Here is a 60,948-nt window from a genome sequence, read left to right as displayed (position 1 = left end):
TTTGGCATGTGCACTGCATATATATGATCTGACATGAGCTGCTGCAGCTGACAACCACGAACAGCAAGAAGAAGCAAGCAAGCAACCCTTTCCTTCCGTCCTCTATATCACAAGCTTCTTGTTGGGCTGGTGGTGGCATCGCATCGCACAGGAGAGGAAGGAAGGAAGAAGGCGACCTCCCTTCTTGGTATCGTAGCTGTAAGTGCGTTTGTTCTTGGTTCCCCTTGTTCAATTTCTCACCTGCTCTGCTCTGCTCCCTTGCTTTCGATGATGGTTGGAAGGTGGTTTCTTCTCTTGAGAGAGAGAGAGAGAGAGAGAGAGATCCCTTGCTTTGCTTGTACGGATGCATGGATGGATCCTTCCTCCTCGCTCAACATTGCCTGCCTACCTGCTGTTTTTTACCTATTCCTTCTCCTATCTAATCTAATCCAATCCAATCCAATCTATATTACGTACTATATTGGTTGCAGCACCTACCTGCACCTTCTACCAACATTGTCTTACCACTGCCACTGCAGCTGCCATTGCCAGCCTAGTACGTACTAGTAATCTTAACTCATCACAACCACCACCCTGCAGTCTTCTTCTTAATCATTATTATTATTCTGGTGAGTGAGTGAATTAGCACTGCCACTGCAGCTGCCATTGCCAGCCTATATATTAGTGCTAGTAATCACACCTCATCACAACCACCACCCTGACAGCTAATTACACTCTTGTCAGGCTTGTTGATTTTATCCACATCGGCCAACACTAAAAATCATAACCACCACTATACACCTCTGTCTTTCATCTCTTGCTTCCTTGCAAACTTCTAACATGTATTATGCTCTTCTTTCAGTTGCATTCAGGCAAATTAACTCTTTGTTGAACCTTGTATTTATTTGTGTCTCTCCTTTTTTCCTTCTTCATCTACATGATTAACAGCAACTAGTCGAAAAGTTACCTCTTGCCTGCTCTTTAATTTCCTGTATGCAAACTGCTCATGTGTTATGTATTTATGTTAATTTCCTATATGCAAACTGCTATCCACTATATGACAAGCCCCCCTGTGGCCACCAACCACCTTCAGCCATCAACAGCAGACCCCTCACCGCCTCGACTATAAATTGTATCGACATCGATCTCAATCCATTCACAGCACAAAACACACAGTCACAATGGCCACCACTAGCAAGCAGGCTCTAGCTCTCGCTTCTCTCTTGATCCTTCTCACGGGCACCCACATCATTGTTGCCGCAAGAGCCCCGGTCGCTGTAACCGGCATTGGTGCTGGAGGAGGTGGCTACGGTGGTGGTGGAGGTAGAGGAGAAGGTGGTGGAAGCGTCGGCTACAGTTATGGCTACGGTTCACACTATGGAGGCCGTTATGGCTATGGCGGAGGCATTGGTGGTGGTGGCAGTTGGGGAGGTAGCGGCGACATGGGCTCAGGATACGGCTCAGGTTACGACAGTAGTTATGGCTCCGGTTACAATTCTGGTGGTCAAGGTGGTGGGGGAGATAGTGGAGGAGGTGGCGGCGGTGGATCCGACTATGGCAATGGCGGTGGATATGGGTCTAGGTATGGAGAAGGCCACGGGTCAGGCGGTGGCATGAACGGTGGCAGTGAAGCAGGCGGCGGTAGAGGGGGAGGTGGTCGTGGCATGAACGGTGGCGATGGAGGAGGCGGCCGTAGAGGGGGAGGTAGTGGTGGCATGAATGATGGCGATGGAGGAGGCGGCAGTAGAGGGGGAGGTAGTGGTGGCATGAACGATGGCGATGGAGGAGGTGGCGGTAGAGGGGGAGGTGGTGGTGGCATGAACGGTGGCGATGGAGGAGGCGGCAGTAGAGGGGGAGGTGGTGGTGGCATGAATGATGACGATGGAGGAGGCGGTGGTAGAGGGGGAGGTGATGGTGGCATGAACGGTGGCGATGGAGGAGGCGGCGGTAGAGGGGGAGGTGGTGGTGGCATGAACGGTGGCGATGGAGGGGATGGCGGTAGAGGGGGAGGCGGCGGTGGATGGGGAGGTGGTGGTGGAGGAGGAGGCGGTGGAGGGGGAGGTGGTGGTGGCGTGAACGGTGGTGGTGGAGGAGGCGGCGGTGGAGGGGGAGGTGGTGGTGGTATGAACGGCGGCGGTGGAGGCGGCAGTGGTGGTTTTGGGCATGGAAGTGGCAAAGGCTATGGCTATGGCAATGGGAGTGGCTGTGGTGACGAGCATGGCCAATGAGCATCACCTATAGCAATTTTTACCATTGTTTATTAACATAAATTAAGCTGGTAATAGAGCGTTGCGTAGATCAGCCATCCTGATATGCATATTAATGATTGTTTCCACGGTACTGTATTCATAAGACAGAATAAACCTTATTTAGTTTGAACTGTGACTTCTATTTATTTATTTTCTACCATGCTACTGCCACTACGTACACCAAAGAGCCTTTCCGCATACAAGATGCATGCAAGATGACGAGCATACCATCATGTGTAAGTAGGTTACACGCCATCTCCAATCCTCATCCAATTTCACCCATTTTGCTTCAAAAAGGTTGAAATTCACTTTGCTCTTCCATTCACAAAAATGTATCTACCATCGCAGGCAGCTGAAATCCTCTAATCTCTGCATCAAAAATTTGCTTTTGATGTCCAAGCGATGATACTTTCCTGTGATCAATTTTACAAACATGCAGCAAAGAAACTGAATCATCGATGAACAAAGATTTCAAAAGCATGTGTGCAGTGCCTTTCTGAAGCAAATAAACATTTCATCATTGTTGGAGAAAGAGGCAACAAATAAAAAATTACAGAATACTATAAATCTTTATGCAAAAGAAGGAAATAAACATGGTAGGGTAAAGAGAGGTAGCCACATATCATACTATACATTACGGGCTAACCATAATAATGAGAAATAGGTTAGAAAATCCCACAAAAATCAGAACACGAATTGAGAAGAAAACCTTGAGACCAAACTGAATCTCATATGTGCACGTAGCTTGCTGACGTGGTGCTCTATAAAAACGTTGCTAGCTGACATGAATTAAGAAAAACAACTTTGATACCAAACTGTGTGAGCTATCTCAAAATAGAAATAAAATCATCGGCAGCGGACGTACACTGGCTGGCTAGGCTGGCTCTGCTCATGCTCTTGGCCGGCAGCAAACGCATGTAGATATAGATATCGCAGGGACTTGGTCTTTCCGATAAGTGGAAAACGACTCCGACTTCACCACGAAGGACCAACCAAGAGCCGTCACCGCGGTCGATGCACGAGATCTCCGTCGACCTATGTCAAACAACCGGCCAGCCGCGTCGAGGACTACGTAGGCAGCTCTGGCTCCAGCCTCCCCTGGTCGCAAGCTGTAAGTGTCCATGTCTTCCTCTTGTGAAAGGTGGTGTAACCATGAGATAAAGGTTTGTTTTTAAGACCTAAAGAATAAAACTATGTAATAGTATTTGCTAACAACATAGAGATGTACATTTGTGATATGTGAGCTAGGTAGCATGCAGGAAAGGAAGGAAATTTAAAGGATCAATGGAAAGAGTGATAGGCGTGCATTTGTGATTTGTGGTACTTTAGCTAGTGCAGCATGCATTTTAGCTTTAGCCTTTCTTCTTCTTCTTTTTTCCTTCTCTTCTCCATCCATGCATGATGTATCTTTCGGCCGAGCGCCTGAAAGAGATAAACCTCTATCGATAGATCCTTGTATATGTTACCTATAGCCTTGTTCGTAATTAAGAAGAAGAGGGTTCACAAAAGCCAAATAAGCCAGATTACATATATGCGGTATGAATGTTTATCAAATCACTCATCGCCACAACAATGCCACTAACATTTCCTATACACACAAACGACTTATTAACTATACTACAAATAGCCATAGAGACCACCCACGTGATGACTGGTCTCATACAGTGTACCATCCTTGGGGTGCTTCACTTCTTCAAGACAGGCATAGCAATGCTGAGGGTCGACGGGAATTTCATTGCCATAATATACACCTGCACTCTCGATGCCTCTAACCCCACCTGTATATAGATAAAACCAACACTAATTAGTACTCAAACCACGACACTTATTTTGGAAGGGACGGCTCGGTTGGATATAGTACATAAAAAAATGGAAAAGACATATATATATAAACTCGGTCTGGAACTAACCAACTCTTTCGCTTCCTTGCAGAGAAACTATGCATGTAGGTATATACACATCAGAATCAGAATCGTAGTATAGCTCCGCGAACAAGAACTCTTCCTCTGAGTTCTCCAAGTTGCTTTTTGCCGTGAAGTTTACATGACCATAAAAGCCTCTTGCGGAAAAGATTGCGGCGCTGGTGATGGCTTGGACGAGCTCATACTTGGCCTAGCGTATTTTATTTTCAGGTTAAAAACGTACAAAAAAGGGAATTAAATAAACAGGCAGGGAAAATGTGTTTTTGTGGTGTAAAAAAAATGCATACCTGGTTCTGGTCTTGGCTGTTGTAGTGGTCGAGCGCGGCGGTTATGAACTCATTTGTCTGGCGCTCGAGGTCCGCCGCGGTGAAAGCGCAGTCGTCGGAGTAGCTGGGACTTTGATCTAGGTAGTCGTCGGGGCGTTCGGGGGTCTTGAAACCGTCGCCATCGGGAGTCATGCTGCTCGCAAACCTAGGTAAATTATATTATGGGTTAATTAAAATGATTAATTAATGCAGTCGAGTCGATGGAAAAGATTGCACCAGGTATTTACTCGATCATGCTCGCGGTATTGGGATCTGGATCCAGGTATTCGGAGAGGTGGTGGGTGTTGAGGAGGTTGTAGCCATCGATGGCGTCGGCAGGAAGATGATCCGCTGTGGCTGTGCTCCCAAACCTAGGTTAATAGTAGTATATATAATTGGGCCATTAATAAAGAGAATGCGTTAAGGAACTTACTGATCTGGAGAGGATGGAGGAGGCCATTAAGGAACTTACTCTGGATAGCACTCATACGACGGCGAGGTAGGAAGACGAGGACCGTTGACGTTTTGGGGTTCCGGAGGATGAGGAGGTGTCCTCTTGTACAGCACACCGCCGGCAGCCATGGATGTCGATCTGCTATCAAGGTCAATCAATTCAAAAGGGAATCCAACCAAGGGCCCTAATCTAATCCAACCAAGGGCAAAAATTGTTTACATTTAGAATGTCAAAAATATATCATCAGATTCATCATAAGATGTAGTTTCATATTTTATATATTTCGTATTTTAGATAGTAATAGTTTTTTTTATAAACTTGGTCAAAGCTTGTGAAGTTTGACTTAAGAAAAAAAACTATACTACGTTACGGAACCAGTAGGGGAGGGGGGTTAATTATATTACCACCTCGTCCCCCACCCCTAGAAAGACTAACCTCGTTGCCATTTTGCTTAAAAAAAAGTACATATACGACTTTCTCTTTCAGAATAACTTTTTCTTTTGCGAAAAATTCTTTCAAAGTAACTATACGACTGGATTTTCATATGTTCAAACGGTGTGGACGTAATAGTCTACTTTTTTGTCAAAAAGCACTAAAATCTTACATATCATTCACCGTGATATACACACATGTGTGATGTCCGTAATACTTCTCTCATATGTAGTACTCCCTTCGTCCCAAAATTCTTGTCTTAAATTTGTCTAGATACTGATACATTCCTATATAGACAAATCTAAGATAAGAATTTTGGGATGGAGGGAATAGTATATAAGTACAGTGTCGTAGTTAGGGCATCCCTAACCCCAAAACCCTACATGGACAGCCTCATTTGTCTGTGCCGCGACATGTATGCCGGGAGCGGCGCTCGGCATCATTCGCCAAGCTACATGAGTTGCCGTCACACAGCCTCACCGCTCCGGATCTCATCATCGCTTCGGCGATTTGTGATGCCGGCTAGCCCGTCATGGAGGTGGGGCACCATGGATGGGATGCGGCAGCCGTCGTCGGTGTGGCTGCTACACCGAGATCCAACGCCATGCTGCCTGCTGGGCTCCGTCGGCGGCTGGGCAATCTCATCCCGGTAGCGGCCTCACTGTGGATTGTGGTGGCCACTGAAAGGTCTTCGTGAAGGTTTATCATTCCAAATCCGGTGGTTGCTTTGACGGTGAGATGCAAAGTATGGATGACGACTTGATACAGAGGGGTGGCGGTGCAGCGGCGGCGGTCACACATCGCATATAGCTTCTGGGATCGTGGAAAAGTGATGGCGACAACACATGACTGATTTGATGGTGGTGCTTCTTGAGCACCCGGTCTCGAGCTCCGGGGCAAAAGCCTAGGTGACCCGAGTTGGTTATGCCTGACAATGACGATGGTTTTACGTCGTGGCCTTGTTGAAGGCATTGCTCGGATATGTTCGGACTGATTTTTCAAGATGAAAACATAGATACTGACCTTGAGTGGTTGGATCCGATGACAGGCGATTGAGCATCGCTCCCTTTCTGAAGGTGTTGCTGTTGAAGAACCTCGTTCTTTGTGTGATGTCATAAGATGATTGGTGCGGATATGATCACTGATGTAGTTTGTAGATTGTGGATCTGATCGCTCTATTTATTTCTTGTTTATATATAGCTTTGATCTTATTTGACTTTGCTATTTTTATGGCGTGTTTTTGTGTGCGTGCGTTGATGTTGGCTGTGTGTATCCTAAATATGCAGAGGCCGGGTGTGCTTATTGTGTTTGTATCCTTTTAATGCTTTATTTTGAGTTAATAAAATTTATCTTTTGTCAAAAAAATCACAACGTCTGAACACATGGCCTAGATAACGGCCACCAGGTCGCTCGGCCTCAAAGAGACCTACTCAGCTGGCAGCAAAGTATATAAAGTGTACTGTTAAGCCGTAGTTGCATGTAACTCAAAAGGCAGGAAAGCGAACGAGGAGAAATGTACCTAGATGAAGGCTATCTAGTGAGGCCGAACGTTAGCTAGTCGATCTGGAAAGAAGAAGAAAGTCGAACGATTCGTGTCATCATACGATCGACATATAGTATCTATACTTTGGTTAGCTAGCTAGTACGATCCAAGTCCAACTTATATGCACAGTGAGCATTGTTAGGATTCTTACTATGCTAAATTTTGTTGAAGCACTTGAAAGCGATGATGATGTTATCAGTGATTAGTCTCCCTGGAATGAAGTCACTTTGCGTTTCTAAGATTAGCTCGTCAAGCAAAGGCCGAAGCCGGTTCACTAAACACTTAGAAATGACCTTATAGATCATGTTGCATAAGCTGATGGGTCTGAAGCTTTTCAGATTTTGTGGATTCCTTCCTTTTGGGATGAGTACAATAACCGTGTCATTGACCCCCTCGGGCATCCAACCATCCTCAAAGAATCTCCGTACAGCGGCAATGATATCTTTCTTAACTATACCCCAGTTTTTTTGGAAAAACCAGGCTGAAAATGTTGGAAATATGAGCAATTTACCAAATGATTTTATTAACAGAAATACTAGATAGAGCACGATTAGTATAGCAGTGATAAAGCAAGTCATGCGATTTGACAAATAGAAGGTAAACAGCAACTTCACATATGAACTGTAACTAAACACATCTAGAGCAGACAGTATAGCAAGTTGCATATATGAAGTACAACCTAACACATGTAGGGCAGAAACTAGAGCAAAGAACTGTGGCAAGACGTCTAACAGAAAGAGCATAAATACGTACGGGACAGCAGCAGCATAAGCACTGGACTTGGGGTCGACGTCCTCTCCAGCCATGTCGTCGACGTCGGGGAAGTAGTCGTCGGAGTCCGTGATGAAGAAGTCAGTAGTCGCGCGGAGCGCTCCCCAAAAACCTTATCACCCTTCTCCCGTACAGGACTGTGCGGTTTCGGAGGCCTACTGTCCCGACTCGCGGTGCACGCCGCAAGCCGGGATGAGGAAGACAGCGGTAGCTCAGAGAATGAAACCGGTGGCAGCGACGGGAGGCGAAACGAAGAGACGAAGGCGGGCGCCGTCTAGTGCTGGTGCGTCCACTAGGATAAGGTGAAGGCGTGCAGCAGCCAACGCGGACCCAGAGGAGAACATGATCATCGTTTAGCCGGCAGCAGTTGACGCGGATCCAGAGGAGAACATGATCGTCATCCAGCTGACGCGGCTCGGGTCGACGCGAACCCAGAGGAGAACATGATCGTCATCCAGCCGACGCGGCTCGGGTCGACGCGGACCCAGAGGAGAACATGATCGTCATCCAGCCGACGCGGCTCGGGTCGACGCGGACCCAGAGAAGAACATGATCGTCATCCAGACGTCAGCAGCCGACGCGGCTCCGGTCGTCCAAAGGCGAATCCATTACCGTTAAACGAAGCAAACCGTGGCAACACCCCAGACAAGCCATCAAACTCCGGATCTGGAACCCTTGCATGACAAAGACACTGGAGGAGGAAACCATACCTAACATCCACGTTCCACCATCTTGCAGATGCCGCCGACGCAGATCACAATCCGCATCCGCTCTCGGACTATCTCCCAAGCTCCACCACGAGGATGTTGCCGCCGCCGCCGCCGCACCGTCCTTGCTTGAACAGCATGGATTCCAGACCCATTCCCAATGATAGGACTAGTCGCCTCGTCGGAGTAGGATTTGAAGAAACTTTATTTAGCGCTGTCGCCGAAGCCAAAACGATGAACAGCCTAAAAAGGTAAGCTGCTTTGGCCTAAAACTATCCACATGTGTGGGTCCAGCAATCTCCCCCACCACCGATGGATGGTGCTGAAAGGCTGGCCTCTCCTGGCCGCGCTAGGTTTGCAGTCGCGTGGAGTCGAGAGGGAAAAAACACTTGGATCAAGTTTGTTGGGAAAAACATCTGAAAATGGATTTGATATTTTAATGGATAAACAATGCATAAACAACAATAATATAAAAAGAGAAGAAAAAAGGGAAGCCACGAAGCAGTCAACAGGAGTCAACCCCCATTTCCTTTCCGTCCCCCTCTACGCGCCGCGCCGCCATGGATCCCGCCGACGACGACGGCCGCTCACCTTCACCCGTCCCGGACCCAGACGACGGCGACGGCGGCAGCGGGTGGGGGAGCGACAAGCCGCCGCCCACGCGCGCGGAGGAGGGGCGCGTCGTCGGGAAGGCCGCCATGGAACCCTCGCCGTCGCCGCCGGACTCCACCGTCTCCGACCAAGGTAGCCTTCGCCCCCTCCGCTCCCAAGCCCCAACCGCAGGCGGCATCGGTGCCGATCCACTTCAGTTCGATTCGATTTGATTCACGCATTTCGATTTGGCAGTCGCCCTCTCCTCTCCGCCGGTCCCGGTCCCAGAAGACGACGACCTGACGCGCGCCGTGTCCCTGCTGTCGCTCGCGACCCTCACCGCCCCCCGCGCCGTGGATCCGTCGCCGCCGTCCTCCGCCGTCTCCTCCCACGGTCACAAAGGTACCCAGCCGCATTCCCCCCTCCTGAGCAGCTCATCACACCTGCTGCTTTGCGCGTGGTTCGACAGACTCCATTTGCCAATCCGATTGCTCTCCTTCTGACGATCAACACACGTGCGGCTGGGAACCAGATGATAATGATCTCGCCGGCGTGAACAAGCGGACGCACGCGAGGTTCCTCGTCACCCACGCCCAGGCCGGGCTCATCATCGGGATGGGTGGCTCCACTGTCGCTGCTGTCGAGGCCCGCTCTGGCGCCCGGGTCAAGCTCTCCCGCCACGACCAGCTCCTCCCCGGCACCGACCGGAGGGTCGTGCTCGTCCATGGCCTCCTCAGCCAGGTCATGGACGCCATGGAGGTACTGCTCCAAAGGCTCTTACTCTACCAGGTTCAGGTATTACATCGATCTGCCTATATATCTATCTCTGTCCACTCTTCAGTTCAGGGCAACAACAAACTACACTTGCTGCATCCCCCGACCCCGAGCAGGTGAGGTGATTTCATCCTCTCAAGTTGATCATTGCTTCTCGCAGGGTGACCAGGCGGTCGACTCTGAGCCCACGCTAGTGCTCGTCGTGCCTCAGCCCTGCTGCGGCGTGCTCATCGGCAAAGGAGGATCTGTTATCAAGTATATATGTTTTCCCTCCTATTCTCTGTCTTTTAGTTTCACGTACGTCGACTTCGCGCATCGCCTATCACGCTATGCTTGCTGTATCTCTGATTAATGAACCGTGCGTGTGTGTTTTGCCTTGTGTACCCATGCCATGCGCGCTTGATTGGATTTACCGCCTTGTTTTGCCTTGTGTGCTGCTCTTCTGGTCAGGCCATGGCTTCTTTTCTACACTAGTGTTTTCGCCATCCTTTGCTGGTCTGAGTTTCTTTATTGCTGACTTACTAGGTCATTCACTGAAGCTTCGGAAACTGCAATTCAGATCTCACCACACAACATCTCCTATGGCTTCAACGACAGGCTGGTCACCATCACAGGGCCCTTGGATAATCTATTGCGAGCAGTGTTTCTGATAATATTTGAGCTGTTAGAGGACATTCGTTATTTATTTCCATGTGCAGCTGCTACGGTAACTCCTCCACCCCGCACCGCCCGTCTTCAGTATCCCTGCCCTGAATTAATAAAAACGAATTATTCTATGTGAAGTCGTCGTATACAAGCTAGCTGTATTAATTCGTATTCTAGGCACAGACAGTGGCCCCATGCATGACGTGATTACCCTGTTACAGCTCCTATCACATTTAATTACCTGCTCCACCGATTACTTCAATTGGACCAGATTTCAATTGCAATAGCTGTACTAGATCATCCTGTGATCCAAGTTTTAGTTCTAATCTGTACAATATATACAACAAAGGGACCAGATTATTAATGCTTTGCTTATTAGATCTAATAGGTATATCATATTGTAGTTTATTTGTCTACCCTAACCCTCATTGTAATTCTAGCCTGGAGAATGCATGCAAATTATTTGTCCAGTTTCTAGCTTAAATCTTTATAATCTGGATATTATATTTCCCAGCCTACTAGATATAATTAAGATTATAATTTTAATCTATCTCCCCCCGCGCAATTCAAGGTGGACCAACAAGGGCGATGAATGAAAATTAAATTCCTGTTCTGAACACTTATGTGCATTTGTCTGTCCTGAAATTTAGTTATGTCGCATCCCCTTGACATCAATTTCCCATCGTTTGATTCCACACCTCACCATGGTCAAACTAGAGCTCTCTCAGTCTTCATCAGCATCAACCATCAAAAAACAACATAAATGTCTCACAGGCTACACACCCTCCTAGCAGCCTACATAGTACGCCCCACGCAGTTCCAAGCCGACAGTTCACATCCTGTTCACTACGGAAGCATCTCCTTGGATAACTCTTCCCACCTCATCCAGTATATTTTTCAAAAATAATATTACTGCTAAAAGCAGTAAACTTCTCAAATCTTGTGCTTGGCCAGTTGGTACACATTTTTTCACTACACGGTTTGTCTGCCCTACACCACATCTCGTACTAATATTTTTCTGCATCAGTACAAGAAAACATTTCATCACTTAATCTCAATAGTTTTCCATTGGGTGCAGAAATGACTTTATATCGTACATAAAAAGTTTCTCATTCCATGATTCAACTCAACAAGCCAAGCTAAACTTGCTTGACTTGCAGATTTTGCTCATGTTGGCAATTTATAATAAGAGAACCAAACAGCACCTATATTTGATATGATCAAGAAACTAAACTAAATGGGCCCTCTTGCAAGCACTGCTGTCAGCTTCATCATCATTGTCAAGTTCAGTATCTGGAATAGAAGAGATTCCTGAACATTCATAATGCATTTCAACTTATCTTTGGCTCTCATCGATCAACTGTTCCTTGTTGGTTCATTCTCACCCCATCCTTCCCCAAGCTTGACAATTTCTTTTTCAAGAACTTACTGCAATTTCATATAATGTATAAATTATATGTACTCCCTCTGTATTAGTTTACAGAGGGAGTACCAACTAGCAGTACGTATGATCTGTTCATCGAAATTTACTTGCATTCACTATGAAAGGTTTCTTTTCTGTACTCTCTGTAGGAGTTCCATATCAAGAAACTTGGTAAATTACAGAACATTGGCTCCCTAACTGGAATAATTGCTAGCAATGCTAAGCCTACTAATTTCGTCTGTAACAAAAAATTAAACTGACTAACATAAAGGTGTTTTTCATGCATCCTTTGGTAAATAAGTTTGAAATATCTCTTACTGTTCTTTGCATACTGGATGCAAAATTATTTATTTGTGAAGAACATTATTTACTGTTTATGTACAGTTAACCAAATGGTCTGGGCCTTTTGCCAAATCTCAACTTTTTTCTCTTGATTTTTTTCAGCCAAACATTCCAATGAGATCACCTGTTAACAAGGATGCCCAAGAATCTGTCACTATTGCTGTTGCTGATGAGCATATGGGTTCTGTTATTGGTCGTGGTGGAAGGATTGTCAATGAGATCAGCAAGGTATCCTTGTTCATCACAAACAGTCAAGTAACACTTTGTTTTCCCAGCCTACTAGATATAATTAGGATTATAACTTTAATCTATCTCTCCCCCTTGTAACTGAATGCGGACTGATGAAGGCGATGAATGAAAATTAAAATTCCTGTTCTGAACATTTATGCGCATTTTTTTTCCTTTAAATGTAACACCCGCAATTTAGTTATGACGCATCCCCTTGAAATAAATTTCCCATGGTATGATTCCACACCTCACCATGGTTAAACTAGAGCTCTCTCAATCTTAACCAGCAAAGAACAACATAGATGTCTCACAGGCTACACAATACGCCCCCTGCTCTACTCCCCATGCCCGACAGTTTGTCTGCCCTACACAACATATCGTCGTACTAATATTTTCCTGCATTAGTACAAGAAAACATTTCATCTCTTAATCTCAAATAGTTTTCCGTTGGGTACAGAAATGACTTGATAATTATATAGAACATAAAAAGCTTCTCATTCCGTGATTCAACTCAACAACGCAAGCTAAACTTGCTTGACTTACAGAGTTTGCACACGTGGGCAATTTATTACAAGAGATCAAAAGGGTACCTATTTTGATATAATCAAGAAACTAAACTAAACGAGTCCTGTTGCAAGCACTGCTGTCAGCTTCGTCATCATTGCCAAGTTTAGTATCAGGAAACTAAACTTCACTAAATTGTGGGTTTGACTTTGAACTGTTAATCTGATTTACATGTGCAAATTTGTGTCATCATGCATGCTTTGGTAAATAAGTTTGACATATCTCTTGCTAATCTTGCATACTGGATGTAAAATTATTTGTGAAGAACATTATTTACTGTTTATGCCCGTTAACCAAATGGTCTGGGCCTTGTGCAAAGCTGCTGCAAAATCTCAACCTTTTTCTCTTGATTTTTTCAGCCAAAAACTCCAATGAGATCACCTGTCAACAAGGATGCCCAAGAATCTGTCACTATTGCTGTTGCTGATGAGCATATGGGTGCTGTTATTGGTCGTGGTGGAAGGAGTATTAATGAGATCAGCAAGGTATCCTTGTTCAGTCAAGTAACACTTTCTTTTTCTACTTGCGCTGCTCATTGCCCTCTCCTGTGGTTAACTGTCTAACATGAAGTATCTGTACAGCATGCCTGGAAATTTTTTTTTTGACCAACTTCTCTAGAGGTGTTGCATCCTCCTAGATGAGTTGTGTTAAGGAAAGCTGGTTTTGTTTGGGTTACTGTCGTCATCTGGTCCTATATATATGCGGTGCTTAAGTAAAGCAAAGTCACTTGCAGCAAGAAGAGGGTAGTAGTAGTGTTCCTTACTCGTGAACAGTACTGTATATGGCACCATGCATGTGGGTTTTCTATGTAAGCTTGCACCAATATAATGGGAAGGTATATATTAAAGAAACTGAAGAACTGGACTAGCGTGTGTCGATCACGCGTACAAGGCAGGCAGAAGGTTCTCTAGTTTGTCAGTCATATGATGGTTTGTTTGGGTCATCATGAGATGTGAGGCCTGTTAAAAGTCGTTGGCATTCATTAGCCAAGCTCCTGTCCCCAACAGAGCATGTGCACTAGGAAGGAAGGAACATGCGTGCATGGTGCAGTAAGTATTATTCCTGAATGGTGGTTTAATTGGTGTTGAGGTCTTTTTTTTTTTTGGCTTTCTCCTCTTCTTATCAAACTGATATACATATGTATGGGTATGGCATTCGATATTTTGCCTGACCATGATAAGTTGTTTGGATTTCAGGTTAGTGGAGCATGGATTGACATCTCAGGCAAGGGGGAGTTCATGCCCGGGACTCGCGACAGGTAGCGTTTTGCTGTGCTCAGTTTCTGTTCTTTGTGTGTGTTGAGTTTGCGGAACAAGGTCGCCTGTACCGTATGTATGTAACCTAATAACATTTGGTGTGTGATGCAGGGAGGTGATTATGAGGGGCACATCAGAGGCGATCCGCGCAGCCGAGGCGATGATCATGCACCGTGTCTCCGTGGCCAGCGGCAACTTGATGGGGCGGAGGGTGGAGGGAACAAGCGTCAAGGGTCTGCTTACCAGGCTGGACGAGGAGGATGATGATGATGCAGTCGTGCAGATGCATCGGCTGAAGTTGAGTGATCGGACAGAGTAGATAGTCACGGACGGACAGCACAGGAAGGAATCGAACCATTTTTAGAGTTTTGCGTCTCTCTCTGGTAGAGATAGATAATCAAATCAATCGCTAGTAAAAAGGATTAGTCAGGTAAATGGATGATGGGATCACTGATGATGATTCACCAATTTTCCTGTTAGCATTGGGATTTTGCATGTTTTGCCTGGTCAATGATACTAGAATCTTATCTCCCCTGCTGAATGTTGCCTTGCCCTCCTTGATGTTTTTTTTTTGTTGGTTCGATTGAATTTGCAACTTAGTTTAGATGATACCTATCTCCTCTCTTCATTTTTGTAAGTCGTTTTAGACAGCTGAAATTGAACTATATGTTTTAGGTGCTGTCTTAAATGTCTAAAACGTTTTACAAAAGTGAACTGTTTTAGGTGTTGTCTTATATAAATGTCTACGACGTCTTACAAAAGTTTTTTTTTAATGTGGGGGAGGGAGGGAGTATTTTTTTTCTTTTTTAAATAAATGTGGGGGAGGGAGGGAGTATTTCTTTTCTTTTTTAAATAAATGTGGGGGAGGGATTTAATTTCATCCTTTAGAATTCCTATGCACTGCCTTACCACACCAGAATTTCATTGGTCCAACTAGCAACACGTTAGCTGTTGTTCAACACTGCAAATTTCATGGATTTTACTCATAACATGTTGCCCTCTTGTTTCTCTTATATTGTTCTGATTTTTCTGTGTTGCAAATCTTGTCAGCGCCCTTGGGTCCAAACTACTCCCTCCCTCCGTCCTACAGTATAATATAAGAGCGTTTTAGGACGGAGGGAGGGAGTAGTTTGTAAGACCGCTTGGTCCAGCGGGACCTCCACCGCAACAAGCAATGTGTTCCACCCTATAACAATACGAAACTGCTCTGCATACGATTCATTTTCCTCGTACGCCGGTACGACGTGTTGGACGGAGAATCCATCGTACGTTCATAACAATATTACACCCCCTTTGTAAGACTAGCATCGACGTGCGCCATCACCACCGCGAGCTTGTTCTGGAACTAACTACCACCAGATCCCTCCCCCTTCCCCATGTCTCTATCATGGCTGAGCACCCAACGACATGTCGCCACACAACGTCATAAAGCCAAAGACCAGCACGTATGAAGGCCCAAACTAACTGTACCACGCCTAGTATGTGCAAGAACCCTTCCATCCTCGCTCGAGGCGGCAGTGTCGCCGGAGGAGGGGAGGGGGAAAGACGGGCCGGGGACAAGGAAGGAGAGAGGGGAGGGGAATGAGAGCCCAATGCAAACATGCATTTATTTACAACCAGCAAACAACCAGATTTGTCTCAAAAAAAAAAAAGCAAACAACCAGATGGCTGTACGTCTCCCTCGCGGGAAGGCGTATTTTCTCTTCCCATTCACACACATCGCACAGCGCCGTTCCCCTTTCCCTCGCCGCGCGGCGGCGCCGGCGATGAGCTCCCCCGCCGCCGACTGCGGCCACCTCCCAGCCCCCGCTCCTGCACCGCATCACCCCCTCCCCCCCTCCGCACCAGGACCAGCCTCGAGCCCAGCCACTCACGGCGCCTCCCCGCCAAAACCTAAATCCCCAATCGCCACCGACGCGCCGCCGCCGCCACCACCGGAGCCAAATGCCTCGGCCGCCTTCTCCGGAAGCTCCCCCGCGCAGACCACCAGAACCGCCGCCTCCGCCTCCGCCCGCCCGGAGGACCGCCAAAGCCCACCCTCCGGAGATGCCTCCACCGGCGCGGCCATTGCGGCCCGGCCGGAGGAGTGCACGCCGCGGATGGACATGGAGTTCGACACGGAGCTGCAGGCGTACGACCTCTACCGCCTCTACGCCTTCAAGCTCGGCTTCAACGTCCGCCGCCGCTACACCAACCGCAGCAAGACCTCTGGCGAGGTCACCTCCTGCAAGTTCGCCTGCTCCCGCGAGGGCTTCAAGGACCACAAGCCCGCCGCCGCCATCGCCAGCACCGCCAAGCTCCCCCGTGCCGCCGCCAGGCTCTCCCGCGCCGCGGCCATCCCCGCGCCGGACGGCAGGACCGGCTGCAACGCGCACCTCACCCTCCGCCGCACCAAGCCCGGCGGCAACTTCCAAGTCTCCGCCTTCCAGCCGCGCCACAACCACCCGCTCTTCGCCGCTCCCCGCGGCCCGCCCAGCCCCTTCCACTCGCCGCCCAATGCCGCTCCGCCGCCGGATTTCATTGACGACGATGCTACAGCCGGGGCGGCATGCGCCGAGGGAGACGGCCCCCTGCGCACCAGGCGGCAGTGGGAGATCAAGTATGGGGAGGCCGCCGCCCTGCTCAACCACCTCCAGCGGCAGTCGCTGGCCGACCCGGGGTTCCATCACGCCGTGCAGCTCGACGTCGAGGACAAGGTGGCGAACGTCTTCTGGGTCGACGCCAAGATGGTCGCCGACTACGCCCACTTTGGCGACGCCGTCGCCTTCGACGTCGTGTCCAGGAACAGCATCAGCCTCCGCCACCTCGCCTCGTTCGTCGGCTGCAACAGTTTCGGCGAGCCTGTCGTCTTCGGGCTGGCGCTCATGTACGATGAGTCCTGCGAGTCGTTCCGGTGGCTGTTCCAGACGTTCCTGCACGCCATGTCTGGGCGAGCACCCAAGACCTTCATTTCGCATCAGGACACGGTAATAGCAGAGGCCCTGTCCTTGGCGATGCCTGGCACGACGACGACCCATGCCATATGCGCGTGGCACATAAAGCATGTTGCAAAGGGGAACATACGTCAGCTTTCTAAAGGCGATGCCAGTTTCATCGAGGAGTTCAAGGCGTGCGTCGACGGAGAGTATGGCGAGGAGGCAGGATTTCTCGCTGCATGGGATGCTATGATCAGCAAGTACGAGCTTCGTGACAACGCGTGGTTGCAGAGGCTGTTTGAGGAGAAACACAAGTGGGCTAGGCCCTACACGAAAGGGATCTTCTCGGCTGGAATGGAAGGCACACGGTTGAACGAGCGCCTGAGTTCCGAGGTGCGCAGTCATCTGAGAGCAGAGGTGGACATTGCTCTGTTTTTGAGGCATCTTCAGAAAGTGATCAGCGATAGGCGGCACAGAGAGTTGGAGATGGAATACGGTTCAAGGTTGATGATGCCCTACCTCAAAATCAGAGCTCCTGTTCTGACACAGGCTTCCGAGGTCTATACCAGCGTGATCTTTCAGCTTTTCCAGGAAGAATATGAGGAGTTCCAGTCAGCTTACATCGTGAGCCGTGATGAGAGCGGCCCGTGTCGTGAGTATGTCGTCTCGCTTGTGGAGAAGGAGGACTGTCGATACACGGTTTATGGGAACCCTATGGAGCAGACTGTCGCATGCTCGTGCGGGAAGTTTGAGATGGTTGGCTTCCTGTGCAGCCATGCTCTCAAGATTCTAGATGTTATGGACATAAAGTATATACCAGATAGGTACATCATGAAGCGCTGGACCAAATATGCAAGGTGTTTGACCTCCTCTTCACCGGAGGTTCCTGTTCCTGGGCAAGCCGTTCAAGAAGAGGAATCATTGGAGATTTCTTCTAATCGCTACCAGCACTTGTGCCCCAAGTATGTTCGGCTTGTTGCCCGGGCATCAGAATGTGAGGAGTCCAGCAGAGTACTAGACCAATTTTGGGGAGAACTTGGCGACAAGGTTGAGCAAATCCTGCAGAAACAAACCAGCGTTAGCAGCGCACCTGTGACACTACAGCCTGATGTTCAGAATCTTAAGATGGCCTTGTCTTCCATCACGGATGGCACTGAATCAGAAAATGTTCTGGACATATCAAGCAGGGCAGTGGCAAAAACAGTAAAGAAGAAAGGCCAGAAAAGTAAAAACCATCCAAGAAATTGCGTTGAAAAGGGTCTGACAAAGAAGCAGAAAGTGCACTCAGAAGAACCTGCACTTGTGCATTATGGTTTGGCAGATGGTTCAGCCCAGTCTGGAAATGCCATGTTTCAGGTAATCTTGCTATTTTCTTCATTGAGGTTGAGGTATCTGTACCCATTTTAACCATGCAAATTTGAAATGTATGCCTTATGTTATGTTAATTAAACTAATTGCCTAATTGGGATCCATCATGTATAACATTTATTGGCCAAATGCATCGTATTATATGAAGTTCTCTGCTGTCCTAGGATTCTCTAAAAAATACTACAAGATTCTCAGCAGAGCAACCGTTGAATAAATTTATACTCCCTCTGTTCCTAAATATAAGTCTGTTTAGACATTTCACTATTTTGGACTACATATGGAACAAAATGAGTGAATCTACACTCTAAACTATGTCTATATACATCCGTATGTAGCTTGTATTGAAATCCTAGAAAAACTTATATTTAGGAACGGAGGGGGTAGTTAAGTACTTGATGAAAATTAGGTGTACCAGGCTTAAGAATCTCAGTTTCTAGCCTTTTGCATTCATTTCATCTCATACTGTGAATGTTAGTGCCTCTTAGTGCAACCATTATTCTAACATTTGCAACAAGCAGGGCTTGGAGGCTCCTCCTAACATGTCCAAAATGGTTAGCCAAACTCCAACCTATGTACCTTACATGGTATGAATTTATATGATCTCTGAAGTGCCTCCCTAAAATAATTTATGTTCTTTTGGTCATGTTGTATCGAAAATTTAATTATTTATCTACTCCTCCTCTTTGATCCAGGGGACTGACTTTTCAAATCCCATGGGGACACTCAACTATGAAGAGATGCACCGTGGCGCAAGTCTGGGGTTCACTCTGGTATTAAGACCACTTTGGATTGAACACTTGACGTACATTTCTGGGCAGTGTAATGATTATTGAAATTTTATTCCTGCAGTTACCTTCTCAGGACCTAGGCTTTGTCGCCTGTCACACTTCTCAGGCGTCAGGTGACAGCCAGCACAACCAGGTAAGATGTTCGTATAATTCGTCTAACAAATATTATACCAGAGTGAAGGGTAAAGTATTATGTAGTATTATTTTTAGTTGAGTTGCCTCTTTCTCCAATAATGAGGTCTCAGGCCCAAAATCAGCTGAGTTCACCAATCTGCATTCTTCATTGGTAGGCCTTGTAGAAATCAGTGCTTACTTGAAGACTCTCTCAATGGCAATGCGAAGCTGTATAATGGAGCACAATCAATGGGATTGAAGGCTTATGATGTCTGCACATATATAGTCCATCAACCGTATAATATGGCAATGAGAAACTGCACAGGTGGACTTATACTTAATTGGTATTCAGCATTTCACTTGCCACTGTAGTCGCTCTCTTGTTACTAGCAACCTGGGTCACTTTGTATTTATTATTTAGTTCACAAGTTGGTACTAGGAGCTTCATCACATATTTATTGTCCATGTGCATTTAACCAGTGACATGGGTTTGTTGTGAAACCATCCTTTTTCTTTAGTTTTTGGGTATGAATTGTTGAAGACTGATATGATCTGTTTTGCCGTTTCTTTAACTTTTTTTTTCTTCATCTTAGATACACCCATGAGATCACCTGATACCAACTTTGTCCAAAAGTCTTTCACTCTCGCAATTGCCGATGAGCATATAAGATATAGTGCTGCTGTTGGTAGCGCTGGGGGGTGGTACGACATAGATGGTTTATGCAAAATATACATGATTTTGGTAGAGTTAGTGCCATTTGTCTCATTCATGCCTGTCCATTACTAAACTAAGTTACAGTGAGAACCTGGGAAGAGTCTAGTGTTCCTTGTGAGCATTGGATGCCCGTAGCTTTCTCCATATTGTCAAGGCATGCCATCGGGTATCTTCTCTGATTGTCTAAAAAAAATAGCTTCATGTGCAGGTTAGTGGTGCGTGAATTATGATTTCAGCCAAGGTTGACTTTGACTTCATAGCTGGGGGATGTGGCAGGTACTCTACATATGCTTTTGAAATCTTTGTCTGCCAATGATTTAACTGTAAAATCTCTTTGCTGGATGTTTGTAAAATTGATCACAGGAAAGTGTGATCGCTTGGACATCAGAAGCAATTTGTGATGCAGAGGATCTTGTTGAGGATTTCAGCGGGCTGCGATGGTTGATAAAAATTTTCTGGATGGAAGAGGAGAAGGTGAATTCCAACCTTCTTGAAGAAAAATGGGTGAAGTTGGATGAGGATTGGAGATGGCGCATAACCTACTTACACATGGATGGTATGCTCGTCACCTTGCATGTGGAAAAGCTCTCTGGTGTGTGTATGTATGTAGTGGTAGTAGTATGCAATGCATGATAGAAAAGTAGAAATCAGAATTCAAACCGAATAAGCTTTATTTCATCTTATCAATACAGTATGGTGGCAATAATCATTAACATGCATGCATGCATCTCAGGATGGCTGATCTACACAAGCCTAGTCACCAACCATGTTTATTCTTCTCTTCTCTGTTACCGGCTTTAATTTCTGTTTATAAACAGTGGTAACAACTGACTGCTATAGATGATGCTCAGTGGCCATGCTCGCCACCGTAGCCACCTCCACCTCCACTGCCATAACCATAGCCTCCACCGCTTCCATGCCCAAAGCCACCACTGCCGCCGTCACCACCTCCCCCTCCACCGCCGCCCCCTCCACCTCCACCGTTCATGCCACCGCCTGACCCATAGCCTTCTCCGTACCCAGACCCATAGCCACCGCCACTGCCATAGCCGGATCCACCGCCTCCTCCTCCTCCACTACCTCCCCCACCACCTTGACCGCCAGCACTGTAACCGGAGCCATAACCACTGCCATAACCAGAACCGTACCCTGAGCCCATGTCGCCACTACCTCCACCACCGCCACCCCCATGCCCACCGCCGCCACCACCACCACCACCAATGCTGCCGCCATAGCCATAGCCATGACCGGCTCCATAGCCTGAACCGTAGCCGTAACCATGACCGGCGCTTCCACCGCCTTCTCCTCCACCGTAGCCACCTCCTCCAACGCCAATGCCGGTTACAGCGACCGGGGCTCTTGCGGCGGCAGTGAGGTGGGTGCCGGTGAGCAGGATCAGGAGAGCAACGAGAGCTAGAGCCTGCTTGCTGGTGGTGGCCATTGTGAGTGACTATGTTTTGGTGTTGTGATCGGCTCGAGACATGGACACAATTTATAGGCGAGGCGGATTTGACACGATTGATATGAGATATCGTATCAGTCATGGGTTCATGTCATCATCTCACCTAATTAACCCCACTAGCTAAGCTCCTGTTCATCACAACAAAAAAGAGCCAGTAGATAAGCCAGTAGCAGATGACAGATGTATGGATGGGTTTGGGTAACAGACACGTGTCACATCTATGTATAGTGGGGTGGCAGAAAACCCAAACCACATCCATGCATAATGGAGCACTCACTGCTAGTCATGACTAGTTTTGTCAATGCTGCTTTTTGACAAAATACACACATTGCTTTTGCTTCCAACCATCTCAAACCACACACATGGACAGCAATGTAGCAAGCAGAGCACATTTCCTTGGATCTTTCTGTTGCATTTTTTCTTGCTGGGGACAAGGAAGGAAGGAAGGAAAGATGAATGAATTTATTGGTTGGGTGAGTTTTCTGGGAAGACGGTGCGGATGAAGTTGAGGAAGCGCTCCGAGTAGAAGCGGGGCTCCACGACCGATATCGACTGGGGGTTGTATTTGATGGACTTGTAGGCGTGCTCCACCTTCTTCCTCATGCTGTACTCCTGCAGGATGTCGATGATCCCTATGTAGAGCACCACGTCGTACACCTGACGGAGCGATTTGCCGCCGTCTTTCTCTTGTTTCTCTGCTCTCGCCGGCATGTTCACCCCTAGCTGGATCTGAAGCCTGTCCGATTTGACAACAGATTCAGTCATTCCAGTCCATCATACATTAGCATTGGAAGAACATGAGAATTGACCAACAGTAACAGAATAAATTGATTGATGAACCTTGCTGTGCCTGGAAGCAGGAGATCCACTTCCTCGTAACAAGCAGACGATGATCGCAGGCGGCTCCCTCTTATGTGAGGGCCGACTGCGACTTTACCATCTTGGTTGCTGCCTCGCTGCACCAAAACCAGCCCTTCGCGGTAGTTATAGGCGGAATCATCCTCCATGGCATCTGCATTACCGCCGTCACATCACCAAGCAAAAAGTAAGCAATTCAAATGGGTTAATTGGGCAACTTATTCAGAGGAATGGAGATACAGTTTCATGCTTAATTACCTTGTTCCGAAAGAACGGCTAGTTTGTTATCTTGCAAAATGCTTTCAGGCAATGACCCTCCTCTTACAAGGCTTTGGCGAGCCCGGTAATGGAAACCAAGAAGCAAGCTGTAGTCCATTATGCCCTGATTCTTCAGAAATTCGCTGTCGATCTCAATCTGCCTACACATAATAAGAAGAAGAGAACATGGGTATGGGTGTCACACGGAAAACTGGTCATGAGGATAAGCTGCTTTTTTTCGGGGAGAAGATGCTTACTTGAGCAAAGCATCCCGCCAAGAAGGCTCGAGATAAAATGAGTAGTTCAGATCCAGGTCTTTGAGCGTCGTGTTCTCGTCGATTTTAACTTTGTCAGTAGATCTGCCTAAGGATGAACCTTTCAAATCGAATCTTCGATGGATTCTAAGTTGTGTGCAGAACATGTTGCCCATCACTACAAATCTGAACTGCAGATACAAACAATAAAACCAACAGTTATTTGAATATCAACCAAAAAAGAATTAATTATCGGATATGACAACTAAATCCTTTTTTATGGCTGAGGCTGAAGCTTTTCACAGTAATATCTGTAACCCTTTTAATTGAGCAACAACAGTCGTTTACTGTCATTACCTAACCTACCTTTTGCCCGCTGGAAGGTTTCACCCGGTGGAGGCCAAAAAATTTAGTCACGAGTGTGTTATCATAAGTATGGACATGGCGGTAATAGTCTCGAAGCATACGCAAAAGAACCTACAAGCAAATATCATGCATGTCAGGAAAAACCCAAGTTGCAGATGTAAACAGATGAACTAAGGGACAGCTTTGATTCAATATGAATCAATAAGTGAAATAGGAAACTGGCTCAGATATATATTTTCCTTATGACAGCATGTTGTTAGTGTTAGGCCAGGTAAGGAATCACCAGTTTATATAAAGTGCCTGGTCTATATATGTCAGTTAACCAGATACCAATTAACCAACATATAAAATCATAAAACTCAGAAACCTGCACTTCAGATTTGCGAAGAGTCTTGATCATGAAGCGGTCATCTTGCGATAAGAAAAACATACTTCCACTCTTTCCAGGAGACGACAGCTCCCTAAGCGCGTCACTTCCAGAAATGGAAATCATGTAATCTGCTGTATCAAGCTTGAACATCTCCCTCAAATTTCTGTAGGTAATCAAACACTAACAAGAAGTCAGTCCTGTTATGTAGAAAACAGTGTTGAGTATTTCTCGGAGAATTCAAATTGTACTTAAGCTGTAGTATCATAGAAGAAGGTTCAGAGAGACTGCAACAGCATAAAGTATACTCCACTTAAAGTAAAACTGGGACAGAAGCACAAGGAACCTGAAGACCACCGGACAGTAGTCCTTCCACTTAAAATCGACAGCACGGTGCGCAGGAGTAAGCCGTGTTCCTTTTGTGGGGAAGTTCATCCAGAAACTAGCCTTGGGGCCGAAATCAGAGGCTTGCACTTGACGCCTCTGAATCGGCGTAATCTTCCCAACCGTGTACCTGAGTGAGTAGTATATATATATAATCACATGAGATATATAACGACCTTTTACTGACCATAAGAAACTAAATCAGTAAGGTATTCAACAAGACACTCTCATGTTGGGTGTCAGGAACAATGAATTAGCTGCCAGTTTCTATCTATCTATAGCATAGTGGCACCTTTAACATGAGGGCATGAAAAGCCGCCATCTTTCCATGACTCGGAAAATTCAGAGCTAGTTTGGTCAATGAAAGTAGATGAACCAGTTTGGTGCTCTTATATATGGGGGGTATGGTATGTTGGCAACTTGCTATATGCTATGTATGTCACAATCCGCATATATATAAGTAGAATGGGACAACTAGTAGAACAAAAAATGCAGACAAGGAGTTAGGTCGTTGAAAATTCAGATTAGGCAGATGCCTTGAAATATATATGCATAATTACCTGATTCCAAGCTGTAAACAGAGCATCAGATCATAGCTCCTGTGCCCTTTGATTATCATCTCCCCTGGCCTTTTGACATCCTTGGCCGCCCTGCTCTGCCGACGGCTCAGCTTCTTGGACGAGTCTTCCAGGCAGCTCTTGTTCAGCACGACCTCGCTGATGAGAACGCCCTGCGCGTACTCCCTTTCCAGTATCGGCAGGCTAGAACAAGCAGCCATGTTTTGGTCAGACCCTTGTTGTGTTTGTGTTTCAGAACCTGCACCACTTATTGGCTCATGAGCGCCGATGATCTTGTCGATGGCCACTCCGATGCTCCAGCGCCTCTGCAGAGACGGCTTCTTTACCGGAGGCCGCTCGAAGCTCAAGTTTCTCCAGGACTTGTTAAGATGTGCTGGTGCAGCAGCAGGCTCTTGATTCGTGTCAAAGGAAGAAGAGGAGGTGTGCTGCGGCTCAAGGACATTTGTTGACATGTCATCAGGCAGCACGCCCCTGTTCCTCAGATCATCGATGTAGAGCTGGTGATTGGCAGGAACTCTGCAGTTCTTAGGATAGAATGTGCCCTTTCCATCCTTGAGTCCCCTGGTCCACGTCCCGAGGTAGCACCCGCCGTCCTCCCAGGTGTAGAGCCCGTAGCCGTGCATGGCGCCGTCGAGCCAGTTCCCCTGAAACGAGTCCCCGGTGGCGCTCCATGTGAGCACCCCTTTGCCGAACATGGTGCCGTTCCTCATGGTGCCGACGTAGGTGTTGCCGTTGGCCCAGGTGTACCTGCAGCCATGGCCCTCCATGTGGCCCTGCACCCAGGAGCCCTCGAATGTGTCCCCGTTGGGGTACGTCTGGAGGCCGTGGCCGTGCTTGCGGTCCAGCTTCCACTGCCCCTTGTAGTTATAGGATGATGATGATGAAGAGGAGCTGGTGGTGCAGGGGCCGGCGACGACATAGGTCCCCTGGCCGTCCATGAACCCGGCGGAGTAGTCGCCCTCGTAGACGGCCCCGGAGGGCCAGAGGGTTCTGCCATGGCCGTGCCTCGCGCCCCTCTTCCACCCGCCCTCGTACACGCAGCAGCTGCCGGCGGCCCAGACGTAGCGGCCCGTGCCCTCGGGCACCTGCTGCGAATGTGATGATGATGATAGGGTGCCGGAGTAGACGTCGCCATTGGGTAGCGTGATCTCTGTCACCCTCAGGCCTGATGCTGAGTTTGCTCTGAAGCTGGGCTGGGACTGGGATGGGTCTGCTGTTGTTGGGTGAAGAAGGTGGTTGCTGGCAGCAGGGGCTGTCATGTTGTTGGCCTTTGATGTACAAGATGAAGATGAAAGAGCATTGTTGCAACTGAAAGAAAGAAAGAAAGAAAGAAACTGTTACAGAGCTTTTATACAGTTTGCATACAGGCAGGATAAGAAATCAAGAATGAGCTGCTGCTGGTGGTGGTTATGATTTGCAGCGCTGGCTGGCCGGCCGATTCATGGTGGTGTATCAAATCAAGAACTGACTAGTAGAGTGTGATTAGTTGTCATGGTGGTGGTTGTGACTAGTAGAGTATGATTACTACTAATGGCCGGCCTGGCAAATTGGAGTGGCAGTGCTAATTCATTCATTCATTCATCATTCGTGAGAGCAATAATATATATATATATATATATATATATATATATATATATAGTAGTAAGAACAATACAAATGCTGAGCTTGGATTAGATTATATTGGACTGGAGATTGGATCAGATTATGTTGAGCGAGGAGGAAGGATCCATCCATGCATCCGTACTCTCTCTCTTTCTCTCTCTATCATGAGAAAGAAAGAGAGAGAGAGAGACATGAGCAAGAGGAGAGCAGGTGAGGAATTGAACAGGGTAGGGGAATGAAGAGGACACATAGCTACCATACATACATACAGCCAGCCACGGGAGGAAGAAGGAAGAGCGACGGACGGGGAATGTGACGGCGTGGGAACGGCAACCGGCCTTCTTCCTTCCTTCCTTACTTGCTTCCTTGTGTGCTATGCTCTGCTCTGCTCTGCTCTTCTCTTCTCTTATATATGCTGTGACTGTGAAGAAGAAGAAGAAGAAGAAGAAGAAGCAGCAGCTCATATGAGGTCGACGGCCAACGAGCGTGACAAGCCAAATAATTCCATACCTCCAACAACATCTCATCATGTTATCAATTTATTATTACTTATATGCTAGAGTATTACACTACCTTTGTTTGTTTCAACTAAAACACTTATATATATTTTTTCAAGGGAGGGAGGGAGGGAGTATTATTAAAGCAGCAACCGCTCCATGGATCCATCTGCATGCACATGCCAAAAGACAAAAACAAAAAATAATAAAGCAGAGCAGAGCAGAGGGGCCCACTTCCACGTGGCGCCCATGTGACCACCCTCTTGTCTTTCTTCACGTGTGGATGTGTTTCCTGGCATTTCTTTCCTTTCACACGCTCACCACCTTTGACGGGGGTGAGCCAAGAGCCGCGGACAATTACAATCCATGCAAATAAAATTCTACATGCACGCATCACGCTAGCCACTACGCTTTTTTGTCCGAGATACCTTCATTTCATGCCAGACGCTGGGTAGATAGACGCGTACGAGGGCTCCGGCTCCTCCTCTTTATTCATATACACGAGCATCCGGCAACGGCACCTCTTGTGGGTTATGGGGTTGGCCTTCGCCTCCGACTGGAGCGAATCGAGGATTGCCTGCAGATCTGCCTCACCCCCGTCATGCTCCTCCTCGGAATACACTGTGTTTGGAGGTAGCCTCGCGGCGATCCGGGCTTCGCGCCTTGCCCAGATCTGCTCAAGAAGCTGAAGCCGGCGCTCCGATGTTAGATATAGGTAGCTCCTTACCCGACGGCGTGCTGTCATGGCTACTACTGATGGCGGACGACAAGTGGAAAACGGCGGCGGGGGCTGATGAGAGAGGAGGAGTGGACGGGTAGGGTTTCGGTGCCGGTGGTCAGTTAAATTGCCGTGCTAGGGCACTATGTGCTCCACCTGTGCGACATCACTCAACACCATCAGTCCAACGGAGGAGATGAGCTTCGGACCGCCGGGTTTCAGAGTGTGTTCTCGTATGGAATTCGACCGTCAGTCCGACATGGCGGGCGTGCACGGGCCTCTATATTTGTCTTAGATTTGGGTTGGATATGAGAGATGTCGATTCGTCCAGGCGTTCGAGGCCGATTTAAGGGCCCCGGGTAGATCAAATTTTTATGACCGGACGGCACGCCCAGGTGTTTTGAGACGCCCGGCCCTGGATTCTCTAACGATATTTTTCCTGCTCCGGTAATTCATACATGTGCTGGACGTACTAATCATACAACTCAACTGATACAAGTACAAAAGTAGTGCTAGTTGTATGATCAGGGAAGAAAAAAGATCAAGGAAGCTTTGGACGACCGATCGATGCCACTGCGTACTTATGACCTTAACATGGCAATGGGTAACCGTAACCCATAAACCTGTCGGGTAAAACTTCTATTGAGGCAATAGTTTGAGAAAAATAGGTATGTCTCATGTGTCATCCAAAAAAAAAGCCGCTTTATCTGGCTAACGCGGCAGCTATCCTCGACCCAAAATCCCCTTCCCTTGCTCATGTGCGTGATCTTGTTTAAATATCTTGATATTTGTTTTATGAATCTATGATTTTATCTCTGATTGTGTTGATCTTATTATATAGTCTCCTTCACTCGATCATTTCAAAGTAGGGGCTACACAAGTATCTTGAATAAAAAGAATAGTCCTCTTGTTTGTCTTGTAATGGGGAAAAGAAGAAAGAACTGATGTGAATGTGTCTCTAAAAAGTTCACTTACAAGCTACTCATTCTTGAATATAATTTAATATTGTCTAGTGCCATCTAATTCGTGCTTATTTCTATCATTTTCTGAAAATTAATATCATTCTTTTTTGGGGCTTGTTTCGCTATGCCCCCAGCATGACTTGTTGACTTGTTTGGTACCTGTACTCTTGTGTTGGATGCTTGGTCGATGGCTTTATAATATAAAGCGGGAGGAAACCCTTTTTCGGAAAATTAATACCATTCTTTTTATTCCATAGCACAACAAATTGTGATATATATATGTGCTGAAATGCTAAAATGTGGTATACTATGTGCTGACAAATGTTGAAGTATACATGCTGAAATATTCTATTTATGTGGAAATGCTGAAAAATACATGATGAAGTGTGAATTGAGTAAGATGGCCGAGATGGGTATATTTACCAGAGGTATTACCCGCACCCGGCCAGGTACGGGTATGAGAATAGTTTGAAACCCGAAGTGCGGGTACGGGTATAAGTTTGTGCAGAAAATATTGAGACGGTATGGGTTTGAGCGACCATTACCCACGCCTGAACCCGGGGGTGTGCCATGTATCTCCCCTTTCCTTTGAGCGATGCAACTACTATGATACAACACATGCACTGCTTTACTTCTAGTTCCTTTCTTTACTTTACCGTCTGGGTGGCATGCCATGCCAACCAACTTTGCAATAGGAAAGGAAAAACAATCAATTATTCATAATGCATATTGGGAGTGTACACGCACACATATATAGTCTGACTTATTTGGCTTTTGTGAACCCTTTTCTTCTTAGTTATCAACAAGATTTAGGTAACATATAGATGGATCGATGGATAGTGATCTATCTTTTTCAGGCGCTCAACCGAAAGATGCATCATGCAAGGATGCACCGACTGTCTACTACAACAAATTTTGTCGGCTCCGGCGAGGGAGGACCGATGATAGTCGTGTGCCTTCGGTTCGCTTCAGTGCTTGTAGTCACCGCAAGGTGGTCTATGAATTTGAATGTAATTTTTATTATTTCTAGTGTTTGTTGTACTATCATGATTGAAAATGAATAAATCAAATGTTTTCCGGACCGACCAAGCTCCTCCTGGCCGCCATCTGTACGTACGTGGTACATAACTAGCAAATTCACATGTAGAGCTGGAATAGAATATATTCGCTGCCTACCATGTAAACAGCAGAAAGACACAAAGAACCTTTGCTTTGATCAACCCATATAATAGGTAGCTAGGCAGGTATATTTCTCCTTCCCTTTCCATGCAATTACACCCCACCATACACCTACACTACTTTACTTTACTTTATATACATACTGGTTGCCAACTACCTGCACATAACTAATCAACTAACCACTCAAAGTTTTCCACAAAAAACTAACTACTCAATTTTAATTGCCTTGCCAGAAAACTAAACTAAACCAATCAACGTGCGTACGTCATAATAATGGTAAATATAATCTGATTTTCTTTCTTTTAAGAAAAAAAATCTTATCAACAAGCTACATATATAGTCTGATAACGGTATATGTTTTGCATGCAGGCGATTGAGCAAATTAATAAAGCTATATATGCCAGAACAAATACAGTAACCTTCACAGCATGCATATGAACGTGCCGCCACCACCACCACCACCAATTCAACAAGAAGAAGAGAGACATCTCTGATTTGCTCTAATATAATTCAGCCTGCTTGTGTTTTATATCTTGGTGTTGATGGCTGTCAGCTCGGTGGCTAGTGGTCGAACGTGACAGGACAATTTGCTCCCTCGAACAAAATCTCTTTTGTTTATGTATTTACTTTATTTATTTATTAAAGCAGCAACTGCTTGATCGATCCATCTGCACATGACAAAAAGCAAAACAAAAATAATTTGGAGAGAAGAGGCGCCATGTGATGCATGCAGCAGGGCCAGGCGCAATCCAATCCATCCCATATATGTCTGGCGTAAATTAATGGCAAATAAACGACGCCTGCAAGTCCCATTTATTTATTTAGGTTTTTGCTAGCTCGAAAAGAACTTTATTGAACTGTGACCATAAGTGAGCGAGCTTAAACGGGATCCGGTTTATTTATAGGCCTACTGGCCCTGGCCGTTTATTCCGACATGTGTAGTACGTACGTTCCCTATATATGTACGTATACACATAGTACTACGGTTTTTTTTTTTTGCAACGTATCCAAGTGAGTGATGAGCTCCTGGCACCAGCATACATCAATCAATACATGTTTCCTGCTACCCTGAATTGATCTTCTCCCACCCACGAATATCTATACATCAATATCCTACATACACAACTCAATCAATTATCGACTGATACAAGTAGAAAAGTAACTGTGGTTGTACTCCCTCCGGTCCTTTTTACTCTGCATATTAGAATTCTCTGAAGTCAAACTTCACAAAGTTTGACCGTATTTATATGAAAAAATATCAACATCTGTTATGCTAAAGTTATACAATATGAAACCTTAAGTCATGACACATCTATTAATATTGATTTCAAATTATGAATGTTGGTACTTTTTTCTATAAAGTTGATCAAACTTTACGAGGCTTGACTTCAGTCAAATCTTATATGCAAACTAAAAAGGACCGGAGGGAGTACACTTGTAGTAGTAACTGGGCCGGCCTTTTGAACCCACGGACGTGATCGAGCCGACCTGAGTAGAGTAGAACATGCATATTACATCTGCATTTCTTTCTGTTCCTACTTCCTAGTTGTATAACAGATCAGGGAAAACAAAAGGATACAACCTACTACGATGCAACACCCATGCACTACTTTACTTTACTATCTTTTTCGTTCGAGAATTTTATTTACTTTACCGGCTGGGTGCCATCTGCCAACGAACTTTGCAACATGAAAATTAGAAAAGCAATCAATCATTCATACTGCATATTGCGAGTGTACGTATATATAATCTGACTTGCATGACTTTTGTGAACCCTTTTTCTTCTTATGAACAAGATTTGCATAACATATAGATGGATGGATGGATCGATAGTGGTCTATCTTTTTTCAGGCGCTCGGCCGAAAGATGCATCATGCATGGACGGATCCATACATGTACAGACTAGCACTAGCTAAGCATAATCCCCAATTACAAAGGAAAAGAGAAGAAGAAGAAAGGCTAAAGCTAAAATGCATGCTGCACTAGCTAAAGTACCTAGTGCCTATCTCTCTTTCCCTCGACCCTTCACACTTTTTCCCATTCCTGCATGCTACCTAGCTCACATATCACAAATGTGCGTCTCTATGTTGTTAGCAAATACCATTACATAGTTTTATTCTTTAGGTCTTAAAAACAAACTTTTATCTCATGGTTACACCACCTTTCAAAAGGGGAAGACTTGGACACTTACATCTTGCATCGAGGGGGGGCGGAGCCAGAGCTGCCTAGGTAGTCCTCGACGCGCCTGGCTGGCTGTTTGACATAGGTCGATAGAGATCTCGTGCATCTTCTGTGCGATTCGCGAAAACGTCTTACCCTATCTTGGGCGACGTGTTGCATGTTACATAGCAGGGGCGCAATAACCCTAATAGCGTATAAATGGTTTGGTTGGAGAGAATCAGAGATACATCTTGGAGAGAAAGAGAAGGGGGGAGATAGGGTTAGTTACAACACAAGATAAGATGCGCCTAAACTACCTCCTAAACTATCTCATGAATATCTCTCCTGTCACGTTACATGTGCGCATATGTATGTTTGACATCCACGGTGAGGGCTCTTGGTTGGTCCGCCATGGTGAAGTCGGAGTCACTTTGCTCGAGAGAAGTGATGACAATAACCGTTGCTCTCGAGGGAGTCCCCTCTTTAATAGTGTGTCGGTCTTTGTGTGTAGCCAGGTCAACTGAGGTGTTGTGTCTTCTGGGCGTGTTGTACCAATTTTCGTTCGTTTTTCCACTAATAAACCAGGCAATTATCTTCTGTACTACTATTATCAATAGATAATAGATTGAGGTTCCAATTTCAAGTCGTAAGTAGTACGAGCACGACTCCACGAGGTACGTGCAAGTACATCGCTAGCTTGAGCATCAAAAGTCACGTACACGCATGCACGAGAACGAGCACGATCGACTGACATGCACTGTACCTGATTGATTTGCTGTAGTACGTATCTAGCAAATTCACATGTAGTAGAATATATTCCTTCCACTGCTCCAATCTCTACGTAAATAATTGAAAGAAAGAAACAAGGAACCTTCGCTTTGATCAACCCATATATATATATATATATATATATAGCTAGATAGGTGGTATGTTTTCTCCTCCCTTTTGCATGCAACTACATCCCACCATATGCTGCCCTACTTTTACTTTACTTTATATATACTGGTTGCCAACTACGAGCACATAAGTAATTAACCAATACGTCTTTTAATCGCCACGCACAAAAAGCAAAACAAATCTATCACCAATCACCGTGTGTACGTGCATAATAATTGTACATATACAATCTGACTTTCTTTCTTCTTTATAAAAAAAGAAAATAAATCTTATCAACAAAGTTGACACTATATAGATAGTGTGAACTGTAGTGGTATATCTTTTGTATGGAGGCAATGGAGCAAATAAAACTAATCCAGAACATATACTAGTACAAACTAGCTAACCAAAGTATAGATACTATATGTCGATCGTATGATGACACGGATCATTCGACTTTCCTCTTTTTCCAGATCGACTAGCCAACGGCCTCACTAGATAGCCTCCATCTAGTCTAGGTACATTTCTCCTCGATCGCTTTCCTGCCTTTTGAGTTGCATACAACTACGACTTAACAGTACGCTTTATATACTTTACTGCCAACTAGCATATAAATAGCTCATCAATCTTTTGACCATGCACAATGCATGCATTTTCTTCTTTGAAAAGGGAGGTTGAGACCCCTGGCGTCCGCATAAAAAAGGTACACGCAGCCATTTTTGTTGAATTATACTCCCTCCATTTCACAATGTAATGCTTCCTCTATCCCCGTGCTTCAACTTTGACCGTAAATTTAACTACCAAGACCGATTTCGGCGGGAACAAAAGTTATATCAGTGAATTTGTATTCGAAAGAAGTTTTTAATTATGTAACTTTTTCTCCCGCCGCAATCGGTCTTGTTCGTTAAATTTATGGTCAAAGTTCGATCTCGGGAAGCGCGGGCGCACTATATTTTGGAATGGAGGGAGTACAACAAAGTCTGACAAAAAGAGTACATCGATCAACCCGAAGCCACCTTCCATTGACAGCTGTCCCTACCCTACAAGCTTAATGGTGGGGGTGGTCATGATCTGGGTCATGTGTGGATGTGCCCTACAAGCATGTAAATTATGCCAATGCATACGTGTTATATGACCTGCCTTTTATTTTGTTATCAACATGATTGATTGACATTTTAGTCCAAAACATAAAAAGAAAAGATGGATTGACACTTGATGGTGTATCTTTTTAGGCGTGCTAAAGGTAGCTAAGGGCATCTCCAAGGGGATCCACATTACGCCCCTATTTGTCCGGACTGAATTTTTCATCCAACTGGTTCCCCATTTCGGCCCGGATAGTGTAAAATCCCCTACTTTATTTTAGTTTTTTCCTTTGAGAATTTATTTTACTTTACCAGGTGTCGTGCCATGCCAACGAACTTTGCAACCGGAAAAAAATCAATCTAATAATTCATACCATCAACAAGATTTAGGTAACATACATTATACATGTTGGGACCGATAGTGGTCTATCTTCTTTTCTTTTCAGGCGCTGAGCCGAAAGATGCATCATGCATGGACGGATTCATACATGTACGCACGCACGCTAGCTAGCTTAATCCCCAAGTGCAAACACGAAAGGAAAATAAGAAGAAAGCCTAAATCTAAAGTGCATGCTGCACTAGCTAAAGTACCACGTAGTAGCTATATTTCGTATCTCTCTTTCCATCGATAGTTCAAATTTCTTTCCTTTCCTGCATACTACTACCTAGCTCACATATCACATATATCTACGTATATATGTACGCCTCCCGGTTGTTACCCTATACTCTCCTGCCGTATCAAAATATAAGACATGTTTGTTGACACTGTCATAGTGTTTAAAACCTCCCTTATTTAATAAAAGAGGCAAATCTTTTGCCTCTGTTTCAAAAAAAAAATAGTATTTAAAACCGTCTTACATTTTGACAGAGAGGGAGTACTTAATTATTATCCTTTAGGTCTTAACATCAAACCTTAATGTCAAAACTACAACACCTTTCACGAGAGAAGGACATGGGTACACTTATAGCTCGCGCGCGGTCTCATGCGTCGACCACGGTGAGGGCTCTCTTGGTTGGTTGTTCTCGGTTAACTCTGAGTCACCTTCTCACCTGTCCTAAGGGCTCCAAATTCAAATCCTAAGTAGGACGATGTACGTACAAGTACAACGCTAGCTTGAGCATCAAAAGTCACGTACACACATGCACGGGGCACGATCGATCGCCACGCACTGTACTTGATTTGATGTAGTAGTACGTAGCTAGCAAATTCACGTGCAGTAGAATATATTCCCTACCTCTGCAGCAGTCTGTAATGGAAAGAAAGTAGCAGGGAACCTTCGTCGCTTTGATCAAGCCATATAGCAAAATATAGGTATATTTCTCCTCCCATTTGCATGCAACTACAACATACCATACACCTACACTTCCTTGCTTTACTTTATATTGCCTGCCAAGTGCCAACTACAAGCACACAACTTATTAACCGGTCGATATTTGTATCGCCTCGCAAGAAACAAAGCTAACAAATCACCATGCATGCGTGCGTGCATAATAATGGTACATATGTAAGTAATCTGAGACTCTCTTTCTTTTACTAGAAAAAGCTGATTGAAAAGCTAGATAGTCGGATAGTGGTATATCTTTTGCACGCAGGTGATCGGAGCTAGTAAAGCTAGCCAAGAGAATAAGTACTTGTACTAACTATAAAACCAAAGTACAGATACCATATGTTGTGTTGAGTGCTATCAACCCCATTAAGCTATACGTACAATTAATAGCTATACGTAAGTTGCATGGATTCGCAAATTTTTGAGTAAGTCAATTTTGTGGTAGGAGCAACAGTTTATAAAGGAGGAAAAAGGCTGGAGGAAGAAGAAAGAAGGACGGCCGTTAAATCTTAATCCAATGATCAAGAAAATCGACGTATCCAAAAATGATAATTCAGGCGACTCACGTATAATCGGCCCCACTAAGCTACGCGTTGCACTGTATGACTCTTAACGGGTTCCTTCGTACCAAACAAACCCAACACATCATATGACTGACAAACTACTAACCTTCTGCCTTCGTACGCGCGCGTGACACTACTCCAGTTTCTTCAATTCCTTCCAATTATATTGGTGCAAGCTTAAATAAATAAATAAATAAATAGAAAACCCATATGGTGCCATATAATGTGTTCACAAGGAACAACCCTCTTCTTGCTGTAAGTAACTTGCTTTAGTTAAGCACCGCATATATATAGGACAAGATGACAACAGTAACCCAAACAAAGACCATCTTTCCTTAACACAACTCGATCATCTAGTAGCTAGGACGCAACACCTCTAGAGAGACAAGTTGGTCCAAAAACAAGATTAGATTCCCAGGATGCTACTTGACTGCAGTTTGTGATGAGGGCAATGAGCACAGGAATCAGAAAAAAAACAAAGTGTTACTTGACTGCAGTTTGTGATGATGAACAAGAATACCTTGCTCATCTCATTGACAATCCTTCCAACACGACCAATAACTTATTGGCACCCATATATATGCTCATCAGCAACGGCAATAGTGGCAGATTCTTCTTGGGCATCCTTGTTAACAGGTGATCTCATTCGAGTGCTTGGCTGAAAAAAATCTGCAAGTCAAGCAAGTTTAGCTTGGCTTGTTGAGTTGAATCATGCCCACATGAGAAACATTTTATGTACGATATAAAGTCATTTCTGCACCCAATAGAAAATTATTGAGATTAAGTGATGGAATGTTTTCTTCTACTGATGCAGAAAAATATTAGTACGAGATGTGGTGTAGAGCAGACAAACCACCTAGTAAAATAAATGTCATGTCAAGGGGATCGATGTACGTTTAAAGGAAAGACAGACAAATAATGCACCTAAGTGTTGAGAACAGGAATTTAATTTTCATTCATCGCCCTCATTGGTCCGCCTTGAATTGTGCAGTGGGAGACAGATTAAAGTTATAATCCTAATTATATCTAGCTAGTTGGCTGGGAAATATAATATCCAGATTATAAAGATTTAAGCTAGAAACTGGACAAATAATTTGCATTCATTCTCCTGGCTAGAATTACAATGAGGGTTAGGGTAGACAAATAAACTACAAATAAACTACAATAATTTGCATTCATTCTTCTTCTTCATGTAAAGTAAAGCAATTAAGATTGTACTATGAAAACCATATGAGATGAGATGAAGTGAGATTACGCAAAACTCTATTCCAACAACAAAAACAAATGATCTCACCAACCAAAATTCTCATGCATCAGCACTAGTCCAATCCTGATTGGGCCATCCAACCGCGCAACAAATTAATTGTTTCAGTTCAAAAATCCTCTCATCTTTGCTTGTCTTGGCTTGGGTTTGTTTCATCAAACCCCTCCCAAGTACAATAGTAGTCATTTTTGCTGCTAGTTAACTACTCGTTTCCAGCAACGCAACGCAACCCACCAAAAAAACACTACTCTGCAACATCTCCTTCCTTCCTGCTCTACTACCACTTCTATGCTCTGCTCTGCTTTGCTGCATTGCTCCTGCTGAGCCTACTCCACTGGCTTCACAAAAGGGAAGGCCTCCTCCCCTCGCCACCCTGCTTCCGTCCGCGGCGATCCATGGCGTACGAGATGTGCTCCGCGATCATCGCCTCCGCGGCATCCACCGCCTCCCGCGTCCCGCTGATCACCACCTCCCTGCATGCCACACACACATGCATTGCAAGTCAGATTACATACACAGGCAGGTAACAGGTGTAACACTGACCGAAACCTGCTGTATGTCGTTGGTGCCCACCCACCTTTCCCTCATCCCAGGTAAGAGCTTCCCCTTGAACACCGTGATCAACGCGCCCGTAGCCTGCATTCCAAACCATCACCCACAGACAGTTATTAGCCGAAACAGATCCGTTCAATTCTTCATTCCAAACCATCACCGGCAGTTATTAGGCAAAACACTACTCTGCAGTCAGTCAGTCAGTACTCAGTACCCAGGCGTCCACCGCCCTCTTCTTCTCAATGCAATCAAACTCGGTTTACTCGCTCCACTCGAGCACACCCTCACCGTATGTATATATAGGACCAGAGTAATGGCAGTGACTCATGTACTCCCTCAGTCCGAAAAAGCTTGTCCCTGCCATGAAACTAGGGTTGCGTTTCGATGATGCAGGCAATCGTATATGCATCATACCTGTTGGATCTCCTTGATGACCCTCCCACCACGGCCAATGACGGCGCCCACATACTCACTCGCGACAGCGATGGTCAGAGTCCCTTGTACGTCTCTGCCGTCGTCGACGTCAGCTGACCCCACGGGAGTGTCGGGCTGGAGGAATCCAAGGAGAAGAAGATGGTTCAGTTGGTTAACTGGGTTTGCAAGGTCCCTGAATGATGATGATGATATATGAAGAAAAAAGGGACAAGGGCAGGCACACGATTTGCATATATTTAAATCATATTAGTAACCTTGGTTGGAGTCAAGCCAACGGTTTCATTTCAGCTTATTCTGCCAATAAATTACTTGCTGCCAATATTTCATATTTCTTCTAGGCCAATATAACAGCCGGCACATGCTTTACATTTTCTGATTCATGAAGCATCAATCAAATAAACTAGCGAGAGACAGTAGTGAGGGTGGTGGACCTACCATATTTTACAACACTATAGTAACGAAGGACTATATAATTGTCTGCATGGAAAGGTTGTCCATTTAACATTGATTACCTTGTCACAGAAAATCAAGGTAACATTACAACAGAATAAGAGCAACAATAGAGAAGAGAGCCGGCCCCCTTTTCTTTTCAACAGAATAAGAGACATATGTTACTGCTGTCTCTGACCACTAGACAAGTACACTAGACACTTGTTAACAAGACAGCATGTACCGAGAAGCTTCATCGAATGGACCAACTATGCATTGCATGAAGAGAGGGCAGTCCAGATTAAGGGGTGACCGGATCACAGCATGTAAAGGTAGGTGTATTTCAGTTGGACAAGGATGACTTACCCTGCTGTGGTATCTCTCGACATGCTCATCTTGAGCATCGCCGTCACACCCAACACTTGAAACATGACAACGTGGAAAACCAACGCCTGAGTATTTCATTTCAGAAATGTGATTAGCCAATTACTAGTTACTGCAAAAGGCAATGTGATATGAACTAGTCTAGTAGCTAGCAGCTCAATGCAGCAAACTGTAATAATATATACTAATCGATCGATCATGTTGATACGAAAGCATGGCAGAAACGATCAGGAAGCGACGTGTTTCTCAGGTTCCATCTTATCTTACTGCTGCAAGCCATTGATCTGTTGATAGACAGATAGTAATCCAGTAATAAACCAAAAATGGCTCAACAAGGCAGAGAGAAGAGATGCAACGAACTGAGTAGCAGGCAATGGAATGGATAAAACAAGAGAGAAATGAAAGGTGATATGTACTTTGGTAGGAGGATAAGTAGTGGACATCGTCAAGCAGCTCGGAGAGTATAAGGAATATGGCCTGCAGCTGATGTTCCAAGCGCCCGGTGATGTTAACCAGTCTGTCATTGAAACCGTAGCAGAGTCGGTGGTGTGAGACCGTGATGCCAGCATTTGACTCTTGAGCTAACCACCTAGTAGTTAGATGATGAAGAAAACAGATATCATCATCATCATCAAACTTGGAACATGTGAGAAATATAGAGTAGAAATGAAATTAAAAAAGGGAAGAGGAAACATGCATGCCCCTGTTTATGCTCCCAGTCCGTCCCAGATTGAGATACACGCTAATATATACATATATATTCCAAATAGTAAACGCAAGCTAAAACCACCTCTGCTCTCAACAAGTGTGAAATACAATACTGTAGTAATAATGTTGGAGCAGATACACAGAGATGAGAATTCCAAACAATCATCCAAAATACACAAGTCCACAGCGGCAGCGGCAGCGGGCAATCAATCAATCAGATGAAGATGATACAAACAATGTGGTGCAAACTGGTAGGATCATCCCTCTGAATGAATGATTCAAAGAGGAAGGGGAAAAAAAACAGAGGAGAGCATACTTGATGAGCGTCCCTCCTTTGCCGATGAGCGCGCCGCAGCAGGCGTAGGGCACCACCAGCACCACCGTGTTGTCCGCCTGCTCGCCCTGCAACCACCACATCAGAGGATTGGATTGGATTGGAGTCTCTGAATCATCGACTGTAACTAAAACTCTCAAGAAAGAAATGTTGAGCCTTTTGTTTGTTTACAGTACAGAGGAGCCTAGCCTGAAGGAAGATTCGACTGGTTAGTTTGGGTACTGCAGTACCTGGTAGCGGGGGGGGATCTTTTGGAGGAGGAGGTCGGCGGCGTCCATGACGGCGCGGAAGGGGCCGGAGAGGAAGACGACGCGGCGGTCGGTGCCGGCGAGGATCTGGTCCCTGCCGGAGAGCGTGATGCGGGCGCCGGAGCCGGCCTCCTTCTCCATGGCGGCGATGGAGGACCCCGCGCTGCCGATGATGCGGCCGGCGTCGGCGTCGCGGACCAGGATCCTCGCGTGCGTCCGCCTCTCCCACATCGGGTCTGCGGCCCCATCCCATCCCATGGACAGACAGACAGATTGGAGATTAATTTGGATTTCAAGTAAGTAAAGCCCTCGCAAAACCCTCGTCGGAGCAGAGCAGAGGGCGGGGAATGCCTCTGCTCCGACGTCGGCGGCTTCTCTCCTCTCGTCGAGGAGGGCATCGTCGGAGCGGGAGGGGGCTCGGCTCGCCAGGCTTGTTCTTGTCGGAGAAGAAAGGGAGAGAGGAGGTACCTTGGTAGCGGTCGTCGTCGGTGGCCGGCGGCGGGGAGGAGCCCATGGCGACGGCCGACGGCGACGGCGAGGACGGACGGAATGGAACAGGGGAGGGAAAAAAGCCCAAAGGTGGCGTCTTTTCCTTGCTTGCTTGTCTCCCTCTTTCGCCTCCAAAGTCCAAAGATGCAAACCAAAACAAAAACCAGATGAGACCGGCCAGCAGAGGAGCGGGCCCCGCATGTCAGCGGCACATCAACCAGTGCTGTCTTTTTTTTTTGCTTTTTTTTATGCAAGTATAAATCATCGCCCTCCAATGCGTGCGGCGAGGTTTGCCGTGGATAGCGTGCGTCCGCGTACATCCGTTTGCGATGATGAGCGCGCGGCCTCCTCCATGCCAAGGTTCGTCTCCATGCCAAGGCTCCCCCTCATCAACAAAACTGTTTTGTTGATGAGGGGAAGCGCCATTATCGAGAAAGTGGGTGCTCCGTTCGTCGGGCGTGAAATATTCCGAAGGCATAGGTGCTGAGATGTTGAAAAACCATTTATGGTGTGAGGAGAGGGAAGGTGAAAATTAAATTCCCTCTCGCACTGGAGGGCGAGATTGGGGTATGGAGCAAGCTCCATATGATGCCCATTTATGAAGCGAGCTTCATAACATAATTTTATGGCGACTATGCTAGAGTTTCATTTTGGCCCTCGGCATATATGGTTATTTCAGCGACGACCGAGGCCATAAGTCTGACTCAGATAGAGTTGGTCTAACATTTGGTTGGTTGATGTAGAAATGCTCTCACATTTGATTGTATATTGATGTAAACTTTGCAAGCCAAAACGTACGCGATCGATCGGTTCTGCAGCTTCAGTGTAGGTAATTGCAGGCCAATGACAGTGACGATCGATCGGAATGCATTGGGTCGCAGCTTCGAGACCAAAGCACCCATTTTTTGTTTGTACTCCCTCCGTTTTTATTTACTCCGCATATTAGAGTTGACTGAAGTCAAACTTCGTAAAGTTTAACCAAGTTTATAGAAAAGAATGTAAACATTTACCATAACAAATCTATATCATGCAAAAGTACATTCAATAATGAATCTAATGGTATTAATTTGTTATTGTACATGTTAATATTTTTGTCTATAAACTTTGTCAAATTTTATAAAGGTTGACTTTGACCAAAACTAATATGCGAAGTAAATAAAAACGGATGGAGTACAAAGGAAAAGAGCGAACCGTCATTAGGATTAGGATTAGCATAAATACAGTTATTAGTGGTCCAAAACGCCTTGTCGATGCCGGACAGGCACGTCTCAAATTGAGGCGCTAATCCTTGCCTTGCTTGTATATAAAGGGCTTTGCCCAACTATCAATGACACAAGTTTTCTTACATGTTACCAGCCACACTAGCCTCTAACAAGAAAGCAAAGATGGCAGAGATAAACCTGCACAACATTGCCTCTGCACTTGTTCGTTCCATCTCTGCCATCGTTTTTATATTATGAGTTGAAAGTTCGTTCCATCGGACGGGAAATCCGTCCATCTGCTTGATCTGGCGACACAGGGCTGGAGTTTATCACTCTTGGGGCCCAGGCAACGGCCACCGTGGTCTTCATGGTGGTCAATATTACCCTGGCCCTACCACACCAGATCAAGCAGGACCAAGCAACCCGCCCGCGGCCATCCACCTCCGATTCCGGCCTTGGTTGCTCCGCTCAACATATTGGTTCCTGAGCGAGGAGGAGTTGTTCGACGCCGCCCAGGCCACACATCTGGATCAATGGCCCCTAGTGATGTAAACGCTCTTTATAGTATGTCTTTACTTTACGGAGGTAGGGAGTTGAGCGGCTTAATCAACATTGTTGTATAGTATGAGTCAAAGTGGTTTCTCTTTTGTTGCTTCCTTGTGTGATTTAATCTAGTTATTAGTAGGATTTCTTTCTCTCTTTTTTTAAATGTTCTTAGTTCATTAGTGGTTGACAGAATTGGATTACAAATCTCTTGTCCCATGTAGTCTAGTCACTAAAGAAGTTGAGCATGACATTAAGTTAAAGACTTTGGCGCTGGTGGCAATGGCATGAGAGAAACTTTTGTGAGATTTGCTCTTCTGGTATTGACTAGTACGTACGTAGCACTTATTGAATGTGGTCAAGGCACAAGAAAACTCAAATGGGCTGCTGGAATTCTGAAGATGAACACTAGAATGATAGTAGAGATGCAGCAATTCGAATGATATTAGTGCTTGTTATTAGAATGGTCAAAACTAGAATGTTAGATGCTATAAATAAATATTGCTAGCCAAATGAAATGGGTTAATGTGAAATTGTAATGTTAGACAAGGTAGATTGGCTTCTTTTTGTATGTACATGTACTGAAGAATATGATTTGTTTCATTCCTCCTCAAATTAATACTAGAAGGAAGTGCTTCTGATGCATGTAGGGTTCCTTAAATTCTGATGGATGCTTCTCACTGAATTCATTCCTCCTCTTCCTCTGCCTCTGCCTCTGCCTAACTAACTAACAGTAACAGCAAGCACACAAGGAAGGAAGGAAGGATCAAACATAAATCCACCACTACCATACCATACCACCCTTCAACAAAACCCACACCATATCCATATCCTACTAGAACTAGACTGGACTAGCTGCACACCACAGCGCAGCGCAGTACCAAACCAAACCAAACCAAACCAAAATCAAGGAAAATCCCTGTCTCTGTCTCTACATTACACCATTACAAATCCATCCTCCCCCCTCCCAAAATAAAGAGAAACAACTCCTCCTAGCTCCTCCTCCTCCTCCTCACTCCAAGGCCGCCGGCACCGGCACCGGCTCTTCTTCCGACTTCTCCTCGGGCACCGGCGCTTCCTCCTCCTCCTCCTCCTCAGGCACCCGCGCCTCCGCCTCAGCCACCGGGACAGGCTTGTGCAGGGTCGACGTGCCGTGGAACACCGTCGGTCGCCCGCCCTTGAGGTGCTCCAGCAGCTGCAACACACCACACACACATTAGCCATCAACCTCCCTTGTATCTACCAACGCAGCGTGACATGACAGAGGACGACTGCAAAAGGCACACCTTGTCCTGGGTTATCGTGCCAAACCCGAACCGCTGCGTCCAGATCGACACCGCCTCCTCTGCCGCCGGCAGCACAAAGTGCTTCACCTTGAGGGACGACAGCAGCCGCTCGATGCACGCAAACAGCGCCTGGAAGTACCCCTGCATGCATGCATGCTCACACAGTCATTAGTTGGTTCACCTTGAGCTTTATTACTTGCTTGGTTTACTGCTCTAGGTAGGCTTCTTCTTTTTCCCCCTTCTTTTGGCTACAAACAGCCAAACAGGCATCACTTGTTTACACGGATAATACAATATAATAGACATCGACTTACCAAGCCTTGGTTATCCCTGCTCGTCGCGACCAAGGGGAGCTCCGCGGCTACGTTGCCCATGACACGGAAGAGTCCAGCAGAAACCACCGTCTTGCTGCATCCATCAACACAACCCGACAGTTGGTTCAGGCTACCATTTTCCTTTTGCCAAATGCAACACCCAGAGGAAAAAGAAAAAGAAAAAGTTTACCCGACAGTTAACACCGCACAGTACATCCCTGTGTAATCTTGATCCCTTACGCTCCTCCTGAAACAAGAAACATCATACGACTTAGGTGTCTTGTGCCTGCAACTTACGCTCAAGTATGGTACGCGTAAATGGCATACCCATAGACCATGGCTGGAATCAGGTCTCGCCCCGTCCCAGCTTGGATGATAGGATCAAATGATTCCTGCAAAAGTGCATTAGAAAAATTAGCCCACACCACCCATAACTAGGCTAGGAGGATGTATCATTGGTTTGGTTGCACACGGAAACTTAAGAAGCCACGGCAACTTACATGGAAAATACCAACCGCCTTGGACAGCACCACTTTACTATCTTCTGAACTTTTGTCCCTCAAAACCCTCCATCTAACATCAAGGTCGCCATCGTCATTCAAACCTTTCTCCGCGCGCTTCTTCTTTATGAGATCAACATCCACGGCAGGAACAGGTTCCGCTCCACGACTGACCAGGTCCTTCAGTGCCTCGCAGATCTCCACACATACAGTGGAACAAAACCATGCTCCCTCGGGCAATGCCTGCAGCAGTTAACCCATTAATATACTTCTTCGTTCTTATGATGCAAACTTTCAAGTAACATATCGGGCTAGGGAGATCACCGTCAAATCAGCCATGTTGTGTTCTTTCAGGCATCCAACGTGATATTCCCTCCCACACTGAACAAATAGCAACATACAGTTGACAGTTTATCACAAAATGAGATTGCCGCAGCTAAAAAACAGGATGGCAGCTCAATACGGGCATATCATGGATGGATGTGATTGGTCAACTTACTTGGTCACAGAGCAGCACAGTTCGTTCACTAAATTTCTTTTTGCCAAAATCATGTTGCCTGCAAAACCGAAAGACGAAAAGGCTTGTTGGAGCATCAGAGAGCCAAATGGACAGCATATAGTTAAATAACAGGTGAGTATCCTGAATCCTAGATCAGATGCAGTGAGACTTAGAATCCAGTGAAATCATTCTGTAACTTTCAAGTTGATATTCAGATATTAAGACTGCATAACTCCAGCAGTCCATACTCCGTAAAGGAAATTTGATATCAATTTTACCTAATTCCTTTGCTTGTGGAGGATAGTTTCACATGGTCGATTGGTTCTACGTATTGCTGTATTGGAAAGATAATGAACAACAACTTGAAGATACAAGGGTGATGGATGGACACTTACTTGCACAATGCGCATCCACCAAATGCACCCTGAGGTGCTGTGGCAATACGGATCGACCGCGTAAATATTTGTCCGATGGAATCAACTCCATCAACCCTCCCAGCGGCTATTGCATTGTTGTTGTATGCCAAATAACTTTCTCTCTGTTGCCTGTTTTCACAATACCGGCAACACCAAGCTCCCTTCGGTACAGAAGACAAGCCAACACATTCTGCAATAAATAATCAAGACAACCAGTGGTGAGGGGCCTTTTGACACTCTAAATCGCTATGGTAAATACATCAAAACAAATATCTGGATGGTCGCATGCCCGAATGAATACCCAAGAAGAACGGAAGTTGGCTTAACTGGGAAACATGCATCCCCTAGTGGCTAGGCATATAATATATAAGTGCATAATGAATGATGTTACCTCTGTGAAAAGCTCTCGGGCAGGAGTCACAAAGAAGCAGCTCCCCGCCATCTGAACAGATGCTGCATAAGTCATCGTTCTGCTTTTCTGAAGGTTTTCGGCCTTTTGAAAGAGAAACCGACAGCTCATGTAGTGAAACGCCATTGGAAATGTATATGTTGTGGTAACTGCATGCAGTAGTGTTAGCGAAGGGAATTGAGAGTATGAACAACAGGGCCCAGCAGAATACATCGTTACAAGAATATAATAAACTCACGGTTTGCGCCGAGCAGCTCGGCCAGCATGGCCTTCAAACTGTGAAGGGCTAACCTGTTCATCCAGCACAACGGTATTTCTGGTCAGGTTCAGTAGTAGCATAAATAAAGGAACTAGCTAATTAGAAGTCCAGGCTGACTCCTTGACTGAGTTGTTTCATGTATCTAAACTAAACTAATGGAATGAAGGGGCGGTAATTTTACCACTGTATTGCAGCAATAACAATAGATTCCATGTTCCTTTATGTGGCCATCCAGCAACCTCTAGAATGTTAGTCAATAACAGTATTAATAACAACAATACAATATTTATTTATCCGGAGTGGCTGAAGAAACAAGTTGCATAAGAAGTAAACCTTTCCCTGGACATAATAGCCGACGTCTGTGCCCTCCGCCAAAACACCACTCATGAAAACCAACTTGTGCAAGCCATGGTCCCTGCAGCATGCAACAACATATAATATAGAGCAACAAAAAAAAAATGAGATGATGAACTCGAGGAGAAAGAAAGCTAAAGTAGTTTGATAAGCAGCAGAGCCTACTTTCTTGTGATTCTTCCTGCACTTGTAGGCTTGGATCCTGGGGAGAAATTCTTAGGCACCCTGCCAGATGAGGTTGGGCTTGCTGCACTTATTGTCTTGGCTACTGGGTAGAAATTCCTAGGCACCCTGCCGTATGAAGTTGGACTTCCTGCACGTGTAGTCTTCGCTCCTGGAGATAAGAGAAATTCTTAGAAACCCTGCCAGATGAAGTCGGACTTGGTGTTTTTAGGTGCCCTACCATATGATGAAGTTGGGCTTGCTGCGCTTGTGGTTTTCGTTCCTGGGGAGAGATTCTTTGGTGGCCGTCCTCTCGGCCTAAATACCAGCAGTAGAAACAATGGTCTATAAGCGGAGAAGAAGAAGAGAAACTGGAATAATCACATGGCCAACTATATAGTATCACAGACATTACCTTGCGGTGCTCTGAGCTTCCTTAGACTCCAGACATGTATCACAGAAGGAAGCAAATTTTCCAGCGCGGAAAGTTTTAAACGAACCTAAAAGATAAGACATCGGCCAAAGTTACAGCATCAAATGAAAGAAAGCTTGGTTTGGATGATCAGGGTGGAGGGAGGGGACTCACTTTTGCAGTCCTGGCATGTCACTGTCCTCTTCTTAGGCACCGGGCCTATTGCTCCCAGTATTGCAGATTCCAGTGTGTCTACAGTCGCATCTGTGCACGCCCTCAATACATCATGCAGAGTATTTCCACTTTCCAGGAAAATGTAATCGGAGGGGCGCTTTTTATGGCTCCCGGCATGCACCTCGAAATAAAAAGGCGAAACGACCTGCAAGCCATGGCAGATTGGTCGGATATTGGCATATGGCATGGCAAATTGGTGTTACAGCAGAAGGGGACTACTTACATTTCGGCCTTTACATGAAGTGCAAGAGCACAATATGCCCGTGTCTTTGATGACTCCACGAAGTACTGGTCGCTGAAACGAGAGCAGAAACAAATTCCAGATCAAAATTTACAGCAGCAGTGAAATGGAACCAGGTAGTACTAACATTATTAGGATTAGAAAGAGGAAGTGCTACTCGTATCTCCAGGTCCAGAGCTATGTTGGTATGTGTAACAATCGAATCGGATGCTCGGTTTCATTTCATTATTACCAAAATGCACATACTGTCTGAGTTGTATCGAATTGTTAGAACCATGTCCTCCCAAACATGTTAAATTACTGGCTGAATCCTTTGATAACTGATTGAAATGCATACTGACTGAACTAGCAAGAAGGATGTGCATTTTTACCTTCCCCTTGTTCATGAAGTAGTTGACGGGCTGGCCCTCGAGCAAGCCGGTGGCGAAGAGCTCCCTGAGGTTCTTGGGGATTCCATCTGGCCCCTCGGACTTGGCCTTGAGGCTGGCGCCGCGCTTGGTGCTCTTGGGGGAGGGCGACGGGGAGCTGCTGGCGGTGGTGGTGCCCGACTCGTCGTTGTCGCCGTCGTCCACTGGCTGTTTGACCTGTTGCAGGAGCGACCTGGTGAAGCGGCGGGGTGACGCCGGGCTTGCTACGCCTCCGGCGAGTCCCCCGGGGTAGGGCTGGAGGTGGTCGGTGGGCTCGTCCACGGGCTCCTGCTTGGGTTTGAGCATGGGCTTGGGTTGGTGTTTGGGTTTGGGTCTGGTTGGCTGTGGGGGAGCGGTGGCGGCGGTGGGGGCAGGGGAGGCGGCGGGCTGGGAGAGCATGGAGCGGGTGACCCGCCGGGGCGGCGTCTCCGGCGGGATGAAGAAGGCCTCCTGCTGCTGCTGCGGAGGCGGTTGGGGCGCGCTTGCGGTGGGCGCGTTGGCGGCGAACAGGGCGAGCACCGGCTCATCCCCGGCGACGGCGGGAGGCGGCTGGGGCCTGTTGGCGGTGGGCGTGGAGGCGGCGGGAGGCAGTTGGGGCCCGTTTGCGATGGCAGAGAACGGGGCGTCAGCCGGCACATCCGCGTGGGCGCCGGCGCCGGCGGGGGGAGGAGGAGGATCCCGCGGCGGATCCGCGGCGGCGGGGTCCGGATCCGGGGGCCGCGAGCGGGCGCGCTTGGCGGGCGCCGAGTCCGAGGGGCGGGAGCGCTTGGAGGAGCGGGAGGGCTTGGGATTGGGCTTGGTGGTCGGCGGGGAGAGGACGGCGGCGGCGGCGGATGAACGGGAGGAGCGGGTGCGGCCGAGGGAGGGGGCGAGGGCGGCCTGGGAGGCGATGGCGAAGGCGAACTCGCGCTTCAGCCCCACGCGCACGCCGGACCGGAGCACGAAGTCGTCCATGCCGGCGGCGGCGGTAGGGCTAGGGCAGGCCGAATCCGGCGGCCCCAACGGGATGGGGGAGGCGGCGGTGGTAGGGCTAGGGCAGGCCGAATCCGGCGGCCCCGACGGGATGGGGGAGGCGGCGGCGCTAGGGCTAGCGCAGGCCGAGTCCGGCGGCCCCAACGGGATGGGGGAGGCGGCGGCGGCGCTAGGGCTAGGGCAGACCGAATCCGCCGGCCCCGACGGGATGGGGGAGGCGGCGGCGGCGGCGGCGGTGGGATCGGTGGCGCATTCAATTGAATACGAGGAGGGGAAAAGATGGATGGAAGACATGGATGGATGCAAAGGATTCTGTTTTTGAACCAAGGATTCCATTTTTTTTTCTTTTCTTTTCTTTGAACTGGATGAACTGGAAAATGGAGGCACAAACTGGCTTTCTCGATCCGCGCCCTTCAATTTATCGCGTGTTTCTAGGGTTTTCGACGAAACGGCACGCCGTCCCTCCCTCCTCCCGAAAACGCACGCAGCCCCACTCGCCGCCCGCCCCCCGCCACCGACAAGTAGGGTCGGGGACCGCGTGTCAGTGACGCGGTACGGAGCGTGCCGTTTTCGCGTCCAGGTGCAAGGCGGAGATGGCGTGTCGCTTTGTCAAAACATTTATTGTCCAAGGCGCGGCTGCCAGGATAAGCGATGAGGGAGGAAAGTCAATGAAAGGAGAGACGGGGGTCGCCCTTGGGGGGAGGAGGAGGGGTGTTGGAGAAGCTTCCTCCCGTTGAACGAACGTTGGTGACTGAAAGTCTAATATGGTAGCTAATGTGCTAGCTTGTCAAGGGCGTTCCTTATTCTATTTGTGGTTGATCGATTTCATCTATACATTTTAAGCAGCGAATGACATAAGTGTTAGTATTTGAATTTAATAAAGCTAGCTAGTTATGAAAGTCTTTCTGTCAAAATAAAAAAGTTGTTGAATCCCCAACCCTGAAACTAGTTCCATATGTGGTCTAGCCCAGTGGATGTGATACAAACATGGCTTCCAAAAGGGTTTTTTTTTCTTTACCTACGTTAGTGATCAAAAAGATGTTTTATACTCCCTCCTAAAGTAAAGTGAAAATATAAAAGTACTTAAATTACTAAAGTAGTGGTCTAAACGCTCTTATATTTCTTTCTACGATCTTTACATCGGGTGTATATAGTACTATACTCCCTCTATCTCATAATGTAAGAGAAAGTATTTCTAACACTACACTAGTGTCAAAGTAGCGTCGAAAACGTACGTTTTTATATTATGAGACACGAGGAGTATTTTAGAGGACTAAGATACTCTTTACTAACAAAACTGCTTAAGCAACGGTCGACACAAATTCAAATTTGTGGGCAGACATAATAATAATATTGTTAGCATCCAGCCAATACAAGTAGCTCATACAACCAAATAGACGTTTCGATAGCGAGAATCCATAAAAACACGAAATAAATACGCCTTCACCGCATATAGATGACACAGAAGCTAAAAAGAAATGTTAGGGAAATCCTCTGATTGATAAAACAGACAGACAGACAGATGAGCTTTATCTAAAGCCTCCAGCAGAAATACTACAGTCCTTCATCAAACATTCATTCATTCAGCAACCATACTACAATCCAAGACACAATTCATACTCGCGGCGATATGTGATCCCTCCCTCCCTTTAGCATCATCATTTTCTTCTTGTTTCATTCAGTCGCGCTTCCTGTCCCTGCTGTCCCTGTCTCTATCCCTCCTTGTGGAGGGCGACCTCGAGCGGTCCCTTGACGACCTGCTGGAACGGCGTGGAGAACGGCTCCTCCGCGGTTCCACTCGGGAGCGCCCGCCTGCATGCATGCACACAAATCCGGACGGATTAGATGCATGTAACCAAAAACTGCCCTCCCCTAAGAGTAATATCCTGCTGCAGGCTAATGTAGAGTGTATGTATATGTATGTACATAAAACACGGTAAGACAGCCGCAAATTAAAATATTATATATGCATCAACGTCCGTTCATACTTACTAAAGATGATTGGCGCAGTGCTCCAGTGAAACAAGGGTGATGAATGGATCTAGAATGAATGATGCAAGTGGACATTATAAAAAAAAGATCCACGGCACGACCAATCATGCTAGCTAGTGGCCACAGGTAAACTAAACCAGATAGATGCTAGCAAGGAATCTGTCTGAGCAAAGCCATGTCAAGTACAAGAAGAGATCAGCAACCTACACAAAATATATATCACCAACAGGACGGGACGGAAAGCATCTATCTTATCAGACCACATGCAAGTACAGAATACAAAAATTCAATAACATATCTTCTTATCTGATTGCTAGACACATTCTTCATACTAAAACCTGTGACAACTGGTAAAGTGCTCTAGTGAACCAAGAGCAACGATACTACAGTAAACTAATCTCCAGTTAATCATATAATAATAAGCTTCTCTAAACTATAGGAATCTGAGCACAGCCACGGCAAGTAAAAAAATTAAAAAAATCATGCTACAAGACAGATCAGACAACCGCAGTACAAATCATCTAACCAGATTGCTACACACCGCAATCTTGGCATCCCGTCCTTCCCAGGAGACTAACTAATCTCCAGTCCGTGTAAAACAAGACAGCCATACAATGTTCATACTATAAAACCTCTGGTCTGGTGACAGGAAAAAAGTGTTCCAGTGAACCATGAGGAACAACAATGCTGTGAATTAATCTAACATGACACCACTGGAGAATTAACAATACACAGCCCATCGTGTTGGCTAAAGTCAACCGTGGGATAATAAGCTACTCCAAATGCTGCCTAGGAATCTAATCAAAGCAAAGGCAAGTACAAGAAACTCGTGCTATAATAATCCAGACAAGAAAAAATATCAATAACAGGAAGCAAAGCATCTATTTCAAATGCAACCGCGGGAGTCTCCATGCATACCTCTCGGACCACAGTATTCTCCAGGGGTAGGGGTCCTCTCACGAGTTCTCTTTGCCTGCAATTCACAAGGTCATTAGCGAATAGGAATTCAAATGCATGGATCATAATCATTCTGCATTGATAAATAATTTTACTCGAGGCAATGAACAAAATGTGCATCAAATTGGTCCTGACGGAAGGCGCGCTGAAGACATCCAACACCAGCTACACTTACCACCGTAGCTCCAAGAATGTAGTACCAGGTACCAGAGTGGTTTGAGGTGCCGTGTCGGTCGGTGGTGACGCGTAGCAGTGCAGCGTTGAGAGCCGCGCTCTCACTCCAGGATCACCAGAATGGTTTGTGGTGCTCTGTCTGTCGGTGGTGACGCGTAGCAGTGCAGCCTTGAGAGCCGCGCTCTCACTCCAGGATCACCAGAATGGTTTGAGGTGCCCTGTCGGTCGGTGGTGACGCGTAGCAGTGCAGCCTTGAGAGCCGCGCTCTCACTCCAGGATCACCAGAATGACTTGAGGTGCCCTGTCGGTCGGTGGCGACGCGTAGCAGTGCAGCATTTGAGAGCCATGCTCTCACTCCAAGATCACCAGCATGACTCGAGGTGCTTGGTCCGTCGGTGGTGACGCGTAGCAGTGCAGCGTTGAGAGCCGTGCTCTCACTCCAAGATCACCAGCATGACTCGAGGTGCTTGGTCCGTCGGTGGTGGCGCGTAGCAGTGCAGCGTTGAGAGCCACGCTCTCACTCCAAGATCGCCAGGATGACTTGAGGTGCTCGGTCGGTCGGTGGTGGCGCGTAGCAGTGCAGCCTTGAGAGCGGCGCTCTCACTCCAAGATCGCCAGAATGAGGTGCTCGATCGGTCGGCGTTGACGCGTAGCAGTGCACCGTTCCGAGCCATGCTCTCACTCGAAGTCGGTGCAGACAGCGTAGTAGGCGCTGATCATGAGGGTGATGGCGATGATCACGAGCGTGATGGCGATGCTCGTGAGGGTGATGGAGATTCAAGAGGCAACAGATTGTAAGGTTGAAGAAGAGGTTGTACAAACCAACAGGTGGGTGCAGCCAGCATTTAGTTCAATAATTCTACACAGAACACTGACTAGAATTAATGCTAGCCCAGCAGTGGGGAAGCTGTATGGTCGTGGAAATCAGCACAAAAAAAGAAAGAAGCAAAGGAGCACAGAAACAAGATGTACTTTTTCATTTCCTGCACTGAAAATGTTAACGACACCCCAATATATATACATATATATAGCATAGCCAATGCACCACAGCAATGAGCCCAGATAAATCAGTGTTTATAGGAATTACTCCTACTCTGGCTGATTTTCAGGGACACTTAAAAGTTGAAACAAGATGTTAGATACAGAACTGGTCAGGGTTTTGATATGCACTACAAAACAAAATGTCCAAGGTATACTGTGTGGAAGACATAAGAAAGGTCTGCAATGGCCTCATTATGGTACTGAAATCAATAGTTAGTAACTTGTAAACTATGTCCTCATTAAGGATGTGTGGCTTATTTCCAGATAAAGTTGACCAGAAATTTGGCAGTAGAAAAGCTAAAATGTAAGTCAGGATCTCCATGGGACTCATATTTTACTACTTGTACCTGGTAACAAGAAGTACCTTACTGCTCAAAAGGATATGGGTGTTTCTAAGAATCAATTTACTCTGGCAGATTTTTCAGGGACACTTGACCGAGTACATAACCACATCGGTCAAGGTTTTGATATGTATAAAAGCTGTTAGAGATCGAGATATATTTTGTTGAAGACTAGAAAGCGACCGACATAAAAGGAAGGTCAGTAATGGTCTCATTCTGGTGTTGAACTATTGACTTCTTAACTTGTAAACTACGTCCTAGGATGTGTGGCTTATTCCCAGATAAAGTTGGCCCAGAAATTTGGGGGTAGGAGAGCTAAAGTGTAAGACATGATCGTTACATATATGCTATGACTGCCTGGTAACAAGAAGTAGCTTAAACGCATATGCAAATGAAAGGAAGAAGAAGAAGAAGATGGTTGTGTAACACAAGTTAGCATCAAGGTTGTTACACGCAGACAAGTTTGTTATACCTTTGCCACACTGATGAGGCGGCCTTCAAGGACAGTACGGTGCAGGTACTTGATGCAGCGCCTTGCATCCTCAACATTCTCCATGGTGACGAACGCAAAGCCACGTGATTCTTTCGTACGAGGATCTATAACGACACGGCAGTCTTTAACCTGCAGTTTTGCCACATGGTGCATTAGTTAGTGGCATAAGATTCACGCAATAAACAAGCAGTCCCATCCCAGATAAAAGGAGAAGCATCTTCGCAGATGGCATCAGGCATGAAGGAAGAAAGCAGAGCGCAGAGAGAGTAAGGGTACCTTGCCCTCTTTACTGAAGAACTTCTCGAGGTCAGTCTCTTGCGTCCGTGTGGACAGTCCAGTGACATAGAGGTTGTTGCCAGGATTCCTCACATCGTCTTTATCTCTGCTCCTGAAACATACATACATACATACATACATACATACATACATACATATTATTAGGAGAAGAGAACCGACCGATGTCAATATCGGTATCTTTGTGATGATGTACATCATTAAGTAACTATTGTTTTTGACCAGCTATGTACATACTGTATGTAATACATCATCAGAAGCAAGCAGCATTATCCACCATCACAAGCAAAATGAAGAAATAAACATGAAACCGACTTGGACTTGCCTGGAGCGGCTCCTGTTCCTGGACCTGGACCTTGACCTGGACCTGCCACGCCTCTTTGGCGGAGGGGACCTCGAGACGCTGCGTCTTGTACTAGTAGGTGGTGGCGACCTCGAGATGGTGCGCACCCCCTTGGGAGGAAAAGGGGGGGGAGGGGGCAGGGGAGGCGACTTGGAAGCGGCGCGCCTCCTGGGTGGGGGTGACTTGGAACCGCTGTCCCTGTCGGCGGGGGGAGTGATGGAGCGCGCGGTGTACCTGAAAACAACATTTTTGTTACACTGTGGACAAGAATAGATGACGAAACTGATAAGAGATAAATTGGAGCATGTTTCTGTTAGGGGAGATGTGATGGTCTCTCTGCTGTTAGGGTAGGGGAGGGGAGGGGAGAAATGAAATGAAGTGAAGTGGACTGACCTTACTTGGTTGGAGTGCGACATGTCGCGGTCTCGTGGCTGAACCTGACATGAATGAATCAATCAAACAGCAAGAAGAAGAAGAAGAAGAAGAAGAGCGTAAGCAGTGAGAAGAGAAGAGAGCAGAGGCAGATGTACAGCAAGCAGGACAAGACAAGATGAGCGAGCAAATCTTATCTTAGGTAGATTACATCTTAGTTAGATAGGTAATAAATATAATAAAAGCAGCAGCAGCAGCAGCATATTATGAATGAAATCTTAGGTTGTTTCAGATCTAGCTAATATCGATCAATCAATGCACCACAGCAATGAGCCCAGATAAATCAGTGTTTATAGGGGAGAGAGGGAGGCAACCAACCATTATAAATCAATCAATCAATCAATCAATCATACACTAGTTAGTTCCAGATCTAGCTAGTATCGATCGAAATAATAATAATAAATCTAATAACAAGAATCGGTTGGAAGTGGATCCAACGAGGGGAGGGGAGGGGATCCAACGAGGCGGCGAGGAGCCTTGAGCTTCTTACCAGGCGGCGGAGGCGGCGATCTCGATCTGCCTCTGCCTGCAGGCGTCGGTCGGTCGGTCGGTCGGATCTCGCTCGCTGGCTGGATCTCGTTGGCCGGCGGCGGGGAGAGAAGAGAAGAGGAGAGGAGAGGAGGCGACGGCTGCGGGGATGGGGATGGGGATGGGAGGGCGGAACCCTAGCTAGCTTTGGATGGGGATGGGGATGGATGGGAGGATTAGTAAGGATTAGGAAGGAAGGAAGGATTAGGTAGGTAGGAAGGAAGGGAGGAGGGGAAAGGGGGAGAATGAATGAATGAATGAATCCAGGGCAGGGGGCGTTTCCTTACCAAATGCAAGTCTTAAAAGCATCTCCCTTTCCACGAAAAACAACCGGCCTGCATTTCTTATGTCCATCCCAAATATAAGCCGTCCATCCCAAATATAAGCCGAATATGAGAGCCCGTCCGCCACATCTGACCTGACCCATACTGACCCATTCGATCCCACATATATTTCTTTTCATTGAATGGGCCCACTAGGCACCCCCTTGACCTACCTCGGCCTCTATAAATATTACTCTAAAATCCCCAAAAAAAAAACTAGGGGAGTCGCCGCCGCAAGTTACAGAACCACGTGATCCAATCTAGAGGCATTTTTTGGCACTCTGCCATCACGGAGGGCTTCTTCATCATCCTTGTTGCCCCTCCGATTACGCGTGACTAGTTTACCACAGACCTACGAGTCCGTAGTTAGTAGCCAGATGGCTTCTTCTCTCGTTTTTATCTTCAATACAATATTCTCCTCCATGTTCTTGGAGATCTATTCGATATAACTCTTTTTTGCGGTTTAGGGTTTGTTCGGATCCGATGAATTATGAGTTTATGATCAGTTCTATCCATGAATATCATTCAAGTCTTTGCTCAACTTTTTTATGCATGATTGTTATAGCCTCGTATTTCTTCTCCGACTTATTGGTTTGATTTGGCCAACTAGATTGATTTATCTTGTCATGGGAAGAGGTGCTTTGTGATGTGTTCCATCTTGCGGTGCTCAATCTCAGTGACAGAAAGAGACATGACACGCGCGTATCGTTGCTATTAAGGGTAACAAGATGGGGTTTGTTCATACGTGAGTTTACCTCGTCTACATCATGTCATCATACTTGTTGCATTACTCCGTTTTCCATCAACTTAACACACTAGATGCATGCTGGATAGCGGTCGATGTATGGACTAATAGTAGTAGATGCAGGCAGAAGTCGGTCTAGTAATCTTGGACCTGATGCCTATATACATGATCATTGCGTTGGATATCGTCATGATTATTCGCTTTTCTATCAATTGCCCAACAGTAATTTGTTTACCCACCGTATGCTATTTTCTTGAGAGAAGCCTCTAGTGAAAACTATGGCCCCCGTGTCTATTTCCTATCATATATCTTGCTGCAATTTTTCTTTATTTATTTTATTTTGTATTTTTGTTAGATATATTTATCAAAACCTATACAATTTAATTTATCTCAATACCGTTGAGGGATTGACAACCCCTCTTACGCGTTGGGTTTCAAGTTTTTGTTGTTTGTGCGCAGGTGTTGTTTATATAGTGTTGCTTGGTTCTCCTACTGGATTGATAACTGAGGAAAATACTTCCCTCTATTGTGTTGCATTATCCTCTCATCTTCGGAAAAATACCAACGCAGATTACAAGCATCATCTAGCCATACCTTGTAATTGTGTATCACATTTGGCTTCTACTGTAAGACATATTATCAATGAATCAATCTTCATGATGTGTTCTTCAATGATTTCTTCGTGTGATCCGATTTCCATGTGTGAGTAGTTCGGTAAGGTCATGGGTTGAGGCACATCCCTGTAATCCAATGTATTTGTTGGAGGGGTCGGTGGAAGTACTTTGACTCAACGTCTCATATGTGTAACATAAAATTGCTTCGTGGTTGTCTCTTGTCTCGTTCATGTTCTTCGCCCCTATAGGTACCCAAGATCATGGAGAACGAGCCATGGAGAGGCTAAGAGTAGGGAGACCGTGATGTGTTATTCTGAACACAAGTGACAGAAAGGTTTAGTACGGTAAAACAGATCCTATCTCTATCTCTGGGGATACAAGAGGTGTAGTCATTAAACGCCCAATGCTTTTGTCTGATTTTTATCTTAATTACCTAAGCAACCATGCGTGACGGGTAGGGCCTTCGGTTGGACAACTAACTCTTGATGCATGACACATGTCGGTCAAGATGTAATTTGGACACATACCCCACTTCGATACATAGCAAGCACAGCTCTATGGATGACTTCTAGGACACAAATTAAGATCATAATGGTCCCGCCGCAAACATATGGTTGTAAGCATAAGTCCTCATACACATGCCTACTTTTATTATAAGTGTTTCTAGTGTCAAGTTGATTCCGATCCGGTCAAAAGCTGGAATTTAATTCTCTTGCAAAAGCTTGTTAGAAACCCCTGACTTAAAGGGCACCGCCCTCTCATGGGTTCGATACCTCGGGGTTACCTCCGGGAAAAAGGCGAGAATTCTTTTTGCTCCTTTATTGGATCACTAAACGGACTAATCAAACCTTTTTCTAGTGCCGTTGTTGTGGAGGATTTGTGTGCTTAGTCTTTGTGTTAGAGTTTGTATTTTAGTAATTAGTTTAATTTTTTGTTGCAAGTGTTGTCAGTAAAATACCCCAAAAATATTACCATGGCTCGTAATCTTGGCAGCTTTGCTACTCCTAGCAATAGTTTCATGCATGAACCAATTTCACAACCTGATGTTCCTGCCATTGAGTATGAGATAAAACCAAAACTAGTCTATATGGTTCAATAGGACCAATTTGGAGGCTCTGCTTCTGAGGATGTCAGTATTCATTTGTTGTCTAACATGACACGCATAAAGGATTATGATCCTGACGTTTTGAAGTTGCATCTTTTTCCTTTCTCTTTGAGAGGAAAAGCAAAATATGGCTTCTAGATTTTCCTAGAGGTAATATAACCTCATGGACTGATTGTTGTAGTAACTTTTTATCTAATTTTTTTCAATCTGCAAAGGTTATGCAACTTCATTCACAGATAACAAATTTTAAGCAAGAAGATCATGAGCTACCAGCGCTTGTGTGGGATCGCATGAAAAAGGCTATAAGGAATTGTCATAATCATGGAATGGAAGAATGGTTACTCCCTTCATATGTTTTATAATGTCTTAAATCCTATGTCAAAACCATGCTTTGATACATTGCATACAACACTCTTAGTCCATATCATACACATGTACATCAACAGAAAGCAAAGATGTTTCCTTTGATGGTTTTGTTTCTACATTTTCCTTGCGGAGGAGAAGGAAGGAAAGATGAATCATGTGTTAGATTGTAACTAGCTAGAGTTTTGAGGGAAGACGGTGTGAATGAACTTGAGGAAGCGCTCTGAGTAGAATTGTGGTTTAACAGAAGATATTGACAAGGGGTTGTACTTATACTTGATGGACTTATATGCATGCTCAATCTTCTTCTTCATGTTATACTTTTGGAGAATATCAATGATCCCTATGTAGAGTACCACATCATATACTTGGCAGAGCGATTTGCTGCCATCTTCTTCTTGTTTCTCTGCTCTTGCGGGCATGTTCACCCCTAGTTGGATTGGCAGCCTATCCAATTTGAGAGAAAAAAATAATCATCTATTGAACTCACAAATAACATTAGAACTAGAACATGAGAATTGACTAACATAAATTAATGAATGACCTTGCTGTGCATGGAATCAGAAGATCCACTTCCTCAAAACAAGCAGACGACAAACCCAGTGGGCTTCCCCATATGTGAGGGCTAACAACGATTTCACCCTTTTGGTCGCTACCTCTTTGCACCAAAACCAACCCTTCACGATAGTTACAAGATGCTTTTTCCTCCATGGAACCTACATTAATCACCACCTCCAACATTAGCAACAATTAACCAACACATTGCTATTGTAAATGACATGTTATTGACTCAATACTTCGAGGATTTACATAAAAGTAATATATATGCCCGACGAAAATATGCATGCATAGTGCTTACCACCTTCTGTAAGAATGGCCAGTTTGTCTGGCACAAGACTTTCATGGCATGATGCTCCTCTTTTTAGGCTTTGACGAGCACGATAATGCAGACCAAGAAGCAAGCTGTAATCCATTATACCCTGATTCCTAAGAAACTCGCTGTCGGTCCCAATCTGCCTACATAGAACAAGAATTAAACATGGTTGTTAACTCAAAACTAGTCATGGCAATACATTTTTGTCATTCGTAGTGAATGCTTACTTAAGCAAAGCATCCCTCCAAGTAGGCTCGAGATGAAATGAATAGTTCAGATCTAAGTCTTTAAATGTCGTGTTCACGTCAATTTCAATTTTTTCATTTGAGCGGCCCAAAGATGAACCTTTCAAATCAAATCTTCGATGGACTCTAAGTTCTGTGTAGAACATGTTTCCCATCACTACAAACAGGAACTGCAAATACAAACAATCAAAACAAATGGTTCAACATTAGTCATTATTTCAAACAAAAATAACATCAATTATCTAATATGACATCTAACTAATAACAGCAAACTTGGCACGGATTTCCGACAAAATTAATCATTGAATAAAGCAGTAGATGCTGCACAGTGCACACGCACATGCTCTCTCTCTCTCCCGGCCTTAGTGAAATTCACAAAAATATGAAGATCGACGTGACCGCTCCCTTCTTTCTTCTCTTAATGTCATCGGATCTCTCTGTTAGATTCTTACCCAACCTACATGTCAGACAAAGAGTAGTGTCTTTCTACCATGCATACAATATACTTGCTTGTCCTCATATAAGTGTCTCAATTTTGTATTAACTTTAATCCAAAGTTGTACTCAAATCAAAACAATGATTTTGGAATGAAGGGAGTGCTAGCGTGTATGGACCTACCGTCCATAAAGAGATGGACTTTTGTACATGTGGATCTTGTCGATATACAACCAAAATTATGATACCCTTTTCATTTACTGATATAATAAGAAAAAAGCACAAATAAGGTAAACAATACCTTGTGTAACCAAAACAAAACAAACGTGAAACACATAGCATGAATTTCTAGGTAACTTTTGGTGGACCCGCGCAAAAAAAAAACTTTTGATGGTGGACCGTACACATTATCAGTGATGGAGCTACATCACCAAATCTGAGCAGGCAGGACAAAGCAAAGCCCACCATTTTTATCCTCACACCCCAGTCTGGGTGCTCCTATTCGGCGCTTCTGGTGCCAGGAAGCTCCCTGGTGCCCACACACCAATGCTGGTGGGCCGGCCCATGTATATCCGAGTGCTCGATCGCATTTTATACCCCCTGGTTCGCTCGATTGCAGTTGAATTTCTTTTTTTGTCTAAAAAAAGTTGAATTTCTTTTTTTAGAAAAAATAAAAAGTTCATCTAATTGAAAATTTTACAAATAAAATAATAATCAGATTTGACAAAATTCTTCGATTTTGAAAAAAAGTTCATCTAATTGAAAAATAGTTCGTCGAATTTACAATGAAATCATCAGATTTGGAAAAAAGTTCATCAAAAATTGAGAAGGAGTTCAACGAATTTGAAAATGTTTCATCTAATTGAAAACATTGATTTTGTAAAAAAGTTCACGATTTTTTAAAGAAGTGTGCATTTAAGAAACAAAAAAAGGACAAGAAAAAAAAGAAAAAGAAGAAGCCAAATTGAAGACTGAAAAAAAAGGAAAAAACGAATTAAATGTGCGCTAGCGGGTGAG

The 60,948-nt window shown here is 45.7% G+C and overlaps 7 protein-coding genes across 14 annotated transcripts; 2 read left to right on the top strand and 5 right to left on the bottom strand.

The window, feature by feature from the left end:
- The first annotated feature begins 8,849 nt into the window (after nucleotides 1-8,849).
- LOC125520443 (protein BTR1-like) lies at nucleotides 8,850-14,717 on the top strand. The gene is made up of 9 exons (XM_048685371.1): nucleotides 8,850-9,106; nucleotides 9,209-9,355; nucleotides 9,486-9,748; nucleotides 9,888-9,982; nucleotides 10,253-10,433; nucleotides 12,240-12,365; nucleotides 13,289-13,414; nucleotides 14,126-14,187; nucleotides 14,297-14,717. Exons 1-9 carry the CDS (start codon nucleotides 8,923-8,925, stop codon nucleotides 14,502-14,504), a joined length of 1,392 nt encoding a protein of 463 aa, XP_048541328.1. The 5' UTR covers nucleotides 8,850-8,922; the 3' UTR covers nucleotides 14,505-14,717.
- A 1,114-nt stretch (nucleotides 14,718-15,831) lies between these two features.
- Nucleotides 15,832-20,831, top strand: LOC125523054 (protein FAR1-RELATED SEQUENCE 5-like). 2 transcript variants are annotated; one of them, XM_048688094.1, is made up of 7 exons: nucleotides 15,832-18,456; nucleotides 18,987-19,052; nucleotides 19,161-19,238; nucleotides 19,318-19,389; nucleotides 19,547-19,695; nucleotides 20,294-20,361; nucleotides 20,449-20,831. In XM_048688094.1, exons 1-5 carry the CDS (start codon nucleotides 15,850-15,852, stop codon nucleotides 19,553-19,555), a joined length of 2,832 nt encoding a protein of 943 aa, XP_048544051.1. In that variant the 5' UTR covers nucleotides 15,832-15,849; the 3' UTR covers nucleotides 19,556-19,695; nucleotides 20,294-20,361; nucleotides 20,449-20,831. The 2 variants fall into 2 exon arrangements, with proteins under 2 accessions (XP_048544051.1, XP_048544052.1); XM_048688095.1 differs by having other exon boundaries at nucleotides 19,547-19,714.
- Nucleotides 20,736-26,754, bottom strand: LOC125523053 (phosphatidylinositol 4-phosphate 5-kinase 9-like). Of its 5 annotated transcripts, none has more exons than XM_048688089.1 (9): nucleotides 26,476-26,754; nucleotides 24,595-25,920; nucleotides 23,997-24,164; nucleotides 23,651-23,816; nucleotides 23,284-23,394; nucleotides 22,921-23,108; nucleotides 22,664-22,824; nucleotides 22,388-22,559; nucleotides 20,736-22,283 (listed from the first exon to the last, which is right to left on the bottom strand). In XM_048688089.1, the coding sequence occupies exons 1-9, from the start codon at nucleotides 26,742-26,744 to the stop codon at nucleotides 22,010-22,012; spliced, it is 2,835 nt and encodes a 944-aa protein (XP_048544046.1). In that variant the 5' UTR covers nucleotides 26,745-26,754; the 3' UTR covers nucleotides 20,736-22,009. The 5 variants fall into 5 exon arrangements, with proteins under 5 accessions (XP_048544046.1, XP_048544045.1, XP_048544047.1 ...); XM_048688088.1 differs by having other exon boundaries at nucleotides 26,467-26,753; XM_048688090.1 differs by having other exon boundaries at nucleotides 26,471-26,749.
- Nucleotides 26,755-36,864: 10,110 nt separating this feature from the next.
- Nucleotides 36,865-40,562, bottom strand: LOC125523417 (protein BTR1-like). Of its 2 annotated transcripts, none has more exons than XM_048688451.1 (8): nucleotides 40,402-40,562; nucleotides 39,916-40,169; nucleotides 39,668-39,753; nucleotides 39,060-39,232; nucleotides 38,626-38,711; nucleotides 37,810-37,944; nucleotides 37,393-37,479; nucleotides 36,865-37,316 (listed from the first exon to the last, which is right to left on the bottom strand). In XM_048688451.1, exons 1-8 carry the CDS (start codon nucleotides 40,445-40,447, stop codon nucleotides 37,170-37,172), a joined length of 1,014 nt encoding a protein of 337 aa, XP_048544408.1. In that variant the 5' UTR covers nucleotides 40,448-40,562; the 3' UTR covers nucleotides 36,865-37,169. The 2 variants fall into 2 exon arrangements, with proteins under 2 accessions (XP_048544408.1, XP_048544409.1); XM_048688452.1 differs by having other exon boundaries at nucleotides 37,421-37,479.
- A 2,373-nt stretch (nucleotides 40,563-42,935) lies between these two features.
- LOC125518672 lies at nucleotides 42,936-48,977 on the bottom strand. Its single transcript, XM_048683496.1, has 19 exons — nucleotides 47,625-48,977; nucleotides 47,236-47,307; nucleotides 46,953-47,157; nucleotides 46,782-46,866; nucleotides 46,608-46,684; nucleotides 46,370-46,538; nucleotides 46,184-46,265; nucleotides 46,032-46,091; nucleotides 45,830-45,882; nucleotides 45,574-45,740; nucleotides 45,162-45,372; nucleotides 44,767-44,824; nucleotides 44,592-44,648; nucleotides 44,268-44,510; nucleotides 44,095-44,159; nucleotides 43,958-44,014; nucleotides 43,768-43,861; nucleotides 43,454-43,594; nucleotides 42,936-43,362 (listed from the first exon to the last, which is right to left on the bottom strand). Exons 1-19 carry the CDS (start codon nucleotides 48,966-48,968, stop codon nucleotides 43,180-43,182), a joined length of 3,423 nt encoding a protein of 1,140 aa, XP_048539453.1. The 5' UTR covers nucleotides 48,969-48,977; the 3' UTR covers nucleotides 42,936-43,179.
- Nucleotides 48,978-50,016: 1,039 nt separating this feature from the next.
- Nucleotides 50,017-55,493, bottom strand: LOC125524337 (serine/arginine-rich splicing factor SR45a-like). Of its 2 annotated transcripts, none has more exons than XM_048689403.1 (7): nucleotides 55,190-55,493; nucleotides 54,661-54,704; nucleotides 54,250-54,501; nucleotides 53,907-54,018; nucleotides 53,610-53,759; nucleotides 51,543-51,597; nucleotides 50,017-50,444 (listed from the first exon to the last, which is right to left on the bottom strand). In XM_048689403.1, exons 2-7 carry the CDS (start codon nucleotides 54,681-54,683, stop codon nucleotides 50,311-50,313), a joined length of 726 nt encoding a protein of 241 aa, XP_048545360.1. In that variant the 5' UTR covers nucleotides 54,684-54,704; nucleotides 55,190-55,493; the 3' UTR covers nucleotides 50,017-50,310. The 2 variants fall into 2 exon arrangements, with proteins under 2 accessions (XP_048545360.1, XP_048545361.1); XM_048689404.1 differs by having other exon boundaries at nucleotides 54,661-54,698; nucleotides 55,190-55,476.
- A 2,837-nt stretch (nucleotides 55,494-58,330) lies between these two features.
- On the bottom strand, nucleotides 58,331-59,691 carry LOC125524676 (phosphatidylinositol 4-phosphate 5-kinase 9-like). Its single transcript, XM_048689711.1, has 4 exons — nucleotides 59,479-59,691; nucleotides 59,237-59,394; nucleotides 58,922-59,093; nucleotides 58,331-58,824 (listed from the first exon to the last, which is right to left on the bottom strand). The coding sequence occupies exons 1-4, from the start codon at nucleotides 59,649-59,651 to the stop codon at nucleotides 58,551-58,553; spliced, it is 777 nt and encodes a 258-aa protein (XP_048545668.1). The 5' UTR covers nucleotides 59,652-59,691; the 3' UTR covers nucleotides 58,331-58,550.
- Nucleotides 59,692-60,948: the final 1,257 nt, after the last annotated feature.

The sequence above is a fragment of the Triticum urartu genome, chromosome 7 (genome assembly GCF_003073215.2).
Source record: "Triticum urartu cultivar G1812 chromosome 7, Tu2.1, whole genome shotgun sequence".
NCBI classification, from domain to species: Eukaryota; Viridiplantae; Streptophyta; class Magnoliopsida; order Poales; family Poaceae; genus Triticum; species Triticum urartu.
This window is presented reverse-complemented; position numbering and strand designations above follow the sequence as displayed.

Coding starts and splice junctions, on each gene's coding strand:
- LOC125520443 (XM_048685371.1), top strand. CDS start 8,923: ATGGATCCCGCCGACGACGACGGCCGCTCACCTTCACCCGTCCCGGAC. Junction 9,983..10,252: donor AAAGGAGGATCTGTTATCAA/GTATATATGTTT, acceptor CTGACTTACTAG/GTCATTCACTGAAGCTTCGG. Junction 10,434..12,239: donor TTCCATGTGCAGCTGCTACG/GTAACTCCTCCA, acceptor GATTTTTTTCAG/CCAAACATTCCAATGAGATC.
- LOC125523054 (XM_048688094.1), top strand. CDS start 15,850: ATGGCTGTACGTCTCCCTCGCGGGAAGGCGTATTTTCTCTTCCCATTC. Junction 18,457..18,986: donor CTGGAAATGCCATGTTTCAG/GTAATCTTGCTA, acceptor TGCAACAAGCAG/GGCTTGGAGGCTCCTCCTAA. Junction 19,053..19,160: donor CAACCTATGTACCTTACATG/GTATGAATTTAT, acceptor TCTTTGATCCAG/GGGACTGACTTTTCAAATCC.
- LOC125523053 (XM_048688088.1), bottom strand. CDS start 26,744: ATGATGAGATGTTGTTGGAGGTATGGAATTATTTGGCTTGTCACGCTC. Junction 25,921..26,466: donor GCTGTATGTATGTATGGTAG/CTATGTGTCCTC, acceptor TCTTTCTTTCAG/TTGCAACAATGCTCTTTCAT. Junction 23,395..23,650: donor TTCGCAAATCTGAAGTGCAG/GTTTCTGAGTTT, acceptor ATTTGCTTGTAG/GTTCTTTTGCGTATGCTTCG.
- LOC125523417 (XM_048688451.1), bottom strand. CDS start 40,447: ATGGGCTCCTCCCCGCCGCCGGCCACCGACGACGACCGCTACCAAG. Junction 38,712..39,059: donor CTACTTATCCTCCTACCAAA/GTACATATCACC, acceptor TGAAATACTCAG/GCGTTGGTTTTCCACGTTGT. Junction 37,480..37,809: donor TCATCAAGGAGATCCAACAG/GTATGATGCATA, acceptor TTTGGAATGCAG/GCTACGGGCGCGTTGATCAC.
- LOC125518672 (XM_048683496.1), bottom strand. CDS start 48,968: ATGGAATCCTTGGTTCAAAAACAGAATCCTTTGCATCCATCCATGTCT. Junction 45,883..46,031: donor GTTATTGCTGCAATACAGTG/GTAAAATTACCG, acceptor CTGGATGAACAG/GTTAGCCCTTCACAGTTTGA. Junction 44,511..44,591: donor ACAACATGGCTGATTTGACG/GTGATCTCCCTA, acceptor TAACTGCTGCAG/GCATTGCCCGAGGGAGCATG.
- LOC125524337 (XM_048689403.1), bottom strand. CDS start 54,683: ATGTCGCACTCCAACCAAGTAAG. Junction 54,019..54,249: donor AGGAACAGGAGCCGCTCCAG/GCAAGTCCAAGT, acceptor TGTATGTTTCAG/GAGCAGAGATAAAGACGATG. Junction 53,760..53,906: donor TCTTCAGTAAAGAGGGCAAG/GTACCCTTACTC, acceptor GCAAAACTGCAG/GTTAAAGACTGCCGTGTCGT.
- LOC125524676 (XM_048689711.1), bottom strand. CDS start 59,651: ATGGGAAACATGTTCTACACAGAACTTAGAGTCCATCGAAGATTTGAT. Junction 59,094..59,236: donor GGCCATTCTTACAGAAGGTG/GTAAGCACTATG, acceptor TGATTAATGTAG/GTTCCATGGAGGAAAAAGCA. Junction 58,825..58,921: donor CTGATTCCATGCACAGCAAG/GTCATTCATTAA, acceptor CAAATTGGATAG/GCTGCCAATCCAACTAGGGG.